This window comes from Astyanax mexicanus, chromosome 21, assembly GCF_023375975.1.
Source record: "Astyanax mexicanus isolate ESR-SI-001 chromosome 21, AstMex3_surface, whole genome shotgun sequence".
Taxonomy (NCBI): domain Eukaryota; kingdom Metazoa; phylum Chordata; class Actinopteri; order Characiformes; family Acestrorhamphidae; genus Astyanax; species Astyanax mexicanus.
The window spans coordinates 19762647-19815624 of NC_064428.1; the positions used below are offsets into that span (position 1 = coordinate 19762647).

Below are 52978 nucleotides of genomic sequence, written 5' to 3' on the forward strand. Positions count from 1 at the left end.
AAAAGTCTTAACTCGCATTGAGCTTCTGTGGCAAAATGTTAAAACTGCTGTTCACAGACACTCTTTATCCAAAGAGCTTGAGCTGTTTTATATTAAAAAATGAGCAAAAATCTTAGTCTTTAGATGCGCAAACTAGTAGTGACATACCCCAAAGCACTTAGGCTACAGTTGAAATTGCAGCAGCGAATAGTGGCTCTAAGTATTGAGTATTGGTGCTAAATACTTTTGCACGTCACACATTTCAGATTTTTATTTGATAAAAATTTTGAAAACCATGTATCATTTTTATTCCACTTCATACATATGCAATACTTTGTACGTTTTGTGTTTGTCTATCACTTTAAATGTCAATAAAATAAATTTAAGTTTGTGGTTGAAAAAAGGTAGAAAAGTTCAAGGTTTGCAAAGTTGCAAGCCACTGTTTAAACTACATTAAACTCTTTAGTTTGAAAGAAGTAAGAGATAAAGTGTTATGGCGCTGTGTGTATGCAGTGGTGCTGCTCTGTGCTGTGATGTGGTTTTAGGGTCCGGGGGATATGTGGAGAGCGAGGCTGGAGGGGGGCCACTGCAGGGCTCAACTCCATCTGCTCCCTATTTGTCCAACAATACTGTTCCCTAGCCAAGGATGATGAGGCAGAAACTCACACACACACACACTGCAATTTTAAATGCCTTATTTTATATCTTCATTTTCTCAGTTTTTCTATGGTTTCAGAGATGCACACACTTACTGTACGGTGTTGTGTGTGTGTATGTCTCCCAGCATACACACAAACACACACTTACACACATTCATTCTGGAGAGGGAGCTGACTGATGTTCCAGAACAATTTATCCCACCACTGTGTGTAAACACCATACTTAACCCCCACATACACTCCCACTCCCTGCTCTCGCTCTCTCTCTCTCACTTTCTTTCTCTCTCTTTTTCTTTCTCCCCGCAACGCTCAGTGTTACTCCCTTCCCAGCTGTCCTTCACTCTCATTTACTCAGAAAAAATACCCTTTTGGGGGAGACAGTAGTGATAGAGTAGTAGAGCATTTACAGTAGAGACACATAGAGTTACATATAGAGGTATTATCAATAGCAAATAAATAACGCACCAACAAGAAGTTGCAATGGAATGAAACTTTGTGTGTGAATGTACATGTAAGTGATTAGCATATTATACAGTACAGGCCAAAAGTTTGGAAACACCTCTTTTTCAACTCGTTTTCTTTATTTTCATGACTATTTACATTGTAGATTCTTACTGAAGGCATCAAAACTATGAATGAACACATGAGGAGTTTTATGTACTTAAGGCAAGGTCAGTGGCTGTCAGTGGCCTTGCCTTGAGTACATAACTCCTTATGTGTTAATTCATAGTTTTGATTAGACATGTTGTAAAGTAACATATGGCGTTGCAAAGACGTTGTAAAAACGTCTTTATTTAAAAACGTTTCCAACTGTTGTCCGTCTCGTTGCCTCCAGGTGTCCCTGGGCTATTAGCCAATTAGAGGTAATTTGTTTGCATGTATGAATATTCATGAGCAAGAGCCGAATTCCTATCGTTCTTCTCCCCCCACTCCTCCGCGGGACTAAAGCAGCGATATACCGGATCACCAGGGCACTTTTTTTCCCCACAAAAAACAGCTCACAGGGCATTCACTCATACTAGAGACCACAAGTAGACTTTTTTTGTCTTTAACTGGGTTCTCTTTTTTCTTATAGGACTTTTGTGAAAATCTGATGATGTTTTATAGACAATTCTGAAAGGTTTACAAACTTTCAAGCACCACTGTAGTTTTCAGGTTGCCACCCATCCCTGATGTTTGTCTCTCTCTCTATTTCTCTGAACACATCTCGTTCTCAGCTGCATAATCTGGTGAAAAGCCAAATTAAAAGTCTCTTGCACACAAGGGCGGTTCATAACACTGCATATTCACTGAGAGGAGCATTTACTTGCACGTTGACATGTCTGTGATTAAGGCTTGGACTATCAATCTCTGTGACGGTGTGAGAAAGCAGATGGCTGCTTGTTTACAGCTAGAGCAGGCAGTTCTATGGACAGATCAGAATGAATTTACACCCCACAAAACCTTCCTAGATCTGCATGTATTGAACTGTAACACCCTTGCTAACTGCACTGTGTATGTCTGGTGAAGCAGGCAGGATCTGATTTTACAGCTACAAGGTTCAGCAGACATGTAGGATTATACAACAGTTAGTTCCAACCTCACAATCTGATTGCTTAAACCAGGGGTGTCCAAACTACGGCCCGTTTCCTTTTTTGGAGCGGCCCGCTAGGTATTTTAGAAATATAATGAAAGTTGGCCCGCTGTTAAGCAGGTTTTTATAATGTGAGATTCAAAGTTTGAACGCTAGGTGTCAGAAACGGGCCAAAGAGTCTAAAAGCGGATTGAGTGCGCATTTCTAGCGCAGAAAAACGGGCAAAAGAGTCTAAAAGCGGAGAGGGTACTCATTTCTAGTGCAGAAAATCGAGCCAAAGAGTCTAAAAGCTGTCTACAGTTTAATATTAAGAAACATCATGAAATTAAACATCAATTTGCAAAATCTTAGTTTACACAACACTGTCAAAGATAAAGACAGTAAGTCAAGTAAAACGGTGTGTAAATGAAATAATCAGGAAAAATGTATTATTTAAAGTGGTATATTTCATTATTTGTTTTATTACAGAGTCTTTGGCCCGTGACTTTAAATATATTTGTCCTTCTGGCCCCCAACAAAAAAAGTTTGGACACCCCTGGCTTAAAGAGTGTTCTAACTGTTATGATATTTGTGATAACAGCATGGCATTCTCACACTAAATCTGTATCACTCCGCGGATGCGTTGCAGAGTAACGACGTATAAACACAAGACATTTTTTAATCAACGCCTCCACCAGCAGCAGCAGCATTAGCTTAGCACAGGCTAGTGCACCCAGCCAAGGCACCCTAACCCGCCCGTGGCACTGGCTCGTCTTTTGGGAAAAAAGAAAGAAAATCCATCAGTCACCTCGGCCGCAGTCTAATAGCCGGAACGGTAACCAGCCAGACTAGGCTAAGCTAAGGTAATGCTAAGCTAAAGCAAGCTACGCTAACCTATGTATATTAGTATTCTGATTGTGTTTTAAATTATGTTAGTTATTGTTATGTTGCCCTTTGTTGCACAATTTGCCCTTTTACTTTGTATTTAAATAGAAGTATACTTTTTTAGTTACTGATTATGCACATTGATTTTGTCTTGCTGCTGTAACAAGTCAATTTCCCCTTTGGGGGATCAATAAAGTCTTATCTCATCTCATCTCATCTAACCCCAGTCCTGCAGGCACAGCTAGCTAACCAACACCACCCAGCAAACATGCAGAAATGCTTGCAAATACACTGCTTTTACATAAAGACCACCCTGCAGAGCAGGAGAAGAGAGATTCAGCATTATTTATTGGTACTAACGTTTACCATCTTCGCTTATTCCAAATTTCAAATTTCAAGCTAACGTTAGTGGTGTTAACCTGTATAAACCATGCGCCGCGTTGCAGTTACAGTCCAGCACTTGTTGTGGAACTACTTTTTGGTGGAAGGCACAGTCCGTTTTAAAGCATATTCATTATCGATTTTTATTTTCTTTATTCATTTTGATAAAAAATGATAATCTGTTGTATAACACACAATCTCTCATGTTCCATTACGTAAGTGTGTAATAGAGTGGAGAGTGAGTGAACACAGTGTTTAAATACTCCAGCAGCTGAGAATGACCCACCACCCAAAAGATACAGTACAAGACATAATATTCTGACTGGATTGTGTAAACAAATACTGTAGTATTCTCAGCACTCAGTGGATTACTTGTGAGATTTAGTAAATTAAGCTTTGTGGACCAATAAAAAAAAACTAAAATAAAATTCAATCCTCATGATTAGCTTGAGCTCTTGGGCGGTGCTGCAGCAGTGCAGTTAAATCCCTTAATGTGATGTCACTCCCAAATAAAAACAATGTGGGGATTTTATGATGCACTCTCTGTAAATGGGTGCAAGCCAGTGGAATGCTTCTTTCGGGGACTTCACTCCACAGCAATAAACCAGATCAACCTTTTGCCAGATGGCTGAGACAGTTGCTTTTCGGTTGCTTCAACAAAATTCCCCAAAACACACTTCATACCTTCAAAACAGCTCATCCCAACACCAAAACATGAGCTGCAAAACAGATTTCGGCTGAAAACCGGCATAAACATGTCCCAAATTATTTACACAACACTGAGTGACATATACACCAGCCAGTTCACACTTGTTTACATGTAGAAGATAAATTTTGTAGCCCAGAAATGCACTCAAAATGCTTAATATGTCATTAATGTAGTACTAATTTCAAATAAAATATTAAAGCTATTGTAAAATTATAATAATAATAATTTCATTTATTAAGGAAAAAAATATATATCCAAACCAACATGGCCCTGTGTGAAAAAGTGTTTACCCCCGAAACCTAATAACTTAGTTGGGTTACCTTTGGCAGCAACAACTGCAATCAAGTTTTAATGGGTGAAAAGCGTGTGGTGGAGGAGCTAGCAGTGACAATACAGGTTCCTGGCTTCTCTGCAGGCACACACACACAGGACACACTCCGTGCAGGGAAGAAGATATGTTTGTTGAGGCAAAAGCACCCACATATCTCACCATTACTGTCCGGATAACTAGGATAGGCACATCAGACCGGCGGCCATGCTATAGCTAGCTCACCATCCCTCACAGAGCTCTACAACTACAACAACATACAGGGATTGGACAACAAAACTGAAACACCTGGTTTTAGACCACAATAATTTATTATTATAGAGTTGAGGTGCACATTAAATTCTGTCGTGATTTGATCAGGTTTTTATGTTTTTTGGATACAATCCGGGTTAGCACCCGAACATCCCTTTCAGACAGCTTCCTCTTACAGCGTCCACAGTTAATCCTGTTGGATGTGGTTGGTCCTTCTTGGTGGTATGCTGACATTACCCTGGATACCGTGGCTCTTGATACATCACAAAGACTTGCTGTCTTGGTCACAGATGCGGCAGCAAGATGTGCACCAACAATTTGTCCTCTTTTGAACTCTGGTATGTCACCCATAATGTTGTGTGCATTGCAATATTTTGAGCAGAACTGTGCTCTTACCCTGCTAACTGAACCTTCACACTCTGCTCTTACTGGTTCAATGTGCAATTAATGAAGATTCACCACCAGGCTGCTCCAATTTAGCCATGAAACCTCCCACACTAAAATTAAAGGTGTTTCAGTTTCATTGTCCAACCCCTGTAGTACAATACATGAAAAAACACTGTTACAAAGTGTTTGCAATAACTGGCAATGAGTCTTTCACATCTTTAAAATGAGCCTAAGATCCTTCTTGAGATATAAACAGAAGATGTCAGATATTTTCACACTAAAAGAGGTTCATTTAGTTGCTTTCACACATTTTATTAACATTTTTTGACATCAGTGTGCTTTTTATTAAACGTGACTGTGATATACCTACACGTTTTATAACAATCATGATATCAGACAATAACAATAAACAAACACAAAGTTTAAATGTGTCAAATATTAAAGTCTTGTTGTTCTAGATTCGCTGTTTTCTGTCAGTTGCTGTCAGTCATGGATTGGTTGATATTTTCTAAGGATCCCTTCACTGTCAGAAGGCTACACCATTAGCCGGGAGCCGGGGATGTAGCGGGACTCCTTCCAGATGTTACTCTCTCCGCAGTTACTGGTCTTCCTCTTGCACTGATGGCAGCGGCGATACTGCTGACACTGGTCTATCAGCAGCCTGCTGCCCGACCTGAGATAAAAGAACATCTTAATGAAACCTCATGAATAATTAATACAGCAGAGTAAAGCACTGTTTGAGCTGTATTTATTTTTTTAGCATAGATTATGTAATAATTGTTACAGCTTGCCTATAATGTCCTATGAATGTCCCTATCTATTCCATCCTTTCTTGACAGTATCAGGAACATGGTGTGGTCAAAGTCAAAGTAAAATAGTTATGACAGGTGTTTTTCATGACTTATCTCACTTATATTTGACAGCTTCTGTAAACAAACTGTACATGAAACATGAGACACATTACAGCTTGTTAAGAAATGGCTGGCAAAGGACTATATTGGAAGCCTTGGCAGCTCACACTGCACTAATTACCTCAATAAATGAATTAGTGCACTACACTATTACTCACCACAGAAGAATTTCAGATATGTACAGGTGTCCATTTGCTTATAAATTTGCTTAGATTTTTGGTAAAAGGCTGTGATCCTCTCAGATATTAAACATGTTACATATGTCATTTATTGCACAACAACTCTTGTATAGTGCCTTTTTTATAATTTTATGTCTAATTTTTCCCATTTTCTCCCTAATTTACACGGCCAATTACCCAACCCACTCATTAGGACCCCCCCATCACTAGTGATGCCCCAACACACCAGGAAGGTGAAGACTAGCACATGCCTCCTCCGATACATGTAAAGTCAGCAACCACCTCTTTTCGAGCTGCTGATGATGCAGCATTGCCGAGTAGCATCACAGCGCACTCGGAGGAAAGCGCAGCGACTCGGTTCACAGATGCCTTGTGCTGAGCGACATCACCCTTTGGAATGATGTGGAGAGAGTGGATGAATTGGCTGATTCTACTTTAGAAGGCGGGACAAAGAAAATGTCATCCTTAAGAGGCTGTATGGAATAAAGGGTCCTCTGCCTATCATTAGAATTAAAACTCTGTTTTAAACCTCCTCTTGTTTTAAAACTGTTTCTCAAATACCACTCAGACCACTTAAGTGAAATGAATCAGCGACTCTGATCTCATTTAAAGTTTCTAAACCGGTTATGCATGTAACCTGACCTTCCACAAGCTAATGCAATCAGGTGTGTTTATATATTCTGCATAAACTGACAGCCGCCCTACTAAAAGAAAAGCATGTTCAGTTTTACTCTAGAACATTGCATAGACTTATGCAGGATCTCTATTCTATGTAAGACGCAGGTACAGCTCTGGAAAAAAATAAAAGAAAACTTAAAAATGATGAAGTTTATTCAATTTTACCAAATTGAAAACCACTGGAATATAATCAAGTGGAAGACGGATGATCAGAAGCCATCAAACCAAACTGAACTGCTTGAATTTTTGCACCAGGAGTGGCATAAAGTTATCCAAAAGCAGTGTGTAAGACTAGTGGAGGAGAACATAACTGGCATAATAACTGTGAATAAAACCAGGGTTATTCCACCAAATATTGATTTCCGAACTTAACTTAATGAATATTAACTTGTTTTCTTTGCATTGAGATCTGAAAGCTCTGCATAGTTTTGTTATTTCAGCCATTTCTCATGTTCCACAAATAAATGGTCTAAATGACAATATTTTTATTTGGAATTTGGGAGAAATGTTGCCTGTACTTTATACAATAAAACAACAATGGTTATTTTACTCAAACATATACCTATAAATAGCAAAATCAGAGAAATTGATTCAGAAATTTCTCTTATTTTTTTCAGAGCTGTATATGTTCCCTATAGACAGTTTAAAATAATGAGTTGTTATGAGTTGTGAAGACTATTAGCCCTGTTTAAAACAGCGTTTGCTATACTAACTGACTAATGTCTAGGGAATATTTTCTGTTAGTTTTTTTTTTCAGGATAACTGCTGTGGGAATTAGATTGCATTCAGTGACAAGAGCATTACTGCATCCATAAATCCTCAACTCATCTGAAAGTACTAGATGAGGTTCTATGCCCTTACTCCCCTTAACTGTGGAGTAAATTTTGAAAAAAGGCAGACATGTTGGTTTTAGACTAATCATTACAAATATGTAAGGTTAACCATAAATCATTTGGAATGTCTACATAATATATTATGAACATCTCAATTTCCTAATTGATCATTTCAGTCCATTCACCCCATCACACTACTACTAATATATTGCCATCTACAGGATATATTTGAAATTGCAGTGATAAACATATTTAACATCTTCATTAAATAAAGAATGGTAAATGTTACTGTGTATATTGATGATTTTTGAAGCCTGTTAAAAGCTATTTAGGTCAGCCATACTACTTTTATCCTTTAATAATAACATTACAGTACACTGAATGATTGTACCTAGCGTGAGGTTTTGTTTCTGCATCACTGCTTTTCTCAGCATCATTAAAATCTTTCTACTGTCTGTCCGCCTGTCTGTCTTACCTGATGAAATCTCTCTCCTCTTGGTCTCGGTGGTGTTTCAGATCAGCACTGCGGGTCCATGTGTCCTCCAGGGAGGCTCGCACGTTCCGTAACTTCTCGTACCTGGAGATCCTGTCTGCTATCAGTCTGTAAAACAGTAAAGAAGATGGGAGATGGGATAAAGATGAGCTCATATGACTATTACAGGCTTTCATACATTTTGGTGTGTACTCCAAACCATCAGAATTTCCCCCAACATAAAAAGTGTTTTTCTGCCACTATATTTGTACTTAAAATGCATGTATTTACTGAATTTCACATTTGTGTTTCACTTTATTATTGCTTTTTTTTTTGTTATTGACTCCTAATTAGTTTTACTCTATAAGGCATTTTAAGCTGTGCTTTATCAATCAATTAATCAATAAATCAATCAATCTTTTTTTTTTCCCTCTGGTTTATCCAAACTTTTAATGTAGCTAAACATTATATATAAGGCCCTATTTTACACCCTGTGCAAAATAGGGTGCACTGCGATGCTTATTGCTATCTTACACCCCATAAACAGTCAATTTACACACCTTGCGTCGTTAAAATAGCACTGGAGCTTCCAAATATATCTATGCCAATGAGCGTGGTGGTCTGAACATTAAGTGTGTAACCAGGTAAATAAGTGTGTGCCAGGTAAAGTTCTGCCTTTTTGCTATCTTGGCAACAGAAAACACAGGAGTGCCACTGACGAAATACAACCTAAACAGACGTCTACAGTCAGATGTTTATTACTGTCTTAGCAATGCAGTAGCTCTGTTTATGCTCAGAATAAAATAATATTGCTGTTTCCGCTGTTCACGCAGGTCAGCTTCCTCTGCGCCACTTAAATACCAATCCGTCAAAGTCAGAGTGCACCTGGCTCTTAAAGAAAGGGAATGTGAGGCAAGGGATACACTGATTGGTTTATTTCACGTTGCGCCCAAAACACACCAATGATTAATTAAAATAATTAGTCTATGCCTTTTATGTGTTTCAAGCTGCTCAACACATACTTTTCCTGTTGTTACGATAGCAAAGACACACCGACCCTCTCTAACCCAAGCTGCATAGTGTGCGATTGATTGATGGCTTGCCTATAAATCTCTAAAACAGGGCGACAGTTTAAAAAAGGTAAAACTTTAAAGGTGGATGATTTGTTGCAAATAATTGAAACTGACACTTAAAACCTCTAGCCTCTTACAGGATCTTGCCCACATTAGTAATTTTATTCTTTTTAAGACCTTTTGTTTTTAAAGGTAATGCAAAAACCTAAATGAGAGAAGAAAAACTTCTAATAGCTAACTAATAGCACTATATTTTTTATATATATATATATTTTTTTTTTTATAAGGGCCTTTGTATTGCACAAGCTAAAACATTATACACGAAGGTTTTAGGCCTTTCATCTCAATAAATCTGCATAAAAATGCTTTGCTTTTCCAAAAAATCAGCTACGACCTCAGACTGAAGTGAACAAAACTATTTCCTATTCAGCTATTAGCTCATTCATCATGTCTGACTTCCTAAAAACACAGAATCCTGATATGAACAGTAATGACAGCTCCCTCCAAACATATTCAACCAGACTGCTTTCACACCTGGAGCTGTATGCAGATATCAGGTTCAGATAACAAGAAGCACATTGTAGCATGTGCATTGATCCTGGCTCTACACCGTGTTCTCATTGGCTGGAGAATTCGCTTCCCTTAGTTAATGCAAACGAACACCTTCCAAGAATACATCAACGCTGCCGGCTTCCAGGAAGTGAGCATTTTAAGGTGGGACTGCTTATGTTTTAGACGGACTTGCCAGAAGTTAATTCTGAATGCACACAGCCTGGAACACATTTATTTTCACCATGGCTACATCCTGAAATTTAAAAAACTCAATATCTCAATATAACGTGAGCCAGGAGAACAGCCTGATCCGATCACGTTCCACGGAGAACGTGCAGTGTTTGCAGCTGCATATGGCATTACAATGCTTTTCTTGTTCTGAATAATAAATGTAAACAAAGATGACATGTTATTGGACTGGTTTATATACTTTTTAGCACTAAAAACAACAGGACCTATGTGTTTTATTGCTTTCTGTGTGAAAAATGAAAATGAAAAATGCAGACTTCTTAGATGACTGACTAAACGAAGGGCACTAGGAATTGTTCTAGTTGTGTCTCTTCATTTCTCTGCATTTACTCACTCTTTGCGGCTGCAGTGCAGCATGTCCCTTTCCTTCCTCTGCACCTCGAGCCGATTAAAAAGAGCCTCTTTCCTCTTGGTGTTAGCTGTGCTCAGCTGCTCCTGGTACAGTTTTCTGGCTCTCTGCTTCTGCTCTGCTAATGCTGATGGAGCTCTGTCCCGTACCCCAAACACAGGGCCGTCTGAGTCAGGCTGCCGAGCGGGGATCCCTGTGGCCCGCTGCTCCAGCTGAAGAGTGCATGTGGATAGACAGACACTTGTATAGATATATACATGCACACCTTTACATTTACGTATATATTACATATACTACAAAAGTTTTAGAATACCCCAAATTATGACAGTTTTACTGAGATTTAAGCAGATAAACTCCAGTAAAAACTACATCAAATTGCACTAAGATAAGCTGTAGGGTTTCACCAAAGCTTTCAAGAAAAAAATAATGTGTTAAAAGCTCATTAGTAAAAAGTAAAAAGTGCACATCACACACCCCTACGTGAAAATAATATGTGATATTTTGCAATAATTTAAAATATGTGTTTGTAAAGGTCTAATATTATACTAGCCTGCATTTCTTAAAGGATAATAATTGGTTACTCAATATATTAATGAAATCTAATCTATAAATATTTACAGCATTTTTAATGTACTTGAAAGAAGCAAAAACATTAAAATCACCAGTGTAAATATCAAACAGTACACATTTGTGACCTACCTAATTGTCTTAAGCTTTTAAAAATAGGAATTTAAATGTCAATATAAGAGTCACAATTAGACTGTAAAAATGGCATTATATTTATATTTGTGGTGTCAATCACTTAAAAATGTATTGTATTAATCACCACAATATTCTGTGATAAATTATAATTAAATAAATAATAAATAAATTATTTTTTAAAATGCTTATTGCTTATATATTGTTTGGGAGGGAGACAGTAATAGTGTAGTGTGGTTTAGGCCTGGCAGACTGGAGTTTTTACTGTATTATAATATCTTAGGGCAGCTTTAATGCGAAGACATTTTAATGGAGGAAATAAACTAAAATATTGTGATAAGTACTGTGCATTATGAAAATGTCTATAAATATCATGATTTAATATATTTTTCTACCATATCACGCAGTGTCAACTGTTAAGTGTTAAATCCAATAACACAGTGCTCTCTTAAATGTGCTACAAAAACGTTCTTTGTGTGATGATGAAGAAGTATTATTTCTGGTAACACTTCACAAACTATTAAACATATTTATCATTACTTTCATCTCCTTACTTGTGCGCTCAGGGCCTTCTGATAGCTCTTGATGTTCTCCTTCTTCTGATGAATTTCCTGAGATCTCTGTTTAGCAATCCTGAGGAAAACATTTACTGCATTTGTTAGATCATGAGTCATCGCCAAGTTAGATAATATTAGGGCTGCAACAACAAATGAATTAAAACCGATTATTAAAAAAATTAATAATCGATTAGTTATGTCTTTGTAATTAATAATATAAATACAGTTGCTACTCCCTTATGTGGAGTGGTAAGCCAACCAAAGCTGTGGAAGAAAAGCACTATTTAACTGTAGCCATGGGTGAAGGAGAATCACAGTCAATACATAGTAACTCTATCTATCTATCTATCTATCTATCTATCTATCTATCTATCTATCTATCTATCTATCTATCTATCTATCTATCTATCTATCTATCTATCTATCTATCTATCTATCTATCTATGAAGACCACATACTAAATGGTAGGCACTAGATACTAAGTGGTGAGCACCACATACTAACTGGTGAGCACCAGATACTGGTTAGATCTTTGCAAAAGCAGCCTACATTAGATCACAAATGGCTAGCTAAATAAATATGGTTCTAATGAGTGTCTAAACAGATACAGATTACATTAAAGAGGCTTCCCAGGAGTGTTGAGTGTCTCATTTCAGAAAAAATAAAATGATTTAGATTAAAATCAGACACAAAAACTATAGTGCACAGGGTACGGGTATGTTACTTTAATTTTAAACATCTTTTCAGCAGACTTTTTTTTTTTTTTTTTTTTTTACATATTTTTAACAAACATTCCTCCCACACCTACATTCTCAATTATCTTCCTTCACCACAAGCAGGAAGCTACTCAAAACTCAATATCTGATCATATGAGGCATCTGATCGCCCTACTCTGGACCATGACCAGGTTCCTTCATTTAATTTTTTACCTGCTCAGGATAAATCAAGAGTGGGACATCACTTGTCTTATCGTATCTTCTATTATTATTTGGTAACATTATTATCTGATACACATACAGACAGTAGTAGTCTAGCACCTCACCTCTTTCTCACTCCAGTTTAAACAGTGGCAGTGGCAGCAGCCTAAAGATTAGCTTAAATAAAAATAAACTTAATGAAATTCTGTTTAATAATATAGTTTCTCGAATTCGAAACTTATCAGAGACGCGATAATAAAATACACAACTTTCTGATTGCACTTTTAGAGGTGCTCGGACTCATTTTAGGGGGACTTGAGCTGCACCTAGTGATGCATATGCCTGCATCTGGGTTCAGAGTTCATACTTACTCGTCTGCGAGCTGGATCTGGTGCAGCCGGTCAATGAGCTCGTGGTTTCGTTTGCTCTGTGTGTTCTGCTGCCTCCTGTAGGCTGCCTGCTCCAACAGTTCCTGCATGTAGCGCTTCTGCTTAAGGAGCATGGGAGGGGTGACTGGGCGTCCATGGAAGATATATGAGCCCTAAAAAGTATGATTGTGTTGCATTATTATTTAAGGAAGACAACTGAGTAAAAAGGAAGAACAGCTTATGCAGTGGAGGCATTTGAATTAAACAGAGTACAAAACTAGCCATCATTATAGGGCCCTGTGAGAAGCATGCCAAACCCAGCTATAGAACCCACAACCCTGTCATCAATAACATACTGTATCAATAAATCATTTTCTAAACGCACACTCCAGTGCATTATTCCAAAACGACAATGCTTGTCCACATACTGCTGCCATCTTAAGAGCTTGCCTTAAAGACACAGATAATATGCCATGGTCAGCCACATTGCCAGATGTCTCCCCGATTTAAAATGCGTGGGATGCTATTGGACATCCTAACGGCACCACACCCCTACCCTAAGAACTGAGTGAATATTCAAGCTACGTGTGATGTATTAAAGCAGGACACCATTAGGAACCTCTACAACTCCATGCCGAGACATATGCTGAGTGCAAGCTTCAAGGGTCCACACATTTGACATTATCGATATCCACAGTATACTCATTAAAATCATATTGTGCACCACAAAAACAAAATATACAATGATTTGATAAAACACTGCCATATTACCAACCAAAATATAGAAGTGTGTAACTACAGTATTTAATAAATCAGATCAGAAATATAGCCACCAGAAAAAAAAGTGTGTGTCACTGTGACACTTACGTCAAACTGGGAGGGCCTGGCTGACTTCTTTGCTTTTAATGCTTCAGCAATCTCAAGATTAAATGCTGCAGTCTTCTTGTTGTATTCTCGATCCTCCTCTTGTTGGATCTGTTAAGCACAGACTGAATCCTCTCATCAGGTATTCAATTTATATTTATTTGCAATGAAATTCATATTTTTTAATAGAGTGTTTTTTTACCACAACGCAGGTTTACACTTGTCAATAAAATACATTTCCAGTGTGATCAAAAGCGATCTGATTTTACTCTTCCTCATAAAAAACAACTTGCCAGGTTACAGTGTAGTAAATACAACTCTGACCTGCTCCATCTTCAGAAACTGCTCGTCCTTGTGTTGTTCGGCGAGCAATAGGACCTTTTCCTCCTCCTTTTCTGCTTTCATTTTCTCCTCCGTCAGATACAGGGGTATATTACGCTGTGTTCGCTGCATACACAGGTAGCACAGCTCCTGCACAGTTACACACATGCAAGGAATTACCATCAGTACAATATAATGCAATGGATATGATATATTAATAATCTATATAACTAATATAAGAAAGGATTGTGAACACATGCTCATCGAATTATTCCTTAAAAATAAAGGGCACTAAAAGTCTCTTCAGGACAACTTGGAACATCTCTGTGAGGACTTGATTGCTTTCAGACACAAGAGCATTAATGATGATCCTGTTAAATGATATTTATAACTAATTCCAAAAGTACTGAATGAAGCTCCATGACTCAAAAACATATATAATATGTCCATATGCTTGTGGACCTACAGGTGCAAAAAAATAGAATACCATTGAAAAGTTACTTTATTTCCTTTAGGTATAACTCATATTATATAGATGTATCACACACAAAGTGATCTATTTTAGGTCTTTATTTATTTTATTGTTGATGATTATGGCTTACAGCCAATGAAAAAATCAGTATCACAGAAATTCAAATATTCTATAAGACTAATTGGTACTTTTGGCAGTGCGGGCAGTGTGCCAAATCCTGCTGGAAAATGAAATCCGCATCTTCATAAAAAGTTGTCAGCAGAGGGAAGCTGTAGTGCTGTAAGATTTTCTGGGCAAAACACTTATTTTAGACTTGATAAAACACAGTGGATCACCACCAGCAGATGACATGTCTCTCCAAACCATCACTGATCATCAGTAAATTTTACATTTCATTTGGAAATCAAGGGAGCAGAGTCTGGAGGAAGAGTGGAGAGACACACAGTCCAAACTGCTTGAGGTCTAGTGTGAAGTTTCCACAATCAGTGATGGTTTGGAGATATAATTAACAAAGCTATTTTAAGTTGAATGCATTGCTGACACAGATGTTCAAATATTTTTCTGTACCTGTAAAGAAGTACTGCCTATAGAATATGACAGTCAATAGAATAGGAGTGCAGGCATGGGCTGTTTTATGAAATAATGCCCAAACCAGAGGTCCACCAACCATACCATAGCCCTACCTGAGCTGAAGTGAGTGTGCTAGAACATATGCTTATATAATAATAATAATAATAATCTAAGGCTTACCTGTCCAGCTCGAGTGTGGTTTAGGCAGGTTGGAGTGGCAGAGGGATCCTCTACCTTTACTTCCACTTGTTTAACAGCGCTCTCTGGTGGCTGAGAGAATTCAGCATGCCTACATTTGGGGGAGATTTTTTGTTAGGCTATGCACCACTTGGACATCAATTAGGTCAATAGACATGGTTATTGAACACATGGATATGTAAATTTATTTTTTGTATTTGCTACCTAATATGATATATGAATTAGGCATCTGTAGATATACAGAATAAATGCTCTATGTCTTCCTATTACAAAAGTCGTTGACTGACTGTATGCAACATCGCAGCGTAGAACAACACTACACATCAAAACTACACTACCGGCCAAAGGTTTTAGAAAAACACTATTTTTTACCTTAAGGGGGAAAAAATCTAAAAACTTGAAGAGTAATTTTAGTACTGTGACAAATGTTTTTTATACAAATATATTATTTAAAAAAGAGGGGTGATCAATACATTGGATAACTGTTTACAGCTGGTAAAAAGCAAAGGAAATAAACTGGGAATTTGGGAATGGATTAAAAAAAATGGCAATTTACAAAGCTTTTATCTATAGTAAAGTAAAGTTTTGTAACTGATTATGTTATGTAACACAATACTGATTTTAATAAGTTTACGTGTAGAGACTGGTATCAGACAGTGGTTCGTGTAGTGCTGTGTTTAAAGCCTGCCCACTAGATCTAGTTTAGAAGCCAGTCAGACAGTACATCTCCCACTGAGTGGTAATCTAAATCCATTCAGAGGCTCAGCTGGGCGAACAGTGGTGAATGGCCCTCTAATTCCCAGCATGTATAATGCAGCCGAGAGTGGAACCCAGTCTGCTTTCCACTCTGATATAGAAGAGTGCTGACAGACAGCAGTCCTCTGCAGGGTTTTGGCTTTCACTGGCAGAGCAAGGCTGCATTATATTGTAATGTAAAATGTTTGCATTCTGATCATAGTGTCACATACTGCAACATGCAATGTGCTTGGCAATATATTTATAAAACACAAAAACTAGGCATATACTGTATATAAGGATGAGCAAACAACACACTGTGCAACCCTGTGAAGCAGAGTTAGTACTGTATATGTGTGCTAATGTTTGCAGTTTGCACAATCTCACATATTACAGTGGTTCTCGGTCAGTTTAAAGGCAATCTCTATAGACAGCTTAGGTTACACAGGCCTTGGTTGACTCAGCAGGGGGTCTAGTCTACCCACACCAGGTTGATTTGATGACAGGTGAATGCCAGCCCACACACAAAGCTTGCATGAGTGATGTAGATGCCTAAGGGCTGTAATATAAACTCTAGTGAACCTATGCTCTGGCTTATAATCATACTCCTATTGCTGACATTTGGAACTTTGGGCCTGGTAGCCTTAGGCTCTTGCATGACTCCTCCAGAGCAACCCGTTCTGTTAACAATGCTATTCTATGAAGATTATACAAGCTTATTGCTTTAGGGTTCACCCATGACAGTGGCTGGTGCTAATCAACCCTTTGTGTAGTCTTAACCCTGTACATTGTGTATATGTTCCTCTTGTACTAAAGGTCATACATGAGCCAAAGACAATGCATGTACTATGTCCTAGTAGTATGCAGCTTTCATAGAAATATAATGTTGGGGTTATTCTAGGAAAAGTTTTTTTTTCGCAGCTGTTAAACATGGTGGTGGGTGATTTTTGACTCATATGACTACACAAACAAAAATGCTGTGTAGTCCAAGACTAGATTTAATCCCTGTGTGGGAAACTTCCCAATAGTGTATAAGGACAGATATCCCAACTGATTTCCCAAATCGATTCAATTTTTGATACATGAGGGATCAATTTAGTTGATATTGATTCATTTAGAGATTTTTTTTGTTACTATTCCCAAAAAAAACTTTTGCTTGTAAAATTTTTTGTTTGTTGCTAAAAGCTGTTAAATGTGCTCCTGTATCAACTCAAACTTAGCTCTACCTGCGACCTCCAGCCTACTAACTACAATACCCAGAATGCACCTCACACTGACATCCATTCTTCACAGGATCACATGACACTGCACACTTCACCACTAGGAAGTCAATCACCGGAATATTGATTTCACCTGTTCCACCCATGATATATACACCCTCACCTCAATCACTCGTTGCCATGTTTAACAGGTGCGAAAAAAACAGGTTTTGTTTGTATATAAAAAAAAAGTATTTTATATCCAATTAACACGTCTATAGGCTTTAATGTACCTTTCCACTCTGTCTTGCTGTGCCTTGGCCTCTGGATCATCTGTTGAGCTGACTGCATTTGTTTTAGCTACAAATAGCCTGGACTTGGGTTGTGCTACAAATTGGACCTCTGAAACACAAACGCACCCAAAACATACACACACACACACACGCCAAAAAAGTCTAAAGGTTAGTTTCTCTAATATCTCAGACTTAAATTCAGCCAATTTGTGTACTTTACAGCTGCTGAAGTTGACTCATGCATAGAAGGTTCTTTTTCAGTCCAGGAAAAACATCAATTAGGGCCACAGAGACTAGCCTTTAATGGAACAAATACTGTGTGTAATTAATCACCTTTTCCTTCTCCATTATGAGGTTTGGCAACTGGGTCCGAACCCTCATCTTCCTTAGCATCTCTTGGTGACTCTCCTGGGGAGATTTTGGGAAGCAGGATGGCATTGCTGGTCATGGGTCGCTGGAGATGGGAGAGTTTCCCAGAAACTACAGAGCTGCTCGTTCCAGGTCTCTGCAAAACAACCCCAATGTTTTTACTGAGGAACAAATTAGGATGTCAGATTTTAATCTGCTCTCTTTTTTAGCTTTTGATTTGCCAGGTGTTAAGCTTCAGATCCAGAGTATGCTTTATAACAAATAAGATATTACAAAGGAAACTGTATTAGGACTTTATTAAGTTTTGACCAGGTCAAAGTTTCTGACACTGTAAACAGCTAGGCTAGAAAAAATTACCTGATTAAAATTATAGGAGTTGAAAACATGTGTTCTTGGAAAGGAGACATACTTTCTTTGTGTATTCCTCCTGGTAAAAGATCATTTGTAATTTTTGATTCTCTAATCAGTTGTGTAGTGTGCAAACCTGAATGACTGAAATGTTCCCAATTTAGAGACGACATATAGTGTATTAAAAAAAAAAAAAACATTTTGTTCATTACCATCATTTCTGTTAACTATAATTCCTTAATTATAAAAAAAATGAATCTGAAGAAAATGACTCCTGCGAATCATTTATGTTCATTTGGGTGCTAGTCAGCTGCTTTGAGAAGCCCATGGCTGCTGATTGTTGGTACCAGAGACTGTAAAAAAGATGGCTGCCGTGTCTCGTTTCCATTCATTTAATGAAAATGAAGCCAAAATCTTCCGTCATGTTGGTGATCCTGAAACCCGAGTCTGCGCAGTAGAGACCAGAGGAGGGAGAAAGACTGTGCAGAGTCACAGCCTGTGGTCCCGCCCATACAGTCATTGGTCCCACCCCAGGTAGGTGTAACCCAACCCTTTTACAATAACCACACCTTTTTTGAATAGAGCTGAATAACGTTAAAAAAACAAATTCTGTAGGGATATAAACATTTGACAATATAAGCAGAGGTTACACTAGCTGTTGCATTTAAATAATGGAGGTAGAATAACAGTATATTGGAAAAAACGTGATTGAAAGTTGTCTGTTTTGCAATTGAAACCTATGGGAATGGGTGGGGTTACACAGCTTTCTGCAACCGAACAGCAGGGGGCGCCCGACCTGTGGGGGCTTCATTTTTGAGAGACAATGCTCTGTCCAGCTATACACAGTCTATGGTTGGTACAAAATTTGAGATGCCTGAGTTTGAGATGTTAAGTATTTATAAAATTGGCATCATCTAGCCTTTCCTAATGATAAATCTGAACAAGCCATAACCGTAATAAGTTAATTATAGTTTTAGACCATGAGAAAAAGGTCTAAAAAAGTCTAGGCTGTACTTAAGATATGACAAGTCCTTTGCAAGACTAGTCACACATATGGAACGGTCTAATGAGGTTTTGTGATGATGTCATGAACATCACAGCATGATGACTCTGAGGTGCAAAACCTTTTAAAAGGAACTCTGCTCTGGAAACTTTATTTTCTGTCATTTTAGTCCACTTTTCTTGCATTCACATTATATGTGCACAGTAAATAGTGGGCAAATGAAAGCCTTGAAGGATACATCAGTTGCATCCTTCCAAACACTGTATATCAAAAACATGCAGTTGACCAATTACAAAAAATGGAGGATTGGGATTTGTGACCTTTTTGCTGTTGCACAAAATTATATATAGACATGTGAAATGCATATGAAATTTGAATAATCTCTAAGACATTACTCAACCACAAACTAAACTATATCATATCTCAGACGCATGTATGCAACTTACATTGGTCATGGCCCACAAGAGTTTTCCAGTGCCATCCATAGAGGTGATGAAGTCTTTGTAGAACTTCATCTTGACGTTGCCGTGGTGGAAGAAGAGGATGCCGATGCCTCTGAAGGTGAAGAAGCAGGAGCGATGGGGGGAAATGGAACGGTACAGCAGGAGAAGTGTGTCATGGATGCAGCCCTCCACCACGTCCCGGTCAAATGGGCTCTCCACAGACAGAGCAGTGAAGTTGAGTGGCACCACTGGAATGTCCCCTGCAAGGCCATTAAACGCTGCACAGTTAGAATGCTCACAGAGACACCTACTGGCAGTCACACAATCAGTCTCAGGCTTAAACCCTTTACATGACAGGGTTTCATGTTCCCTATTGTTTAACACACAAATGTAAAGAACCTACTCAGCACTTAAACAATGACGGGTTCTTCTTGTTTTGAACAATTTAAACTCTATATGGTTTTAAATGTCTGAATCCCATATAGCTTAATGGACATAGACAGACAATGATCAGGTTAGAATTGATTAAGTATTTAGCTATTTAAATCTAAAAACAACAAAGTTTTGACACTTGTCTTGCATTTATAGATTATGAAGGGATGTCCCTATATTATATTATAATTTAGAGGATCAGCCGATAACAGTCTGAACTTTACTGATATGTTTATATAAAAAAGCATGGTGCTCTTAACATTGTGGTTGGTGTTCCTAACATCTTACTGTATTTTCCGCACTATCAAGCGCACTTAAAATCCTTTAAATTTCACCGAAAAAATGGTCAGTGTGTCTTTTAATCCAGTGCACCTTATGTATGAATTTTACCATTCTGGTTGTAAGGAGCAGAAAAAACACAACAGCGGTTCAGTTTAGTTCTCCTGCACCGGGACTGAAATAGCATTAGCATTAGCCGTTAAACACGCTAGCTCTTTCACTGTTCAGAAGTGAGTTTCGGCCTGTAGTCTGCGTGTTTACCATGTTAAAACAATCTATGTGAGACGAACCACTAGCTAATATCTCCCTGGTTTAACAGAACACTCAGGGTCTATCAGTGTAGCGCTGTCGGGCGGCATTAGCTGCTAAACGCTAGGGGTTAGCTACTAATGCTAATGCTCCAGCCAAACAGTTATCAGGAGAGAAATCTGTGTAAATTAACATCCAATGCTTGTTTGAAAGTGTTTAAGAATTACACTTTTGTTTACTTAATTTATATTCGCCTTACTTAACTCACCACCACCCAGTGGCGAGACCTGCTGAATTAGAATTTCCTTATTGTGTTGCTTAAAATGCTCCTTATAATCCAGTGCGCCTTATGTATGAAAATAGACCAGAAAATAGACGTTTTAGTAGCAAAAACTAGCAAAATAAAAAAAAAAAAAAAAAAATCTGGTGCATTTTTAATTTGAAAAAAAAAAAAAAAAATATATATATATATATATATATATATATATATATATATATATATATATATATATATATATATATATACATATAGTAATATGTAAATACTTATAGTAGAATTGGTATAAAAACTTTAAATCTGGCCTTATTGGTACCATACAGAAGGTGAACTAACACTTAAGATTCGGCACAAGAAGTGAACTCACCTGCAGCAAGAGCTTTGGTGTGTTTGAGGCCATGAGTTTGGCAAAGTCTCTCAGACAGCTGGAAGATCGGCCGCTGAATGAGAACATACTTGCTGCCCACATCCAGCTTCAGCTGAGAGAATGTGAATGTTCCCAGACCAGAAATGCACACCGCCTAAATCACATGAGGCCTGATTACAGTGAAGCCAAGAGGTGTCTACTTTAAAGAATCTAAAATATAAAACACATTCTGGTTTGTTTAACATGTCTTGGTTTAATAATAATTCCATACGGTTATCATCTTTAGTATTAATCTAGAACGCAATCCTACACAGTAGTTAATGTAAGGTCCAAAGAGATTTGTTTTATACAACTGGGCTTGTATAAATGAGGGAACCTGTAGTTTCTATGTCAGTATAAGTCTATAAGTTTCATGTTTTGCTCAGCAATGCCCACAGTGTTAGCTCACCTTTTGCAAGGCCATCTGTCGCTCAATAAAAGACGCCACGTTTGCCCAAATATGATCCACATCTGTGGAGGAACAATGCACACACTTCACTATGACCATTTTTCCTTCTTTATCAATCAAGTAAAGATTTAATTTTTATTTTTCCTGAAATTTAGATTGTGATTGTAAATTAGAAAAATGAAGTAAAAAAACATTTTACGGTTATTATTATATGAGTTTCTTTGATTTTACCAATTGAAACCCTCTGGAATATAATCATGAGGAAGATGAAAATCACAAGCCATCCCAACTGCTTGACTTTTTTGCACCAGGAGTGGCTTTAAGTTATCCAAAAGCAGTGTGTAAGACTGGTGGAGGGAAACATGCCAAGATGCATAAAAACTGAGATTTAAAACCAGGGTTATTCCACAGAATATTGATTTCTGAACTCTTAAAACCTTATGAATTTTAACTTGTTTTCTTTGCATCATTTGAGGTCTCATTTTTTGCAAATGAATGCTCTAAATGACAATATTTTTATTTGGAATTTGGGAGAAACATTGTCCGTAGTTTACAGAATAAAACAAGTATGTTAATTTTACTCAAACATATACTTATAAATAGCAAAATCAGATAAACTGATTCAGAAACTGAAGTGGTCTCTTATTTTGTTCCCCAGCGTTGTATAATAAAAGGAAAAGAGAGATAATAAAAGTGTAAGAAAATAAACAGATATAAGTTGACCGTGTTTGTTGAGCTGGGAGAGAGTGGGTAAGCCGCTCCGCTCGGTCTCCAACTCCAGGGCCTGAAGAATATCAGTCATCAGGAGAAAGAGCCCAGATTTACAGCTTTATACAAAGTTTCTAAACTAACTAGTTAGCTTAGCTTAGCTATCTAAAGTTTTAACAGAGCTAATGACGCTAATTCACTCCAGCCTCCTCCAGTCTGCTCGGTTTCTGTGTATAAATCTCTGCAGGCTGTGGTCTGGAGCTCCAGCTGTAAATAGCAGTTGGTTGCTAAGGGGAGGAGAGCCACACCATTCAACTCAAGAGCCCAGCACAGCTAAACTTCCACTCTAAAAAGATCAGCCAGAACTTTAACTACTGCTTTACAGCAGGTTAAACTCATCCACACTCATGTTAAATCCACTCAGTCTCCAGTTGTTGTGCTTGAACAAACAAAATTTTGTACCAGACAAAAGTTTGGACACATCTTTTCACCTCTCAATATACTTCTTTTAGTGGAGTCAATAGACAAAAAAAACGTACTAGTTCTTCTTAAGACGCAAGTTTTTATAGTGGATATTTAAATGTAAATTAAATAATTTGTTTACACTTTTTGGTTTGGTTTTACACAGGCACAAACCTAAATGCACCAAAATGAGCACCAATAATTTGCCACTGCGCTTTCGAACAAAGTGTTTTAAATGGGACGTGCAGCACAGATATCCGCGTAGTAAAATGTACATGATCTGGTTAATATATTAGATTAAACTGCACCTAATCAGCAGTATAGCTCAATTAAAAAGAACTATATTTGATAGCTAGGTCAGATCACATTCTTACCACAAGCGAGTGATTACAGCGGAAGTTGAGGTCAAACTTGGTGGTGTAATTAATCGTGTTAAAAAAAAAAAACAGGTTACTTTTAACACCTCACAACTTATAGGTGTTGCATTCCCAAGTAATCCCTTAAGCTAACACTGCTATGAATTTTAGCATGTCACTGGGGAAAAAAATCTAATAGCAAAATAATGAGCAGTAACATGACCAATGTAACATAAGATTTTGTAACTTAACACTAAAGATGATGTCTGTAAGTTTTGGGATTTGGGGGATTTAGGGCCCCATCTGGTGAGAATGGGTAATTGCACTAGGTGAGTGGGTTGCGGTCTCCTTTCAGAGCACAAGTCTCCGATTCCAGTTTATGTTCAGTCAGAGACGCTCAGTCAAAAACTTCACTTTGTTTCTTTGTTTTTACTATGAGTGAATAAGCTACTGAGCTTGGAGTCTCCCCTTCTGAAGTCTCCATTGCTCCACCAGCTGCTCACGTTAATTAAAACTGAGCCGGATTCTCTTTTAGAGGTTGTACGTGTGGCGTAACGCACACTGGTACCATTAAACACAATATTTTATCCGTTCAGTAATGATTCTGCTTTCTGCTTACAAACAAAATAATAAGGCCTGCCACTTTAAAAAGGCAGTTTCCCCATGTCCTGGACCAAACTTAATTTTTTTTTTTACCTTTACCCTGAAAAGAAAATACAGTCCATTACTAGGCTTAAACGTGATTTGAAAATCAGTCCTAAGTAAGTAAACAGTCTCTATCAAAAAAAAATCCCTAACCTTTAAAAATACTACAAAAGGTTTACTTAACTATACTGCAAATGTTACAAGTCTATGCACACTTCACTTACCACAGACACAGTTTAAAAGCAGCCATCTGTTTATTGTTTTAGAAAGTTGACCATGAATATGGAGTGATAAAGATTTGGTATCTCTTGTCCAAAGCACAAAAAGAAATCAAACAATTGCAGCCGATTGTGACGCAGGTTAAGAAGGCCTTTTACAAACAAGATCAATGAATACGCTTAGAACAGAACAGAAATTGTTCTTTAGATCAAATCAAAATGATCACCAAGCAAAAACACATCACCCACTGTCTATATCATTAAAAAAAATCAGTAATACTGCATTTAATACTGCAGTGCAGTAAGGGATATAAAATTGCATTTTGCAAGGATGGTACAGCACAAAATGTCTTTATGTCTTAGTGTACAATAATATTTTTAACTATTGGCCGTTCTGGTAATCAGTAACTTTCCAAAAAAAAGCAGGTCACGTCTTCCAGAAGTTTGGATTCTGCACCATTCGCCTTTGAAAGTTTTCATACCTGGAAAGGAATAAAGCAATAAATAAAATAGTATTATTTCTTGAACATTTACAAATCAAGTGTTAACCATTTGCCACACCCAGTTTCAAAAGTTAGTTTTATTGCACCTTTGTCTTAGAATGTTCAGTCAAATTACTTATCAAATGTTTTTTTTAAGTGAATGCAGAGATGCATGAAAACTGTGATTAAAAACCAGGGTTATTCCACCAAATATTGATTTCTGAACTCTTAAAACCTTATGAATTTTTACTTGTTTTCTTTGCATCATTTGAGGTCTGAAAGCTCTGCATCTTTTTTGTCATTTCATCCATTTCTCATTTTCTGCAAATAAATGCTCTAAATGACAATACAGAATAAAACAACCATGTTCATTTTACTCAAACATATACCTATAAATAGCAAAATCAGAGAAGCTGATTCAGAAATTGAAGTGGTCTCTTACTTTTTTCCAGAGCTGTATATAAACTGATCTGCTGTCGTACCAGAAGATCTAACACAAACAAAAAATGCCAGGGAATATGTACTGAACACTTACCATTTAAGGATGGAACTGGCAGGAACGTACATTTCCGAAGGGTTTGGCGTCATCTGAGACTGTGACAGAGCGAAGGAGGAGGTAAAGTTGTACAGACTCTCCAGCATCTTCTGTGTGAACTGTCAGAAACAGAACAAGAAAAGATAATATTACAGGACATATCAAATGGTTTAGACGAATCACTGTAGAAAAGATGTACGCTGCGGATCCATTAGCTTCTGTTCTACAGAAATGAAGCCAAAATAGTCTGCCATGTTGGCAATTTTGCAACCAGAGTAATTTAAAACCAAATAATGAGAGCTCTACATTTCTGCAAAATCGAGTTTCTTCTTTGCAAACAACTGCTAATCTCAGAAGCATTCTGTAAACACGGATCTTTGGTTCTAATAGAATGAAAGTAGGCCTTTTTTACAGTTTTTGTCTATATGGCTGCAAACACCAAGGCCAGCTTTTTCCTTGAACAAGCTTCTATCTTATCTGGCTCTGTGTGGACCTTTGGATTATGTCAGAGTTGGAGCTAATTGCTTACTTCTGCTACAAGAGAGAGTAAAGTCACAGTGTTTGACTGGCCATTGAAAGACATGGACAAAGAAAGGCAGGTAGATTTGACTATATGATTTAATAGTCATATGCATCCATTAGGGGTGTGACGAAATCTTGCGAGATTAAAACGTGACGATATTTCTCATAAAGCTTAGACTTGTCTCGCGGGGAAAAAACAGTTTAGTGTGGACTTTTTAAGAGGGATCTGGCAACACAGTAGCGATAGCAGCGAGTGTGGTGGCTGAGCAGTGAGAGCAGCTCTCAGCAGAAGAGGAAAATTCGGGAATTTGCATAGAAGATGCTTCTGCTACTTTTAAGTTGTATATCTGGCTGCATTTTGGCTCCAGTGGAAACAATAAACGGTAACGGAGTGACCAACAAGACACAAACCATATGTAAATACTGTAAGTAAATCCTACACGTGACTGTTTCATAGGCAGGTGTACTAATCCCTTAGCTCTGTACTGTATTTAAAAAAAATGTTCTGTCTCTGTTTGCACTGCAAGCATAGGCTTAATATGACTGGTTATGGTTGTGCATAGTACAATTACAAGAAATTTAGGACAAAAAAAAAAACACAAACCATAGGCTTAATATGACTGGTTGTGGTTTGCACTTATTGTTTGCATTATATAAGAAGAAAAGATTTATTTTTATTTTTTATTCTTATTCTTATTTCTATATTTTTTAAATCAATGTGTGAAAGAAACCAGTCTGTTAAGTTTGTGTTATATGATTTTGTCAAGTAAAACTATTATTAATTATTATTTAAGTAAAAATGTATATTTTTAAATCTCGTCTCGTCTCGTTTTCGTGAACCCAGTATCGCGTCTCGTCTCGTGATATTAGTGTCTCGTCACACCCCTAGCATCCATTGCCCGCATATCAGTGTAAGCACAATCCATTTTTTTTTTCGCTATATTTGTTCCTACGCTTGTTGCTACATTTTTGGGGAGGCGTGTGGCATACCTAATATGACAGTAAAAAACATTTGCATCTTAATGCACAAACTGAAAATTGTGCATTCATTCACTAATGAATGTTACATTATAATAACTATACTATGGTCATCAGCCTCATTTTGTACATTGTATTTACAAGATTCATATCACTTATTCACCTCCTACAGACCTTCAACCAAGTGTAAATTTCATAAGTGACCTTGAACCCTGATGTAGACAATGGCATAGATTTGACATGACCTTCATACATCTGCTGAGAAATATGAATACAGAGCTAAAATCCAACCCTGGTTGACTAATCATTGCAGCCCTACCTGACACCATCTCTCCCCACTACTAGGACTATAAAAACAGGCAAACAATGTACACAGTACCAGTTAAAATTTGGGACACAACTTCTCATTAAATTTTTTTTCTTCATTTCTTTATTAAATTTATTTTCGATATGGTGGATTAATATTAAAGACACGAAATCAATTAAAGGACACACATGGAATTACGAAGAAAACAAAAAAAGTGTTCGTCCTCCACAATCCCCTGACCTAAACCCAACTAAGATGGGTGTTTTGGCACCTTTAACCCTGGCCCAGGTGTCCCTTGCTCCCATTTATATCTCTTATTATGGCAGTTTCAACTAATGAGTCCATTAACAAGCACTTTCAGAGTTGCAGTGGGTGTGTTAAATCAGGCAACCCTCTAAAATGTGTTGGAAAAAGACCAGGACTAACAACACTGCTTTATGTGATACTCTGACCTAAGAAATCAAAGTATACTTGAATAATCAGATAAAGCAGCTAATTGTACGCATATTCTTTTACATCACTGTTTTCTTGTTTCTATATATTTTTTTTTACCTGTGTAAAGGAGTCCATGGTGGAGACAGCTGCGCTGGACACAGGCGTCTGTTGTGCTAGCTGATCCAGGGCCTCAATGGACACGCCAACCTGGGCCACCGAGGGGGCCTGAGGGGCAGCCATCATCCCAAACGGATGGGCCCCACCCTCACCTTCAAAAACAACAAAAAAATCCATTGACACATGTGGGTTAACCTGCATTCCTCAGGTCATAAGCAAATTCAAACATATTCAAACAACCATACAGAGGGCAAATAACAAACTCACCGGCTTTCAGGCCAGATATTTTGAATATGGCACTTGGCTTTTCATTGGTTATGAAGCCGAGGAGCTGCCACACCTGCCCTACGTTGGGGTCAGGAAAAGAGAAGTAGACGGCACCGCCCATGCCAGCGGGAAAAGGCACTGTACCCAGCATAAAGACCACGATGTGGTTAACATTTTCATAGTCCGGCAGGTTAAACACAAACTTGTCGCTCGCCACCTGCTGAGCGTCTGTCTGGACCTGCAGTGGACAGAAGGCACAGTTACATTTTAGGGGGTTCTACTGGTGTGTAATCACCTCCAGGAACTCCTTCAATACCCTGAGAAAACTTTTCTAGGTGACTCTTCCTAATAAAGACACAGAGATTAAAATACCAAGAGTGTGCAGATCTGTCCTCACAGATAAATGTGCTAAAAGTATAAATTAAAGCTTCAATATAGTCTTCAATATTAAATTTACAATGTAAAAAATCATAAAAGAAAATATATATTAGTAGATAATAATTGGAAAAGAAAAAAAAAATAATAATAATAAAATATATATAGCTATTTTACCAAACTGAAAACCTCTGGAATATAACCAAAATGAAGATGGATGATCACAAGAACCAAGCTGCACTAACTGAATTTTTGCACCAGGAGTGACAAATCCAAAAGCAGTGTGCAAGACTTGCTGGAGAATAACAGTATGCATGAAAATTGTGATTAAAAACCAGGGTTATTCCTCCAAATATTGATTTCGAACTCTTGAAACTTTATGAATACAAACTTGTTTTCTTTGCATTATTTGTGGTCTGAAAGCTCTGCATATTTTTGTAATTTTAGCCATTTCTCTTGTTACCCTCAGATTTCCTGTCACTCTTCATTATTGGGCTTAATTTGACCTCATCAGTTTAAACTTCCAAAAAATGGGTAGGGCCTAAAGCAGAGGGAAGATTTTATGAATATACAACTGCATTTCATAGTGACCTAAATATTATCCAACACAAATGTGTAAAATATTGATATTATTGATAACTGTTAACCAGTCAAAGAACATTGGTGCATATGTTTAATTATGAAAAATCATAAAATATAATAATAAAACAATGATTATTTTAGATACATGAAACACTGACTGGGGTAAAAAAGACCCCAAAGATAATAAAAGGGTTAAAGAGTTCACTAGCTAGTTTTGTGGTAAACACTGTAAAGTTAGGCCATGTTTATCTTCCTGACATGTTTAACACAGCGTGAATTAACCTCTTACTCTCCACCTTAAACTGTGTCTGAGGCGCCAGAGCACAAGTACTGTATCTACAGTTTACTGAAATTTAAGGTGGAATTCATCCTAACTTAACAAGACTTCCATAGCTAAACCTAGCTAGGTTAGGTTATATGTCTAGGCTACAGACACTCTTAACTCATAACACGAGCTGGAGGACTTCAGTTAGACGACACTTTTACAGTAAGGTCAGGTCTACACGGGCTTTTTAACAGATATCGATTACTTACCAATCTGCCCGCAACCAGACATCCGAACATGATCAATACTGAGCGCGGAGAGCCGAGGAGCAGCTCGTTCTGCAGATTTATAATAATAAACTAATAGAGTCTCAGTAAAGATCCAGTCATGACTGTGGGGCTCTGCGGGTCACGGCGGGGGTAGATCAGACATGCTGCGGGGTCGCTGAGTGGCTGCGGGTCGCTGGTGCTCGTGTTTCTCCCACACCGCGCTTCAGCAGCAGCTGCTGGAAACTTCGGGGAGGAGGGGGGTGTTCTGTCGAGTTGTGCTACCCGTCGAAATGTGCTTCTTAACACCAGTACGCATGCGCTGACTTAAATTTATTTAACATTTTTGTGTTTTATGGTACTTCTACTACATTTTACTGGGTGCATTCAATAATCTGAGCCCTCGGTAATTTGTCTCAGTGTTACAAATGTGTAAATGCCATTTAATAATAATTATTAAATAAAATATAAAAAATTAAAGTGAGCAATGAAAAATAAAAAACGGGTAATTATCACCCCTTTTAATCATTACCTGTTTCCTGATATATTGATTCAGGCTTTCCAAATATCCTACCGAAAGTCTTTTTTTAAATATGTTGCTTTTTCTGGCATTTTTACATTTAAAAATACAATAAAGTAGTACGGTTTGACAGGGTAGCACAATTTGACAGAATGTGTTTCCGGTGTTAAAGCGCAATGCTTTAACACCGGAAACAAAACAGCAGCGTCCGCGGAGAATCTCCTCCAGAGAGACGTTATTTATACAACACATATAATAATAATAATAATAATAATAATAATAATAATAATAATAATAATAATAATAATAATAATAATAACAACAATAATAATAATAATATGAAAAAATGTCACATTTAAAAAATTGTGCTTTTGACTGGATCTTAATCTTAGCTGACAAAATAAAAGTGTCGGATTTTAAAAAACCTAAAAAAAAAAACAAAAAAACATTCCATTATTTATTTGTGGAGTTCCTTCTTACATTTTCTTTCATTCTTTAAAATAGAAGTTTATCATAATTAAAAGCATCTACTAATCTTTTAATAGTTTTAAGTGTTTTTTGACTGGACTTAATCTGACAAAATAAAAATGTCACAATGTGCATATAGTGGCGCAGCGAGGTAGTGATTGAGCTTGCAACTTGACAGCAAGAGTTGTCAGAGTTCAAAATAAATCTTCCTTTATTACAATTTCCACTCATTTAAAAAAAGGTCTTGAAATTTGGAAAAAAGTATATTGATTTGGTTTGTTATTTTCTATTTTGTAATATAGTGTGGCGTCTGTGTGTGTGCGCCAGCTTTTAGTGTGCCTGTGGGGGCGGGTCATTATGGGGGTATGTTTTGGGTGGGTTAAGGGGACCTACCATCTCTGTGCTGGATAGCTGGGTTTATGGCCTCAGGGCTGTTTGGGCTGTGGTAGCAGTTGGGTTTCGCTCTCCTAGCCTTGTTAAAGGCTATAAGTGAGTGACAAGCCAATAAAGACAATAAAGAGCTGTTGAGTACTTGCAATGAGTCTCACGAGTCCTCCTTCCTCTTCCACGCCACAATAGTATTACATTTTGCATTCTCAAAATACAGCTTTATCCCAACATGTTAAAGAGTCAATCCTACTTTTTCTCATAATTTGGAATCATCTAGAAATCAAAAGTAATTTGCTCAGAAGGGATAAACAAATTCAAATTTACTTTTTGAACTCCAAATCTCAAGTAAGATTTTTCCAATAAAAAAAAATAGATACTAAGCTTAACTCTTCACATACTGTATACAGTACAGTAACTTCACCCTACAAAAATAAATATTGATCATTTTTTATTTTAAAAACTCAAGAGAAACTGGTACAAAATAAGTTTTATTAAAGACAGAAAAGGTGGCAAAAGACAAAACAAAAGCAGAGGTGCAACACATCTGAGTTAAGCAAGTTCCACAGCCTAAGCAGATTGGACCTAAAGACCATCCATTGTCCTGGTTCCTCAGCCACAAGGACCTTCTGTGAAGAGCAGTCATTTGTACTGGCACGAGGAAGGAAAACGCCTCAGCGTAACCTGTCCCAGCGCCAGATAGAGGCGTCGTCACACACCGCTATGAGAATACTGCTGTCCCTGCTGAAGCTGGTCTGTCTTATGGCTGAGGTGCATTTCGGGAGGGTGAGGGTGGTACACCTACAGAAGGAGAGATTCAGGCACAGAAGAATTCTGTAATAATCTGACTAGATGAAAAGAACAAAGGACAGATGAGTAAGGAGTAGAAATAATGATCTTACTTTGCTTTATGAGGATCTTCTACTTCCAGGTCCCAGACATAAAGCTTTCCGACTTGATTTCCCAGAGCCAACATCTGTAAAAACAGAAAATATGATTACTTGTTTAAAAATAACTTAAATAGATGCATTATAAAATACTGCTGTCATGCAAAACCTTTGCATGTAAAAAAAAAAAAAAAACCTCAACGTTTAATGGAAGTAAATGTAAAAATATTTCATTGTCTCAAGCCTGTCAGATTAAATTGATGTCAAATTCAAATACAAAAATTAAGTCTTTTTTTTTACAAGACCGTTACAATAAACTTCAATATAAACATCAAACAAATAATACACACATATATAAATAATAACACATTTTTGGTTAACACCATGCCTTACTGGTTAAATGAATAATAAATTAATACATTTACTGGAACAATTACTTAATTACTATTGCTGTGCAAGTGTCATGTAGTGTAACCAGATATTAATAGGGGGGTGCCTTTCTAAAAAAGTGGGCCGCCTGAAAACCCCCTGTAACATTCTATCTGTTGACCCAAACCATAACTGAAATAACTGACTTTTGTCAAGTTTTTGAGTAGAAAAGTAAAGTTAAAGAGGGTTATCTTCTATCTATCTTATCTTTTATCACAAAGATCCTAAGATAGCTTTTCATGGCGGGGGTGCTGAATTCGGCACAACAGCTCTGCCGAAATCAGCACGACTTTATTCTTGTAATATTACAACTTTATTCTCAAAGTCAATTATTTTTATTTGTTTTAAAAGTGGCCCATGGTATGAATTATACCGCTGAGTGGGACAGGTGTTTTCTAGCGTCCTGCTCTTGGCTAGACTGCTGGAGCACGGAGTTGCCCAGAGTGTGCCTTAGCATATTGTTTTACATTTCAGGAAAGTCTCCGCGGCTAAACGTCAGAACATGGCCCATGACCTCTAAAATCCACTCCACTCTGAACAGCATGTAGTCGCCAGTAACTGCCCCAGCCTCAATTTGTTGAATTAAAGTGTTTATTTCCTTTTCTATCCTGTTGCAGAAAGACATTTTTTCTGATTTAAAGTACATCTAGTTTATTATTACAGTCATGCCTATAAAGCTTAAATTAATCTTATAACCAAAGTAAGTATGTACAGTTTTTTATAAGTACCTTTTGCCAAAAGTCCATGGAGAAGCGCATGTACCAGATGTCACACTGGCTGTAGTCAAAGCGGCCCAGGATAGTCACGTTAGACTCGTTGGGCTTGATGTGATCGATATCATCCTCCATCTTACCAGGTTTCCAACACACAATAGCATTTTCACAGGACTAAAACAGAAACACAGAAAATAGAGAAAGATAAACATCTACATTTACATGCTTATCAATGGTTTGGAAATATTCTTACATAAAAAATAAATAATAATAAAAATTGACGCCCAATTTATCTGACTGATTTCTTAGTAAACACAATTAATACATGTGGCCCTTGGTTATATGTCAGACTATTCAAGATGCATTGAAATTACTACATTTTTCTATTCCATGACTCAAAGCACAGAGTTTTGGCATCATTTTGAGGCTTTGTCAGTAGTTATCTGTACAAAGAGTCCTCTTCAATGCTATTTTTAAACCACTCAGTAGTGCGGCTCACCCACATTATACAACCGGCCACGTTTGCAGCACAGGAGCAGCAGAAAACAACAAGGCACAGATTTTTAAAATCACAATATATTTAAAGCACGCCACACTTTCTTTTTTAGAGTGGATAACAGATACCTTGTGTTAAACATTTACAGGATAAGAAATATACAATATTGGAAGCATTTCCATTTTATTTAAACACCTGAAAAAACAAATACATCACTTAAAAGGGTTGCTTTAAAGAGTTATTTTTGTACACATTTAAGTTTAGTCTATTTGTCTTAGACAATGTTAGTTAAGCTGTTATGTGCAGGTGAATATAATTAATGTTAATGTAACAGCTCAATGCTAATAGACTATAGAAGAACACTCTTACCTTAGAGAGGATTAAATCCCCAAGCCAGCGTACGCAATCTACATAGTTCCTGTGGATGTCTCTTGTGGAAAAGTCTGGGAAGTGGATTTTCTGAGACACAAAAGGCCTAAAAGAGGAAATGATTTAATGTATCCAATTAGACTCAAGGGGGGAGAAACAAAGAGCAATTGCTCTTAAGATGAGAATCTTTCAAAATTGATGTTTTCCGCACCATAGCTCTCATTATAGAATGAAAAAAGAAATATTCCGGATGGGATTAGTTTCTCAGGGGGAGGCCTATATTTGGGTAATGTCATCCATACCATTTACTCCAATCAAGTTATTAATAGTCAAACACTCAAGTAAAAGCACATGTGTAAAAAAGAAAACAGACTATGATCTAGTTGGGTCTTACCTGTTGGTCTTGCTGGGGTTGTACTCATAAGAGCATCGTATTGCTTTCTGCATTCGCTCAGAGTTAATCCTCCACAGTTTCAGAGAGTGGTCCATTCCACAAGACATGATCTTCTCACCAAGGAGGTCAAAGTCCTGCAAACCACAGTATAGAATAGCCAATTGCATTAAAGAACTCTATTCACATTTCTAACATTTGTAAAGTAGGGATTGCATTTTAACTCTCAACCCAAAGTATTCACAAAAAACTGAAAATACTGAAAAATGAATAATCTAAGTGTTTTCAGCAGTGGCAGCACTTTATTAGATTCCAGGACCCAAAACTGAGCCATAAAAGATGTTAATAGTTGGAATAAAGCTGTCAACAAAAAGGAGGACTCTGAGCTTACACAGAAACATCAGTCTGTCATCAACTCAGCAAATAATCCAGCTCAGAAAAACAGTATTGTTCTCCAGTCATGCCAGGACTGGCAGCATTACAAACTTGTTTAGCTTGGTTAGCAATCGTAGGCAAAACCACTCCAGCCCAAGTGGAGCCTGGTGGCTGTCTGAGCATCTCTTCTTTCAAAATAAGGCAAAAATACATGGCTATTTAATTTAATAGTGAATAGAGAAAGTGTGTTAAAATAAAATTAAAATCCATAAAAAAAGCTTGTTTGGCAATTAAATGATGCTTTGATGTTCATAGTGACGGACTTCAGAATTATTAAAAGGGACATTTTCATCAGAATACAAGTTTTACACTCACCGCACTCAGCACCTCATCTCTATGGCCCTCCACACCACCAAATATGGCTACAAGTGTGTCCGTCTGAATGTTCCATAGACGCAACGCGTGGTCTGATGAGGGTAAACAAACGGGGAATCATGAGAACAGTGTGTGTGTGTAAAATAACCTTGCTTAGTATTTTGTGAGTGTTTGTGGGGTAAGCACTACTTACCTTTGCTCACTGACAGCAGTAGGTTTGGATCTCTTGGATGAAATTTGAGCTCATTGATTGCGTTTCCATGCCCCACATAATGCTGCAAAACAAACATTACAGCAGCAGTAGCTTATTAGGTATGAATATTCCTGTTAAAATATTTGTATATCAAGTAGTTTTATACAGCATCTTTATCAGACAACATAAAAACCTATAATAATCCATAATAAAAAATAAATAATAATAAAGACTACATAACAGCCATTATCTTGCTTATTTTCCTTTATTCACTCATATTCCTGTACCTGCACCAGTAAATTAAGCCTTATAAATAATTAAATAAAACATAAAAAATGATTGCTCTGTACTGTAGAAATGTTTAATCTTGTTTCAAAAAAAATCTGTATTATTATAACTAACTAATAATGTACTGTGCAATTACACATTGACCAAGCACAGCCTATTCAGTTACGAAGGACTGGATTAGGGTTGGGTTCAGCACAACTAAACACTGCTTTGGGATCAGTTGAAGCAAAATGATTGCCATACTGGTCGCCTATGATCAGTTCATATTTTGTGTCTTATTGGCTTATAGGTTTTAAGTCAGCTGACTTACTTTGACGCACTGCATAGTGATGTGGTTAATGATGCGGATGATGCCTCGGGAGCCAGCTACCGCCAACAGAGGGTGACTGGTGCTGGTGTCATACGTCCAAGCGCAAGTGTAGAAGTTCTCATCTGCCTGTTCATTAGTTTAGGAAGGGGGAATGCATTCATTGTACACAACAAGCAGTCTGATGTAATATTTATTTCCACAATTAAGGATGCATGAATACCAATACAGTTACCTGTATTGGGCCCGAAACCATGCTAATGGATTCATACTCTGTATCAGTACATTTAAAAATACATGTGCTCATTGGGGGAAAAAAATGGTATTGATGCATCCCTATTCAGAATAACAGATGTAGTTACGTATTACGATTCACTGCTGTGTGATTAAACCAAACACCAAAAGCCTTTAAAACAATCAGTGCAAGAAGAGGATACATCCGCATCTACGTAGGACTGCAGGAGCCGGATCTCTCCGTGGGAATGACATTCATATAAGGTGACCTGCACAAAGAAGAACATTCAATCAAACTAATTACACTTATTTCTGCACATATACAAACCTTATCATAGAAATGCAAATAACTATTTTTCTACCAAAGCACCATGCCAAATATACCAATAAAAAAAATAAGTTTGAATATATGTAGGTATATAGATTAGGGCTGCCACGATTAGTCGACTAGTCACGATTATGTCGACTATTAAAATAGTCGACGACTAATTTAATAGTCGATTAGTCGTTTTTTTTTTTCTTTGTTTTTCTCTCCAAACTGCTGCGACTGCCTTTCTGTCCTGGACGCACATGCGCAGTAGTGGAAACCGGGGTAGGTAGTGGACGACATCTCAGGACATTATACAGACAGGCTCTGGTTTCATGGCTACCCCGCTACAGAACTCAAAAGTGTGGGATCACCAAGAAAATAAAAGTGAAACGCGTGCAATGCAATATCTGCAATGAAGAACTTGCCTTCCTCGGCAGCACAACCGCGATGCACGAGCACCTGAAAAGGAGGCATGTTGTGGCTGATTAAATGACGAAGAAGCTAAATTGCTATTTAGCTGCTAAAATTAGCGTAAACAGAGCGTTAACTTAGTACTTAACTTACTCATCTTGATAGCTTTAAAACAAAGGTCACTAATAGGCGGACTGCGATCCGGATCCGGACCCAGACGTTGTCACAAATGCCGTCCCAAACCGATAAACTACAGAGAAGGATTTCATTCTGACAGTGGCTTCTGTTTTCAGTGCTTTTCGGTGCAGTAAACTCACAGATTAGTCATGTGTGGTGTAAAATCACCAAACGCTCTCCTCTGCCAATCAGATCTGTGCAGACCGCTGCCCTGTGTACGGTAATGTACACAATATCTGGACAGAGAGGCATTTTTTATTAATATACTTTTTTTTCATAATAGTTCAAACAACCTCACGGTTGAGATGTTTCATAAATGCCAGTGCCTTATCCTTATTTTACACAGTTGTTTACACTTTATGCTAAACAGTAAAATAATTGTCTGTTACAACAAGCTGCATATTTCATTAAAGGTTTAATGAACTATGATTTTAATTGTTTTTATTTTTAGTTAGCATATAGCTGAAATCTAATGTTGGTTGTATAATAGCAGCTGCATTCTATTGTGATAAACTGTGTTTTATATTCAATTAACGTATGATCCGATTAGTCGACTAATCATAAAAAATAATCGGTGATTAGTCGACTATAAAAATAATCGTTTGTGGCAGCCCTAATATAGATACAAAAACTATATAAACAAAGTCAAATCTAAATTAAATCAAAGTATATTTGTTACATGTGTTATTATACAAGATGGTAGTGCTGGGCGATATGGGAAAAATCATATATCACGATAAGGAATTATTTATATCACGATAACGATATATATCATGATATACCACATTTGAGTATGTTTTCAGTTATTCTTCGAAAAATATGACAAAATAATATAATTGCTTACTTTTTTCCAACTTTATTTCAAAGTGACACTAAACCAAACTTTCACAAATGAGAATTACTACCCTTTAGTGCAGCAATATATATGTATCAAATGAAAACAGATGAGGTAGATGCAGTAGCTATTTTTTTAAAAATTATACAGGTATTTAAACTGAGTTATCAAAATAAAATCAATTAACATTTTATAAAGTGTCGTAAAGCAGCATCATGTTTCAAAACCACATTATCAAGCTTTTTTTGTGAAGATTACTTTATCATCACTTATATTAACCAAGTTTATGCAAAGTGACCATGCCAATACATTTCATCGTAGCCTACTTTATATATTTGCATGAATAATTGATGAAATTACTGTAGAAACGATAGAGACGGTAGAAGGTAAGTAGCACGATAGACACTTCTATCATCCCCACAATATTTATCGTCATATCACACAGCACATGATGGCATTAGAAGAGAAGTGATTTATTAACTGTCTGCTCACATAAAACAGCACATATTATAGAACATAACATTTTGAGGTGAATGAAAAATGTCTAAAGACATAAAATAAGATAAAATATACAAACATGCCATATTTTCCGCACTGTAAGGCACATTGAAAATAGACCAGAAAATAGATGTTTATTGATATACACAAGGCACACCTGTCATCTTTAGTTGCAACACTACCTGGGAGGCTTTATATGCCTTTAGGCTATTTACAGTGCCAAAGTGTTTCTGTTTATTGACTCTTAAAGTCTAATTCTATCTACAGTAACTTTCTATACGATTATAATCTATATATGCTGACATTGAAAAGCAGTTAAGATTTAGACACTCACTCTGTTGCTTCCCACTGTTGCAAAGACAAGGGGGTCGCCCTCCTTACTATGCCAGTTGAACTGGACCCCAAACAAAGGCTGGCCATGGTCTTCCTAAAGACAGCAAACAAAAAACACATCAAAATAATTAAACAATAAGACCTTTACATAAAAATGTATAATTAAGGTTTTTTTTTTTAACAGACAGTAAGTCTACTCTGTGTACTTACCTTTAGACTGTTAACACACTTGAAGGAGTATTTGCATTTCTTCGATTTCCACTTGCCCTTGCCCCAGCTCTTTCTGCCAGGGGCATTGGCGGTGTTGGTGGGGGTGTCGGGACGTTCAGCATTGGTGCCACTCTCAACGCTGACGGCATCATCCTGGAACAGAAGAACAGGTGATTTAATCTCTGTCCTCATCCAAGAATACCACAAACATTAGTCTGATAGATTATTAGTTGATTATGTTTTTAACCCTTTTTGTGTTACAGGGCTGCATAATCCTGGAAAAAACAGTCACTACAATACATTTTCTTTTTGCTATATACAGCTCTGGAAAAAATAATACATCACTTAAAAATTATGAGTTTCTTTGATGTTACCAAATTGAAAACCTCTGGAATATATTCAAGAGGAAGATGGATGATCACAAGCCATGCACTAGGAGTGGCATAAAGTTATCCAAAAGCAGTGTGTAAGACTGGTGGAGGAGAACATGCCAAGACACATGAAAAATGTGATTAAAAACCAGGGTTATTCCACCAAATATTGATTTCTGAACTTTACAATTTATGAATATGAACTTGTTTTCTTTGCATTATTTGAAATCTGAAAGCTCTGCATCTTTTTTGTCATTTAAGCCATTTCTCATTTTCTGAAAATAAATGCTTTAAATGATTGTTTTATTTGGAAATTGGGAGAATTGTCCGTAGTTTATAGAATAAAACAATGTTTAATTTGACTCTAAATAGCAAATTTAGAGGCACTGATTTAGAAACTCAAGTGGTCTTTTAATTTTTTCCAGAGCTGTATATTGCAATATTTTAATTCAGTTATAATATGTCAAACACAGTGTTGACAGGGCTGTAGAAAATTTAAGAATACAGTAGAAATGCACAAATCTATTTTTTTTAAGCCAAAACTGAACAAAAATAAAAATTTTGGCTTAAGGACGAACCAAGCTATTTGTTTTGCAGATTTTTTCATTATATTTTTTATGTCACTGTTTTTATTTACATAATGCTCTCTTATCACTTAATTCCGGTTAACAAATATATTGTTGTATCCCTAGCATGGGGTAAATGTTTTATATTTCTCTGGTAGACAAGTCATGAAAAATGTAAACAGTTTTTTGTAGTCAAAACATTCAAAACATTTGACATTGCACTGCAATATTTTATTGCACATGCAAACATTGCGATGGCAAAGCTCAAATGATATATTGTGCAGTTGTAGATTACGTGTGCATAAAAAAGTGACATTAAAATTAAAGAAGCACAAACCAAACACACCAATCACGGTGGAGCTCACACTTTGTCTTGAACTTGCTTTAACCCCCTGGGCTCCCAGCTACCCAGTGCAAGCATGCAGTTCAATGTCAGTGCAACAGAATATGATTCTGTGAGTGCCTATGCCTACATAAATGATGTACCATATGGGATATATAGATGCTGAACAGTAAAGAAAAACAATACCATAAAATTTGGGAAAAAAACTGCAAAAATTCTAAACCTAAACTGGCCAAGCACAATTTTCTAACAAAAAAATCATACGACAGCATGACATGGTTTTATTGTCTTACATCATATTGCTCATTCTGTGATACAATTATTGCAATGCAATTATTGTTATGATGATCAACCAACAGCTACCAACAACAACAGTTAGCTCAAAGCAGCAGTCCCAAAGATTTCTTATTTAAATTGAAAACTGCAATATTTCTGAGTGGAGAGGTGAAAAAGTATTCAATTAAATGGCATCAATGTTTCATTCTAATGGCGTGATTCCTGCATTCTAAAAACAAGGTGTCTCATACCTTTTGCTAGTTATTCGAGCAACCACTGGGCTGCTAATGATGCCGACACAAAAGCTACTGCGAACATGGAAATATCAAAACAGCAAATTTAGCCTTTATCTGCTCGTTCATGCACTGTTAAATCAAAGAAAGGCAGAATTAGAAATGAAGAAAAGCTGGAAAGATTAACATTAATATACACTGCCTTGCCAAAACAAATTGCATTCAACGTTCATAATTTTATTTAGCTTATATATCCACTATGAAACTTGCATCTTAAGAAGAGCACGTGTGATTAATCACAGTTAATCACAGAATATTGTTGTAATTAATCTGATTAAAATTTTTAGTCAATTGACACCACTGAAAATAACCAACACCTACCCTAACCTACACAGTTAAATTACAAGAACATACTGAGTGAGAATAACGGCCTGAACAATCAAAACACACCTCCCTCCCCACGTAAACTAAAACTAGCTAACGAAATTACTTATAAAATTATATATTACATTCTCTATTACCAGTTAATACAATGTGAAGTAATCCCACAACTAGGGTTGCAGCGGTAACCGGTTTCACGGTATACCGTGGTATTAAAATGCACGGTTATCATACCGTGTGTGTTTGCTTATTACCGGTAAAACTCAAGCCAGCGGAGAAAGTCACCCGCGCATGCGCAACTCTGCTCCGCTTCAGCTACTCAGCACACAGCGGTGAGAATGGCAGAAAGTGCATCAGACTAGAGCTTAGATTCTCTGCCCGAACCAGACCTGACCCGAGGACCGACCCAAAATCGGGTCCGTTCGGGCCGAGATTTCCCACCACATTCCTCGGGCCGGGTCGGGTTGGGCTCCAGAAAATAGTCTGAGATGTAGGCATCTGTTTTTTAATTATATATTTTATTTTTAAATAAAGCTCTGGTGTGATAATCACAATGTTAATGCTAAGTAACCAATTATTATTGTTAATGAAAACGAACCAAATAACGAAAACTGAAAGTGAAACTTAACTAACTAATTTATAAGCGCTGTTTTCACTCCCGCAGTTCTACAGCGGGAGGTGTTGTGCCGATTCTGTCCGCGAAGCGGGAGTCGGATTGAGCAGGGAGTCGGATTCGGCATAACAGCGGCAGCGCGGCTGCACCTCGCGGTCCGCGGTGTTAGTTGTAAGCGCTCGCGCTAGCCGCAAAATACGACAGAAAACACTGAGAAACTGCAGAATTATGAATTGGACTAAAATGAGCACGAGGAGATAAAAGAGAACCTTTACCTGTGAGTAGCTCATATCAGAACACGCAAATCTCTCTCTCTCTCTGTGTGTCTCTCTCTCTCGCACGTGAACTTCTCCACACTGTGTTTAGCTGTTCTTAAAAATCATTTTTATTAAATAATATTTCTATGCTTCTATGTTAGTGTTAATTAACATAATTCTGATCATATTTCGCTCATTCAAACAGCCTGAAAACAGACTTGTAATCTTGTAATCAACAAGCTTGTAATCAATGTGGCCGTAGTCACAGCTAAAGGAGGAAATACATCAAACCTGTTCTCCCATCTCCGAGAACACCACCCCGCTGTGCAGCGCAAAGTATGTGTTCAGTTTATAATTTTACCTAAATAACCCTAATAAAACCTCTTTGTAGTCGTGCACAACCCATGCGGTAAGCGCCCGCAAAAGCGCTGAGTTATCCGAAATTTGGGCACGCAGGTACAGGCGTGAAGTGCGTGCTACGACGGATTCACGTGTCCGTGTAAAGGTCCTGGCCGGACTGGATGTGAAAGACGCCATTCATTTACATGCGTTAATTTTCAAATTCTGACGTGCCTGTTTTTCATATGTTGAAGGTTTTAAGGTGTGAAAGCCTTAAAATAGAAATCTCTATTGTGAGGATCATGTCAGAAATAAATCCCCTCTTTCTGCAGTATCTGGTTATATACCAACTTTATATATATATATATATATATATATATATATATATTAGGGCTGGGGCGACGCGTCGACATAATCGACGTCATCGATTACAAAAATACATCGATTTGCATAACGTGCGTCGGCGCGTCGTAAACATGGCGGCGCCTGTGGAGAGCATTAGAGGTTAGATCGGGCCCAAAAATTCCAACTGGCTGTTTTCGGGCTGTTTTAATGAGCGAAATATGATCAGAATTATGTTAATTAACACGGTAACATAGAAGCATAGAACTATTATTTAATTAAAATGATTTTTAAGAACAGCTAAACACAGTTCTGCAAGTCAAACGCGGAGGAGTTCACGTGAGAGAGAGAGAGAGAGAGAGAGAGAGAGAGAGAGAGAGAGAGAGAGAGAGAGAGAGAGAGAGAGAGAGAGAGAGAGAGCTACTCACAGGTGAACGTTCTCTTTGATCTCCTCGTGCTCATATTCTAGTCCCATTCATAATTCTGCAGCTCCCTCAGTGTTTTCTGTCGTATTTTGCGGCTAGCGCGAGCGCTTACAACTGACACCGCGGACCGCGAGGTGCCGCCGCGTTTGTGCCGAATCCGACTCTCTGCTGAATCTGACTCCCGCTTCGCGGACAGAATCGGCACAACACCCCCGCTGTAGAACTGCGGTAGTGAAAACAGCGCTTATAAATAAATTAGTTTAGTTTCACTTTCAGTTTTCGTTATTTTTTAAAAAAATAAAAATATAATTAAAAAACAGACGCCTACATCTCGGATTATTTTCTGGAGCCCGGGTCGGATTTACGGGCGGGCCTCGGGTCATGTCGGGTTCGGGCAGAGAATCTAAGCTCTAGAGAGCTTGGACTCCGGAGAGCAATCTCCAGCTACAAAAAAACGCCAGCGGGCATCTAAAGTTTGGGAGCATTTCACGCAAAAGGGCAACAATGTGGTCCTCTGCCATACGTGCAAAAGGAGCACTTGAAGCGCAAACATCCAGGAGCACTATGTCAACAGGGTCACACAGTAAGTTACCGTTTACATCAGGGTCTCCGCGGGTGTCCTTAAAAAGACTTAAGGCTGTCTACCAAAGGTTTTAAACCTGCCACAGGCAGAAATTATACATTTTTGGTTTATATTTGTGCATGGCATTTCGCAGTTTCCAGAAACAGTAGCATTATTCATAAGTTCAGGTGTTTAGCTAAGCTAGCTGCCTTAAGTTATTTTAGCTAGCGCCGTCGGCGCTGCGGTGTCACACCGTTTTCTGTCACCGTCGGAATTTTGTGACCAGTGCTCACGGTTATGAGCGTTCATTGGCAAAACGGAAGCTTTCTATACCTACACCTTACCCTCAGCCCTAAACTGAACCGTTTTGGCCAGTCGGGGTAAACATTAGAAACGAACAGTTTCGAATCGGCCAGTGCACCGGTCTGCTGAGAACTAACTGCCAGTGGTCACAAAATCTAGCGGTCACAGAAAACAGTGCAACACACGGTTGTGGTGTATGGGAGCTTATCCATTTTTAGCGTTATAGATCTAAACAACGTGCTGTACATGTAAGTGATTATAAGTGTGGGGTTTGGTTTAGTAGGCTTGTGTTGTTGTTGTTGTTGTTGTTATTATATATAAATATAGTAATTTATCGTTTGCTTTAAAACGTAAAATAATTATTTAAATATGTTTCTCAATGAATAGATTAGTCGACTAATCGAAAAAAATAATCGTTAGAATAATCGTTTAAAAAATAATCGTTAGGGACAGCCCTAATATATATATATATATATATATATATATATATATATATATACACTCTTAATGCCCTTAAGAGTAGTGGAAAAACATGGTTTCCTTCACCTGATGGTGTAGTTTCTACAATAAATAGTTAATTGAACAAAAAAACTTTGTTGTAATTTCTTTAAGGGTCAGTTTAATAATATATGTAACAAACTGTTATACCGTGATAACCGTGATACCGCGGTATTTTCCGAGACGGTTATCATACCGTGAAAATCTCATACCGTTGCAACCCTACCCACAACAAATTAAGCAGGACTGAATCGTTACAAACTGCAGCTAAACAGCTAACCTAACTAGTTAACCTCTTCAGACATTAAAAAAAATGTTTTGTTGCACATAACACTAATTAAGACACATTGCTAATCTGAAAAGATCACAATTCCAGCCAATAAAAAAGTTTACAAGACAAATAAACAGTAGCTTATCCTCACAAGCTGCACTGGAAAAAAACAACACTCAACCCATAACTTAAATTAGGGCATGGCAGCACTAGAGCCAAATGAAGCAAAGACTGAGCTCATTTTTACTAATTTTTATATAATTGAGATTTTTTTTTTAAATTCATAACCAGGGATGTTTTTCTTAATAAAAAGGAATATCAACATTAAATATAAAATAAAAAAGAACAGGCAAGAACAGGCATCCAATGCAATGGACATAAAAAATAACATTTAACGTAAGAGAACGGTATTCCGTACACATTTTCGGTATTTTCCGCGTTTGAGTGGATATTACGAAAATACCCGAGTTCAAATAGGCTGCAGTGATTGGCTAAACTATGGAATATCTGCCTTGCAACCAAAATAAATTTTGATTGGTTACTTTTGGACCAATAGTTTTAAAGAAAACCCCAAAAAACTGACCTCAGTCCTGTCACCAGTGTGCATCAGTATTCCGTACACCTGCCAACAAACAGGCAACGGTGTTCCGTACACCTCAGATTTCCACTCGTGGTGGCTGTATTTTACAAAAGTTCACCACCTATAACAGGGGTCGGCAATTAAGTTTGGCCGCGGGCCAGATTTTTTCCAAGCCATTACATGGCGGGCCACAAGCACTTGGCGGGGGGGGGGGGGGAGGGGGATGTTGGGGGATTGGCGGGCGCGGTGGCGGGAGGGCGCTCACTGCTGATCCATGTTTTTGCTCATTTTCATGCGATTTGCACTACTATGCTATCACACTGGATATCTTAAGTTTTACATATAGCACAATGACCAGTCAGGGCTTAAACTGAAGTAGACACTTGGGACAAAACAGTAATTCACTTTCAAGAGGTAATTTTCATTATTTAGGATCTATTTGAGAACATTAAATGCAGAGGAAAATGTAAAAAAAACAAAAAGCGCCTATTATATTTTGAGTTTATAGTGTGTGTATGGATGTTGGTGATGATTAGCTAATCATTCTCTACATTTCCTGGTTTATTAGGGTCTTGTCAAACAAAGTACAAAATTTGAAAACATTATTTTAACAGCATGGGAATTTATACTGCATTATATATAAGGTGTCCACCAGGCGTCACCAAAGGCTTAAAAACCTCTCCAGAGCGCCCCAGTCTGATACAGAGGTGAATCTGTCTCTATAAAACAACATTTTAATATTTTTTTGTTTCTTTGTGATAAAATAAATTAATGTGAGTCCATCTCAGGGTAATATTAATATTTTTTTGATGAAATGACACATAAAATCACATGTTTGCGCGCTGTGTGCGCTGTGTGTTTTAGCGTTTGGAGAGGGGTGTTTTTTTTGTGACTTGGTGACGGTTTGGCATGCCCCTCCCCCAGCCATTCGGAGACCAATCAGGGCAAATTACGTATCAGTGTTTTCGTCTAAGGGTGGACTATTGGTTGAAATAGGTGTCAATCACTTTTGTGACGCTGGAAAAAGCCTATGATCTGATTTGATTGGACAGCCCTGAACACCAGCGCGATCCAGCGCTCACGCCATTGGTTCAAAAGACGATCACTCAAGAAAAGTAGTGGATTGTAGACCAATAAAAACCACTGAATCTAGAAGAGGACACCCTTAGCTTTGTATTCACGTACAACTTTACGGAAAATATTCCATTGTGTAGTCGCTGGGAGCTTGAGAATACGACGTTACGGCTGCGCTGAAACTAAACGCATGTTTTTGAGGAGCCGTGAGCAGGCAAATAAAGGACTTTATGGATATTTTACCTGCGGTTCAGTGCTGTATTGTGGATGCTGTGATAGTAAGTGAATTTTCAATAATATAATATGATGTTATTTTATACACTAATATTATTTTATAAGGCTATTTTGTTGGGGAGGCGTGTTTCTCGTGTAAACAATGTGAAAAAACAGGCTGTTTTCAGTTGGCGATTTCTGGCGACTGGTTTCATGTAGATGGCTGTAAATTTGCATGCAGGTAGTTAAAGTAGTACTAAAGAATATGAGTCGGTTATTTGGTCGGTATGTTTAGAATATTTGACGCTTTTAAGCGTTCTAATTTACATAGTCAGAACGGGCCCGCCGGCGGGCCCGCTAGAGGGCGCTTCTGCAGTAAGAGGTTAAAATGACAAGCAGACGACATTCAAGTGGGCTGATGTGGGTGAAATCTGTGGACTGACCATTGGGGGCGCTATTAATGATATACCTGTTTGTTAAACAAAAAAAAAAACCAAACGAATAAAAAAAAAAATAACAGAATAAAGGAGCTAGCAGTTATCTAACAGCCCGTGGCTCTATCAAAAAATCTTTAATAAATTTTTCTGTTTTGGAAAATTAAGTTTCTAAATAAAGAGCATTTTTGAGACGGACAGTCCGATTTTTTTTTTCATTATAGTTCAACCTCACGGGCCAGATGTTTCTTGCTTGCGGGCCGCATCTGGCCCGCGAGCCGCCTATTGCCGACCTATGACCTATAACATATGAGCTTAGACTGACGTAGAAGCTTAGTAAAGTGTTTGTCAAATGGATTTGATAAGTTGTCTATGAATTGAAAAAAAAAATGTGCTGAAGCTGCAGCACAAAATCTCAGCTGTCTGTGAGTGGTGATGTGGAGCTGGAGTAAGCTCGTTTTTAAAGTAAGTTATAAACTATGATTATTAATTCCTCAATCAAATATTACAACGGATGCTGTTAGTTGGATGTTTAACGTTGCATTTTGGGTGAAATGTGATGTTAAAAACTAGTCGATAAAGTTTTCCCCACCCCCTAGCCTCAACGTTGTTAACCCTTCCCCACCCACCCGTTTTCGGCGACGCGGACCTTTCCTCCCTACCTAGCGGAATTTCAAGAGAAAACACAACGTGGATGGTCACTGACCTGTTTTAATGGAAAGAGGAAGGATTGACAATGACCCCAGACTATATTTCAAACATAACAATAGTTTATTATTAAGTATTTTATTGTTTAAATGCTCAACTGTACGGAATACTGAAGTGTACGTAATACCGTTCTCTTTAACTAATATTTTAGTTAATAGACTTTTTTACAGAAAGTTCATATTAGATTTTTTTTTTGTGTTCATCACAGGCACATAGCATTCTTATGTTTTCATCACTGGATCTTAATTCAGGTCTAAAAGGGCTAAATTAACTAGTGAAACTACCCAAGCTAAGCTAGCCCAGCTATTTTATTACACTGAATTCAGCGAGTTAGCCAGCAGCTAACCTGAACAACAAAACTGGAAGCTAGCTCCGCTAACCTCGCTAAAGTGAGTCTCACAGAAAACAAAGCCTATAGAAACACAGAAAAGGGTTAAAAAAGGACAATTTTACACCAGTCCGCCCCAGGCTCGATAAAATTAAACACATCAGAGGTAAGTTATTTTAACCAGCGAGGGAAACTTGCAGCTCCGGTAAACAGAGCATCAGTAGAGGCGGAGAGAGAGAGCGAGCCGCGGCCCCGGATCCCCGGAGCTCCCGCTAACATATATATAACTAGAACCCGCCGCCGCGGGATCTTCTCTTACGTTCTCGTCTCCGGAAAGGTCCGGGTTGCTGTTCTCGTCGCTGCTTAGTTTCTGCTTTTTTGCCGGCATGTCGTTTCCCGCCTCGGCAGGAGCTTCAGACATCTTCCCCCTCATCTTCTTCTTCCTCTGCTGAAGAAAAACCCGGCGGCCACGCTGCGCTGCCACAAAGCGGCGTGGAGAGGAGCTCCGCTACTGCAGACCGAAGAACGGTGCTCTGTCGAGTTGCGCTACGCGTCGAAACGTGCTTCCTAAAGGCACTGCGCATGCGCTGACCTACAGCTATCAATTATTTCTCGCTTTTTTATATATATAGGAAATATTTTTTGTACATTAAACAACATGGACTCACTGTCATCAAATAAAAATATATAATAATAACAATAAATACAATAATAACTATAAAAAAATATTTTGTAATGACCTCTCACTACTACAAAACTGTGCAATGATACAGTGATTTATGCTCTCCAAAAATTTACATAGACTTGCACTGAGAATATGCTCTAATATGGTGCTTATTTTGCATTTAATAAATATACTACAAGGGTAGCACGGTTTGTGAAGGTAGCATAAAAAATTGTGCGATTTAATTTTACAAAAAAAGAAAAGAAAATGCCCGCTGTAGAAGTCTCGGTGTGATATTTGGATAGCCTAAAAAATAGCCTAAATTTGCTGTACTAGAGTTCGTTAGGGCAATATAGGGTATAAGAAGTCGTTTTATATTTATTTTTTATTATATTTTCAAATTTAATACAAAATAATATATAAAATTCAGTGATCTCAGATTGTAAAACACGTGAAAATAGTCAAAAATAAATAAATAAATGAGAATTCACGCATGCGCAGAGCCGCTAAGTAGCACGCATCGACGGGTAGCGCAACTCGACAGAACACCGGGCGTGTTAGCGCGTCCCGAACAGCAGGGGGAGCCCTGAGACAGATCACCAGCCGAACGCTGCAAGAGGACCTGGCACACTCACCGTACGTGTAGGGCACGTCTCAAATAGTGGATTTATACTCCCTAGGTAGGGCACTAAGCTAGCTATTGTAGGTCGATCACTCACGTCCACACTCGTCCTACACAGGTAGGATTTGAATGCATCCCTCCCTGATTTAAAGCAGGGCTTCTCAACAGGTCTCAACCAGGGACCCACTTTTTCTCACCCACTTTTATAGAATACAAAACAAATTTATTTGAGAAAAATAGCCTTCAAAAACCCATTTAAACATATATGCATGCAAAGTGAATTTAAGAGCATTTTTTAATGAAACATGTTGAGGAGGAACATGACAACAACATGTATAAAAGTTACTACAGTAAAATTAAATATGAAAACTGCACAAAAGCAATCAATCAATCAAGCTTTATTTTGACTCGGAAGTACATTAAAGGCAACCTTACTTTCAGAATAGCAAAGCATTTACAAAAACAGGGAATGACATGGCAAAGAAAATAATATGTACATGTAATCATTTCAAAATAACAGTGAATAAAACTAAAATAGATAAAAATAAAATAAGAATAAAAAACAATACTAAAACTTTGTTTAATTCATAAGAAACTAAGATCAAAAGAAGATAAGATTAATACAACAAAAGAAACAGTTAAAATGAAGTTAGAACTAACTTTTACAAAGTACAATAAAATAATAAAGAAATAAATAAGGCCAAAAAATGAGATGTTTCACTTCTCTGCATATTTCTGCATTCAGAGTACATTAGTAAAAGATTCTCTCTGTCTTTTTTCCACAGTATAAAAGACAAGTACAAAATCAGATGAGCATTATATATTTTTTAATTAAATCTCTAGACTCTAAAACATATCAATTATCTTGAACAAATAAAAATAATACCAATAATAATATTAAGAGAAAATAACTATTCAATATACACACACAATGCTTCCATTTTTGTCTTTTTATTTGTTTGTTAAAAACTCCACCATAGCTTTTTCGAAATGTAGTATTTTTTATGTTATTAATAATTCTAAGACTTTTTATGATATATTCTACCTCAGGTAAAAATATTGTCAATTTGGGTGTATCCTTTAAGAATTTTTCTTTATGAATATAATACTTTGCAGCAGGATTAAAAAAGTAAATTAATTTGTTTGTTTGTTAATTTGTTTAATTATTATAAGACTACAGTACAGATTATAAGAATAGAATATCAACAAGATATACATATTTAATGTAAGTAAAGTTTAACACATATAATACATATATTATGTTAAATCATTAGGGCTGTGAATCTATGGAAATCCCACAATTTGATTCAGAATCGATTCTTGGGGTCACGATTTGATTTTTTTCCTATTCTTTCAAATTGGTTGGATTTATTTTTCTCCATCCTGCATACTTTAACGACACTACACACCCTTCTGTAGCCTAATAGGGAGAGGCAGTACGAGCAAAAACTTTCCCTGTCCTGTTGCTGCTGTTTTGCGACACTCACCTACTGTCCCGTGGAGCTCAGCTACTGTCTCGCGGAGCTTTTTAACAGTTAAAGAGTTCCGCAGGACAGTAGCTGAGCTCTGCAGGACAGTTAAAGAGCCTCTATATACTGTTCTATTTGTGTGACCAAATATTCCACAATGTCTTTTATAGTAAACAGCATAGCTTACTTTATGAGGTGACTGTGGACCAAAATGCATTGTGAGTCTCATTACTAAGCAACAGACAATGGAAAGAACTGGAGATAATTAAGCCAGTGATAACCTAATTACGAGTCACTGGACCATTAATTTCACATATTGTCCCGTGTAGTACCTAGTTCATGAATTGGAGGCTTATATTTCTAAGTAACATAACAGTCAAGATTATTTTAACACGTTCAATACTTTTACTTACTGACTTTAAACACAATTAGTACTTAAACTAGAAACTAAATAGTTCCTCCTAATATTGCGCAGTACTAATTAGTGAGTACAAATCTTTTTTTTCGGTCACAGCCAGAGTTTCGTGACCTACATTGTGGAAGGGAATCAGGAACTCTGTGAGATTAAGCTCCTAACAGATTAATCTTTATCTTTGGATGTGCAACATTAGCAACATTTGTTTAATCAGTTATGTGTGTGCAAATAAATTATTAATGAATTGCTGTTCTTGTGTTTTTAATCATACTTTCACTTCTGCTCAAGTTCATAGTTCAGGAAAGTTCCAGCAAGTAGGCCTAATTTCTTTTTTTTGTGTGTGTGTTCAGTTTCATTCTATCATGTTGGACTACTGCTCTGCTTAAACCACATACTTTAGCGCTTTATGATTTTAGTTTAAACCACATTTATGCAAAAATAAAAAATAAATGTTCTAAAAAACATATTTTTCAAAAATGCACACAATGTTTTTTCATTATTTTACATTGTTCTACATTGTAAATTAATACTAAAGGTATCCAAATTATGAGGGAAAAAAGATATGAAATGATTTATTTAACAAAAAGGGTTAAAAAAGAATGTGTTTTGAATTTTAGATTATTTAAAGTAGGACCTCTTGCTTAGATGACAGTTTTGAACATCTTAGTATTTTCTCAGTCAGCTTTATGAGTTAGTCACCTGGAACAGCCTTCAGTTAACAGCTGTGCTGAACTCGTCAAGAGTTCTTACTTGAATTTATTGCCTCTTAATGTGTTTGAGAGCATCAGTTACAGAGTTACAGGTATACAGTAAATAGCCCTATTTGAGCAATGTTCTAATCCTTATTATGGCAAGAACTACTGAACAAAGTAAAGAAAAAAGTATGATGAAACTAGCACTCATCAGGACCATCCCAAAAAGTAAGACCAAGAGTTACCTCTGTTGTACAGCGTAAGTTAATCAGAGTTACCAGCTTCTGTTAAACTAGTACACAGATAAAATGAACATCCACTTTAAAATGAATTAATATTCAGGTACAAATTGACATTTGATACGTTGTGAATTCTATCATTAGCACAACAACAGCTGAAATCTGAGCTGCTAACCTGGAAGTTGGGCTACACAAATACTACACAAGAAATACCCAGCATTGTGGAAATAACCCAGCAAAACGACCAATGTCCAAAACCCAGCATTTGGATACAGCTCTGCAGTTTGTAGAGCTGCTTTTGTTCAGCTGCCTTTATTATTGTTAGCGGCTATGCTAATCTTCTTTTAAGCAGGCTGCTAATGCTTTTAACTGAGAGATGCTAGCATGTAACAGAAAATACAGGTACAGTTACTAACAAAACAGAGGTAAATTAAACCCCAAACACTTAATGTGAATGTTTAAAGTAAACTGAGTGAAAAAATAGAAGTCACTTTCACAAGTGAAAGTATCATTTTTGAAAAAGTGCTCAATCCATCCAAAATACACCTCTATTTACCTTCTACTGCAGCTTGCACAACTGAACATGGTTACAACACACCTCCAGTTAAACCAGTACACCGGTTGTTTCTTCCTGTGACCATACATGGTATAAGGAAATGTATGGGTCCAGAAAGTTTATTCATGTCTTCAGGCAAGTCCTGGCACTCCTATGGAAAAAAGGTTGGAAGCTAAATACACGCAGGCGTTTAGGGATATATTTAGTTTTATTTGGTTATTATACCATTGAAAACACTCCTATTTTAATAATGATATATCCTATGTTTCCTCTCCTGAGGGCTCACACAAACATAATGTTCCACAAACACTTAATACTTAATTTTTATCATTTTTCACAATCTGTGTTTAGATCTTGGAACAACAGAAAACAATGTTTAAATTAAATTAAATAAATTAAATTATTCTGAAGTAGGTCTGTATTTAAGTCATGTTATTTTGGAACCACTAATTTCTACTTAATTACCACTTTTTTGTAATTAAAATGATATAAATATATCATGATATAAATGATATAATATAAATGATATAAATGTGCCCTAAATTTTTACTGAGTATACTAGTCATATGTTATTTTCATCACTATTTAATACATTTTAAGTATATTTGTGTGAGCTGTCCAACTGAACATTAAAAACATAGT

At 37.2% G+C, this 52978-nt stretch overlaps 3 protein-coding genes across 4 annotated transcripts; all 3 read right to left on the minus strand.

Annotated features, from left to right (window-relative positions):
• Positions 1-4833: 4833 nt before the first annotated feature.
• LOC103040579 (coiled-coil domain-containing protein 81) lies at positions 4834-22811 on the minus strand. 2 transcript variants are annotated; one of them, XM_007254831.4, is made up of 14 exons: positions 22560-22811; positions 21837-21898; positions 21389-21542; positions 19788-20044; positions 17955-18126; positions 17622-17730; positions 15377-15485; positions 14158-14304; positions 13837-13944; positions 12973-13142; positions 11682-11760; positions 10414-10640; positions 8209-8334; positions 4834-5805 (listed from the first exon to the last, which is right to left on the minus strand). In XM_007254831.4, exons 1-14 carry the CDS (start codon positions 22636-22638, stop codon positions 5667-5669), a joined length of 1938 nt encoding a protein of 645 aa, XP_007254893.3. In that variant the 5' UTR covers positions 22639-22811; the 3' UTR covers positions 4834-5666. The 2 variants fall into 2 exon arrangements, with proteins under 2 accessions (XP_007254893.3, XP_022530562.2); XM_022674841.2 differs by lacking the exons at positions 21389-21542; positions 21837-21898 and having other exon boundaries at positions 22560-22809.
• A 1431-nt stretch (positions 22812-24242) lies between these two features.
• hikeshi (heat shock protein nuclear import factor hikeshi) lies at positions 24243-29618 on the minus strand. Its single transcript, XM_007254832.3, has 5 exons — positions 29360-29618; positions 27869-28106; positions 27602-27753; positions 25243-25361; positions 24243-24707 (listed from the first exon to the last, which is right to left on the minus strand). Exons 1-5 carry the CDS (start codon positions 29387-29389, stop codon positions 24653-24655), a joined length of 594 nt encoding a protein of 197 aa, XP_007254894.1. The 5' UTR covers positions 29390-29618; the 3' UTR covers positions 24243-24652.
• Positions 29619-31206: 1588 nt separating this feature from the next.
• On the minus strand, positions 31207-48187 carry eed (embryonic ectoderm development). Its single transcript, XM_007254833.4, has 12 exons — positions 47999-48187; positions 38563-38715; positions 38354-38446; positions 35992-36057; positions 35558-35683; positions 34960-35041; positions 34767-34858; positions 34020-34153; positions 33626-33731; positions 32776-32934; positions 31634-31707; positions 31207-31532 (listed from the first exon to the last, which is right to left on the minus strand). Exons 1-12 carry the CDS (start codon positions 48110-48112, stop codon positions 31406-31408), a joined length of 1326 nt encoding a protein of 441 aa, XP_007254895.1. The 5' UTR covers positions 48113-48187; the 3' UTR covers positions 31207-31405.
• Between the last annotated feature and the right edge of the window lie 4791 nt (positions 48188-52978).

Bases quoted from the DNA above. Each gene is read 5' to 3' on its own strand.
- LOC103040579 (XM_007254831.4), bottom strand. From the start codon at position 22,638: ATGACTGATATTCTTCAGGCCCTGGAGTTGGAGACCGAGCGGAGCGGC. The intron at 21,899-22,559 runs GTCAACTTATAT...GTTCCTCCACAG, and splicing joins CTCCCAGCTCAACAAACACG to ATGTGGATCATATTTGGGCA. The intron at 20,045-21,388 runs GTGAGTTCACTT...ATGGCCTTGCAG, and splicing joins CACCAAAGCTCTTGCTGCAG to GGGACATTCCAGTGGTGCCA.
- hikeshi (XM_007254832.3), bottom strand. From the start codon at position 29,389: ATGTTCGGATGTCTGGTTGCGGGCAGATTG. The intron at 28,107-29,359 runs GTAAGTAATCGA...TGTCCACTGCAG, and splicing joins GTCTGGTTGCGGGCAGATTG to GTCCAGACAGACGCTCAGCA. The intron at 27,754-27,868 runs GTGAGTTTGTTA...TTGTTTTTGAAG, and splicing joins AATATCTGGCCTGAAAGCCG to GTGAGGGTGGGGCCCATCCG.
- eed (XM_007254833.4), bottom strand. From the start codon at position 48,112: ATGAGGGGGAAGATGTCTGAAGCTCCTGCCGAGGCGGGAAACGACATG. The intron at 35,042-35,557 runs GTAAGTCAGCTG...TTTGTTTTGCAG, and splicing joins TCACTATGCAGTGCGTCAAA to CATTATGTGGGGCATGGAAA. The intron at 31,708-32,775 runs GTACTTATAAAA...CTGTTTTTACAG, and splicing joins CCATGGACTTTTGGCAAAAG to ATGTTGGCTCTGGGAAATCA.